This window comes from Hibiscus syriacus, unplaced genomic scaffold, assembly GCF_006381635.1.
Source record: "Hibiscus syriacus cultivar Baekdansim isolate YM2019G1 unplaced genomic scaffold, ASM638163v2 tig00117056_pilon, whole genome shotgun sequence".
Classification (NCBI taxonomy): Eukaryota; Viridiplantae; Streptophyta; class Magnoliopsida; order Malvales; family Malvaceae; genus Hibiscus; species Hibiscus syriacus.
Genome location: NW_024063539.1, coordinates 2986445 through 3058533, shown reverse-complemented (window position 1 = coordinate 3058533; position 72089 = coordinate 2986445). Strand labels below are relative to the sequence as shown.

The following is a 72089-nucleotide window of genomic DNA, read 5'->3' as shown; positions in this document are numbered from 1 at the left end:
ACCCATGAATCTTCAACTAAAACTGTCATTAAAGAAGTTAACTTATGAAACCCTAAGTTATGTGTTTCAAAGAAATTGAATTTAGAGCCCCTAAGTGGATTTAGGCTATCTTATCAGAGAAATGGTAAAGTTATTTGTTAACCGATAATGAGATTGAACGATTCATTGCTTACATTAATGTTTCAAGTGATGATTTACTGTATGTTTTGACCTAAAGTGTTGGGTCAGTAGGGTAGTAATCAACTAAGTGGGTCTCAAAACCCACAGCCTTTCTCTAATCCAAATCCAAATCAACTTTCAGCACCAAATTCCAGTTTTCGTATTGACCAATTAGACGATGATGAGCCAAGAGAAAAATTGTGAGTACTAGTCAGTATTCGAAATTTGATCTTGGTCAATACCCGGACTTTGATATTGGTCAATACACGATTTTGATGATGTTTCAGAAGAAGAAACAGACCCTGCGTGTAATGATTTTGATATGGTCATACCCGAATTTTGATGATGAAACACCCGTTGCGGAAGATGTTATTGATGATAATGAGGAGGAAGTTACGACTGTGAATGAACATGTTGAACATCCATTCTGTAATTCATATAATCCTGAAGAAGAAAAAGAAGAAGAAAAAGTCCCCGAAGAAAAGAAAATGCCTTGGGAGTATAACTGGAATATGCCAGAATTACTTCAGCTACCGGAAGAAGAGTTGGCAAAGAAAGCAGTTGATTGTTACACAAAAGTTATTCGTATCAAGAAAGATGATTGTTTTGATACAAAGGAAGACTTGAAGATAGCTTTGTATACGAAATGTGGAAGATGGCTATCAACTAAAAGTTAACAAATCAAGCAAAGATCGTTTCGAAACAAGGTGTACGATTGACAAAAACTGTACGTGGCGTATGATTGCAAAGAGGATAAAAGATTGCGCATGTTTCAAGTTAGGACTTTTATTGATACATACATGTTCAAGAACCCAAGTTTTCCTCACCATAGACAGGCAAACAAAAAGGTGTTGGGTGGTTTTCTGGCTGAGTAATGTTTTGAATGGCAGGGTATATCGGGGACATGAAATTATGACTGACATGAATGCTCGGTTCAAGATTAGTATATCATATTCTCAAGCTTGGAGAGCCAAATGTTATGCCTTGGAATTGTTGAGGGGTCGCTAGAAGCATCGTTTGCCCAACTGCCGGCTTATTGTCACTTAAAGCTGAAAAATCCTGGGTCGGTAACTCATATCGAAACAGATAGAGATGGACGCTTTGAGTTGCTGTTTATCGCCATTGGTGTTGCGGTTAGTAAATCAATATAATTCTGTTGACTCATTTCTGTTAGTTACATGCATTTCACATTTAAATGATTATATTCTTGTGTATATTATTTTGTAGATTCGTTTGTTTACTTGCATGCGCCCAGTTATTATAGTTGACGGAACACATTTGAAAGGTCGATACCTTAGAGTAACTTATTAGCAGTAGCCATGGATGCTAACAATGGGATATTGCCAATAGCTTACGGGGTTGGCAAATCTGAAACCTCTGATTCATGGACATGGTTTATGGGAATCTTAGGGATTGCATAGGTCCTATTAGCAATCTGACATCATCCGATAGGGCAAACTCAATTGACAACGCTGTTAGAAGGTGTTTCCCAGATGCTTTTCATGGACTTTGTGGTGTTCATTTGTATAGAAATCTAAAATCAAGGTCTGCTGGTATAAAGCACAAATGGACATACTGGAAGGCTGTAAAGGCTTATCGGGAAATGAATTTCAATAATATAAACTGTTTAAGACGTTTTGCCTCAGTGTGCTAGAAGATGTCGGGTTTGAAAGATGGTCAAGTACATCAACTTGGAGCAAGATATGGTTTCATGACGTCTAATAGTGCAGAATCAATTAACGCTCTAAGTCGTCATTCCCGGAAATTACCCATTACTATGTTAATGGAGTTTTTCGAGCCTCTATTCAACAGTGGTACTACAAGAAAAGAAACCATGCAGGTATTATTTCTTTGAATTCGTAACTTATCATATATTTTACTAAGTATTATTTATTTAAATTTACAGGAACATTGGAACATCGTGTTACACCATGGACTGAAAAAAGATAACGAAACGTGTTGTGAAGTCAACGTCATGGAGAGTTGAACCATGTTCAAACACTTTGTTTGAAGTACTGGATATAAATTAAATGGGCTTGTCGATCTAAATGCAAGGACGTGTAGTTGTATGAAATGGCAAACATCTGGTTATCCGTGTGACCATGTTATAAAAGTTGCTCTTCATCTAAACCAAGATGATTCAAGCACATACGCTATGGATTGCTACACTACAGAAGTATATCGACAGACTTATGTCGAGATTGTGTACCCTATTTCACATCCTTCTGAGTAGGACATACCAGATGACTTACAAACAGTTTTGCCACCAGCCATGGACAGAAGGCTACCTGGCCGACCAAAAAGTCACGATCGTATACCGTCTAAGGGTGAAGAGAAGAAGAGATCGACATGTAGTCGTGCAAGGAAAGTGGTCATACAGGTTGACATGTGGATCACCAGTGCCATCACAATCATCTTTTCCTCTACCAAAATATGGATCATCATCAAATCCAAAGCTCATATGGTGTCAAGAAAAAGGCAATCAAAATCGCAATCATCTTTAAAATCCCAATCACAACTGGCTTCACCTTTTGGGACTATTAACTTAGGTGATTTTTAAATGCAAACGTTGTATTATCTAGATTTTATGTGTGAACTTTTAACATTTTCAGTTAGGCATGTATTAGTAACTTGAGTTTGAAAATTGCTATGATATGTTCAGTTGTTATCACTTAATAGGCAATCATCTTAATGTCTATCGCAACGCGGAAATTACTATCGCAATGCGAAATGAAAATCGCAACGAGAGAATCGCAATGCGAAATGAAAATCGCAACGCTAATTTCGCAATGCGAAATGAAAATCGCAACGAGGGAATCGCAACGCGAAATGAAAATCGCAATGCGAATTTAATTTCGCGTTGCGATTTTTATTTCGCATTGCGATAGTTTTGCCTTCAACATAATGCAGATTGAAATCAACAAATCAACCATTACATTTCAATCAATTAAACAAGCACAAATAAGAATTATGTTAACATCAATTAAACAAATCAACTTTTACAAATCACCTTTTACAAATCAATTAAACAATCAAAAATAAGCAATAATTATTAGAGAAAATAACACTTCTACTATTGAATCAACTTTTGCAGCCATACATCATTTTCACGCAGCTCTTCTGAGATTAACCTGCATAAACCAAACATTTGCTCAACAACACTTTCTACACATCTAAAACCTACAAACAGCAAATTATTGAATTCTAGGAACTTAACCAAACATTTTCAAACCACAAGCCTATAAACATACCAATTGTTTATGGACATTTTTATAACGCGGATGCAGGTAGGCAGCGTCTCGTATATATCGATCTAGCCATATAATGTCGAAACCACAAGCCTACTGCAGCTCTATCTATATCGGTGGAGGTAGTACTTTATACTTCCTGTGATCAAACGGTCCAACGCCAAGCATACGAGAGGACCACAATCCCCTCTGGGTCCTTTCGTTTGTTGTGGTGCAGTCTCGTCTCTGCTAACTATAATATTGAGCTTCTTTGGCTTCTTGTTTCCAAACGAGTCCAATAATTTATCGCATCCAAGAATTTAGCCAAATAAGAGCTCCATCCCTTAATAATCTCTTAAATCAGCCAATGATATGTAATTTATCATGATGTCATATACTATTGCCTTAAGGGATAGGATCTGAAGCTCGACGAGAAGCCAATGGTTACGTTCCAAAACAGGGATAAACACCTGCAATCATAAGTAATAATTCATTCATTTGCGCACTTATTATGAATACCTTTAAACTCAATCTAAAATAACACTAACCTTATCGACCTTCCACCATGCAGGATAAAGTTTAGCTTGTCCATTGCCCAACGCAAATGATTCATCTCGTGATTCTTCAAGTGAACGGCGTTAAAAGACGTCGCATAATGTATATCGTGTATTTCTTTTATTTTCCTTAAGCTTCCTAATTATTAGAAGACGTGACACCCATGCATCGATATGCTGTTTTACAAAAAAAGACATATATTAGTAACTTACATAAATTTACAAAAAAATAATCAAATGAAAATATAAGAAAATATAAGACTTACCCCTCCATCAAAATAGCCATTGTCTTCGACCCCTAATAACGCCCCACCAAGACCGATCAAGCAACAAATAGATATCATCATTGAGCTTGCATATGTCAGTGAAACACCCCTGGCTTCGCTCATGTAGATAAAAATCAACTGCGGTCTTAGCCCAAAGGGTGTTATCCAGAATTGTCCGGTAGTTGTTTCCTCTCCTCTTCAGATACCGGTATGGTACTGGCCGGTAACTCATACGAGAGCCAACTTGAATCCATCATGTCCGGCACGTCAGAGGGTTTCTCAAGAATCCTACATATGACGCCATGTGAATCGGGCTCTTGAATGGTGGGAGGGATCTTCAACGATGACAGTGGCCTCTTGAACGGTGGGAGGGGACTCTCGAGGAATGATAGGGGCCTCTTCAACGATAGGAGTGGACTCTTGAGGGATGACAGGCGAGTCGGGCTTCTTCTTGCGGTGTCTTCGTACTATTGGGGTATACGGAGACTTAATAACACGTGCACGCCGTCTGATGCGTGAACTCTGTCGTGCAAGAAAAACTCGACGTAAAGCATCCACCTTATCGGTCCGCTAAATAATTAAATACAAATATCAGTAAATAAACAGACATGATATTTAAACAGTGAAAACAAAGATAAATATATTTCAAACTTTCAACCAAAAGACAAAACAAAGACAAATACTAACTTCACAGTGTTAAAGTAAAAAGTTTAGCAGTTTTGGCAGCAACCGAATAAATTTACTAAGCAATCTAAGTGAAATGGTTAATTTAAGTGAAATTACGAGTAAATTTATCATCAAGTTAAATATGGAAAATCTTAAACTTACCTCGTTGCGTAGAGTATGAACCTCATTCTGCAACGATACTACCATCTGACGTAGAGCGGCAACCTCACCACGTAAAGTAGACACCTCCACACGCCATGTACCATCGTTATCAAGTATAGTACCGATCTCCTCACGCAAGGCATTGTCCTCATCACGTAACTCCCTTGACTCATCTCGTGGAGGTGGAGAATAGGGAGATAGAAGTCGTGGTATCTTTGCTGGTCGCCTATCATGAGGTGATGGTGGAGAAGAGGCTCAATGATGTGACGGGATAGGTGATGGCTCTCGTTGTAGAGTGTATAGTCGGGTCGATCAGGTGATGGTCTAGGTGAGGTGATGGCTCTCGAAGTGGAGAAAGTGAGGCTGCTCATTCGTGCCATCAGAAAACGCTGACTAGCTTGCCACCAATCAGTGGCAAGCTCAGCCTCCGTGGGTGTCAGTCTCATTAATGGAATGTTGGCCTCCTAAAATATAAAAACTCAAACAAAGTTAAACGTCTACTATTAATAACTTGTTTATATATGATAGTATTTGTGTTAACTACATTATTATTGTCGTATATGGTATTAAGTCTTCCCAATCCAACAGACGTTTCCTCTTCCAGGAAATAGCCCTGGGAATATCATTTGAAGTTTTATTGCATATGTCTTCATGGCGGGAAAGGCCTCGAATCCAAATCTACAACAATATAATAACAAACATTAGTAATTGTTAATAATTAATTATAATTTTGAAAATTATATAGAAATTCTTACCTTAAAGGCCCAAACAAAGCCTGACAAAGTGTATTTCGACCCATCGCCCCGCAAACTTTTGCGGTCATCAAGGTAGACGAAACTTAGTCCAGGTAGCTTTCCATATACGAACCCCACGGAAACAGATTCCATGCTTTAGGTCCTCTACCAATAATATTAGCTCCTGAGGAATAGGTTGTCTGGCCTCTCTGCCTAAAAGTCGGCATACAAAAGTAGTAGAAGGCATACTCGACAACATCGACGTCATTCATCCGAGTAAAACCATCTTTCTTATTAACAATTTCTTCATGTCGTCGAGTGTAAGTTCGGCTTCTCTTTGACTCATCAGGAAAAACCCTGGATAACCATGATGGGCGGGTGATATGACGAGTGTACCGGCCAACATCATCGTGTCCGAACGTAGACAATGATTAAGCAGAACTCCTTCCGCCAAAACAAGTATACGCCGGTGAAAAATGAAACCATATCTTCCTCACCAGGTTTCTTCAAACAATTTTCTTTGTGCAGGTGAAAGCTTCGAAGCAATTGTATGGCTAAGCTAACTTTATTCCTTAATGTCAATGAAGCCGAAAAAATTTCTACAAAAAAAACAATAAACATACCAGTTAGATATACCAAAAACTACACTGTCAAGATATACCAAAAACAAAACAATAAACATAAATAGTAGTTTATTCTTGAAACTAAAATTTGCAACACTGTTTTTGTCTTTTGGTTGAAATGAAAATCGCAACGAGATAATGAGAATCGCAACGCGGAATGACTATCGCAACAATAGAATCGCAACGAGAGAATCGCAACGCGAAATGACTATCGCGACCAGCAATCGCAACGCGAAATGAAAATCGCAACCGCGAAATAAAATCGCAACGCGAAATGAAATCGCATGCGATTTTTTGTTTCGCGTTGCGTTTTTTATTTCACGTTGCGATTCTCTCGTTGCGATAGTTATTTCCGCGTTGCGATTTTCATTCTCGAAACTATTCTTCTTCTGCATTACTTCAACCAAAAGACAAACAAAGACAAATACTACTTCACAGGCTAAACAGTTTTAGCAGTATTGGCACAATCGAATGAATTTAATAAGAAATCTAAGTGAAATGGTTAATCTATTATTGAATTACCAGTAAACTTATCATCAATCTCAATATGAAAAACCTAAATATGCAAAATTTCAAAATAAAAATAAAAAAACTAACCCTCGGAGGTTGATTTTCCATTTCTAAATGATTGTGAGGGATTTTTGACTGTGAATGGTTGTGAGGGATTTCGCCGGCGATGGGGACAGAAATCTTCGGAGATGGGGACGGATTTCGCCGTAGAGAGTGAGAGATGGAGATGGGACTGAGTGTTGTGATTTTGGGTTGAGGTTATGAGTTTGTGATTACTGTGGACGGTTCAGTTCCGATTTATTAAGAAAAAATTTGTGTTTGGAATTTAAAAAAATACGCGTTATACGAATGGCGCTGTAAATCGCGTTGCGAAAGTCATATCTCGTTGCGATTTTGTATTATCGCATTGCGATAGTAAGTATCGCATTGCGATATTCAGTATCGCATTGCGATTTTCCCAATTCGCGTTGCGATTTACTTATTCGCATTGCGAATTGGGAAAATCGCAACGACACTGTACCATCGCAACGCGATTTCCACTATCGCAACGCGAAATGCAACGCGAATTTGCGATAATGGAGATCGCGTTGCGAATTAGCGATCGCATTGCGATTTTGTTGGTCATTTTGGCAAATCCGGAAAAAATTGGTTAAAATCGTATATTATATGGGATTTTTGGTCACTGAGGTTATTTTCTCTTATTTTTATATTCGAGTCTGAAACCTATTTAATTATTGGATATTGTTAAATTCTACTTTTAATATATATATATATATATATGAATGCTTTTCTATTGTTTTATGATTTTACGTGTTTTAACAAAAAATTTAATTTTTTCAGGATTTTTACTGTGGATCGTTCTGGTGGTCCTAATGTGATTCAAATCAAATCGGATCACATGCATCAGTCTGCGAGTGTTACATATCATATTATTTCCTAAATTAGGATCATTGTTATGTATCAAGAGGAAGACACCGGAAACACCACACAACTTCAGCTTCATAGAAGAAAAAAGAAATGATCAGGAAACGTGCAACAATCTTGGAGTCTTCTCTAAATCACATAGAAGACTATATGTCACTCTAAATTTATTGTAATAATTACTCTAGTTTAAAAATTAATTGATAGGATGAAATTTTAAGGATTTTTTTTCAAACACAATATTAGAACCATCTTCCCGTGTTGTACGTTTAGATGAAGTTGGGGTGAGGGGTGAATGGTTTGGAGAAGGCGTGCACATGCAAAGTTGTTTAAAGAGGCATGCGTATGATGGTTGGAAGATGTATGTGTCATAGACGAGACCCAACTCTAAATTCGTAATAATGAATGGACCATGACACATGCTTATTTATCAAATCATTACCATTATTTTTTCAACACCCTGCCCAAAATACTGTTATGAGTATGGACTTTACCCACTCGTTTTAATATTTAGTGAATAAATTAGGTCATATCCATCTTCATCTTTATTTACATCATTTTATCTTTTCTCTAAGATAAACAATTCATCTCCAGTACTATCTTTACATTACCATCACTCTACATTCATAATATTATTATAATATTGATTTTACAATATAAAATAAAATATACATTCTCTAAATATCAAGATAAAAAACATAAATAAAACATTCATAAATAATATTGCGAAAATACAAATGAATAAGAAAATTACAATTCATAATTATAATGTGAAAAAAATATAAGTTACATAATTATATATTTTTATCTTGTAATTTAATCTACTTGAATTTAAAAAAATCAGAAAAATTACAAAAAAATAGTATGTTTACGTATCTAATTTTAATGTATTTTTATCTATCTTGCAAATTAATATACTTGAATTTAAAAAATCAAAAAACATACAAAAAAACAGAAAAATTACAAAAAAAAAATTAATATGTTTATTTATCTAATTTCAATATATTTTTATCTATATTATAATTTAATATATTTGAATTAAAAAAATTAAATTATAGCGCGACCACGCCAATGTGGGGCGCACTGTATTAATTCTCCAAAGTGGAGATGATTTTTGGCGCAGGGCTGCAGAAAAAACTATCTCCAAAGTGAAGCATCATTGGAGATGCCCTAATATTTTATCATTTCTGCCATCATATTTCCCCACCCCCTCCATTTTTAATCACAGCACAATTTTATATAGAATATTGTAATTCATTGACATTTTTCAGCCGATTTCAACCTTCAATTCAATGTTTAATTAACGCCTTTCCACTTTATGCTTTCCCATTTTATATTCTTATTATTTCCATATTTTTAAGATAATTATTTTGTATATTGAATATAGAGTTTTTGAATTCTTATAAGCGAGATTAATAAATTATCATAGGTTATATATTAAACACAAATCAAACGATCTTAGTAATAAATAATTGTTATTATTTTTAAAAATTTCGGATTAATATGAGCGTTTAATATTGTTTGAAAATTATATTTAAACAGATACTCTTATGTACTTACCTCAAATTAATAAAAAAATAATTATTAAAATATAGTTGTATCTCCCATTTAGGATGCTTTGTACTTATCGAAAATTAAGAAGAAGAAATAAAAGGCGAGACATAAACCAAATCTCTTCTACGCAAGCAAAGTCAAACAAACTGCGAATCCAAAGAAGAATCAGATTCAATTTTGACAAAACCCGAACCGCGAAAGTGGATAATTTTATTAAGGGAGAATGTATTTACATAATAAATCAATAAAAATCATAACTAATATTTCCAAGAACTACTATAATTTGAGTTAATAGGTTTATTTCATACATTTAATCTTATATTATTGAGAAGCACCACTAACAATAAAATTAAGAATAATAATTATAATAACATGAATCGAAAAGGGAATAATACCTCATATAAATCATTAGTTACAAAATCATTTTTTTTAAATCATTCAATGGGGACAATAAAACATGAATGACTTTCAAACAATCAATTTAATCATGAATTATCAATAAATTTATAAGGGTCGACGATTGAGCAGTTAATAGGGATGGGTTGTAAATTCATTGATAATCTCATGCATAGTTGATGAATTGTATCATTTTTAGGGATGGCAAAAAAACCCGAACTCGATGGGGAAAACCGAAAACCGAATTAAACGGGTCGGGTTCGGGGATGTTAAACGGGGACGGGGACGGGGAAAAACCGTTTATGCTAAACGGAGACGGGGACGGGGACGGGGACGGGGACGGGTTTGGTAATCCCCGACCCGATTACCCGCCCCGATACCCGACCTGATACCCGGCCCGATAAATATTAAAAATAATTATTATATATATATAATATTAATAAATTTAATTTATATTAAAAAATATATAAAGGAGATTAATACAGTATTATAATGTTTATATCGTACTTGGTGTTAATTAGTTTTGACTTTGTTAATCCATGTTTTAGGGTTTTCCAGCAAATTAAAATCCAATATACCTTTGTGTTGCCGCCTCCCCCTCTCTTTCTCTCAAATCAATTCGTCGAGGTCTATTGGATTTCCGAGGTATGTAATTATAATTTTGTTTGATTTTTCTGCATTCAGTTTTGTTTTCCTGCTTATGTATCTTTGATTTATATATGGTAATAAGAAAGCTTGAACCATCATAGGTATAGAAGCTCGGGGTTTTATCTTTCTCTCAAATCAATTCGTCGAGGTCTATTGGATTCCGAGGTATGTATTATAATTTTGTTTGATTTTTCTGCATTCAGTTTGTTTTCCTGCTTATGTATCTTTGATTTATATATGGTAATAAGAAAGCTTGAACCATCATAGGTATAGAAGCTCGGGGTTTTATCTTCGGTCCTCCCATTGCAGTAAATTGGAGCAAAGTTTGTTCCCTTGAGAAAAACCGAAGAAGTTGCCCTGTAAATGATTTGTATGTATAGCCACTTCAGTCGTGCTCGTCGTTTCTCGAAAGTATCTTTTTCTAATACTGCAAATTTTAATTATCATTCATATATGTAGATTTATTTCTCTTTAATTTTCAAGGTTATGAAACAATCTCGTAAGTTTCAGGCTCTAGAGTTGCAATTTTACAGCAAGTGCAGTTCATTCTTAAGTCCATTTTTGTATATAGTTGAGCACATTATTATCTAATGAATGTAGAATGTGACTGTTTGATCAAATCCTATGTTATGCTTTGATGTTATCCATGTTTATTCTTTTAGATTGCACATGTCAATCAAAGGGAGAAATGTACCTCTGAATCATATTGGTTTCCATTGACCTTTAGAAATTAAGTAGTGTAGATGGTATATCTGCTGCATGTACTTTTTGATTAAAGTTCAGTGTTTAGTAAATCCTTTTGTATAGAATTAGTGCTTTAATTTCCAATTAGATCTGATTATTATAAAAAAAATTAATTATCTAATTATTACTACTTCAAACCATAGAAATCACCTGCTAAATGTTATACCATTTGATTATTAATAGCTACTTTTCTTAATGAAGGTTGTTTCATAGCATAATGGAAGGTCAACGATCCATAGATGATAATTCTAATGCGGGCACAAGCACAATCACAAGCTGAAAGCAATAACATGACTCAATCATCTCCGATGCAAATAACCAGGCCCATCCATTTCACCCATAGAAGAAGAACAAACACAAATCGATGATAGTAATATTGGTACAAATAGTAGAAAGCGAAAACTTACTTCAGTTGTAGGAATCACTTGAGAAGGTGAATGTTAACGGTGAGGATAAGGCAGAGTGTCGTTATTGCAAGAAAAAATTAGGAGCAATAGTAAGAATGGGACACGACACTTGCATGATCATTTCAAGAGTTGTCCAAGGCGAACTTGTAGATACGTCAACAAGTGATTGGGATGGGGCAAAAAAACAACGATGGACAAACAAATCTATCATGCTTAAATTTTGACCCCGAAAAATCAAGAAAGATATTGCATAGATGGTAATAGTGCATGAATATCCACTTGTAATGGTGGAACATCATGGGTTTCGAAAGTTTGTGGTGGTCTTCAACCTTTATTAAGGTTCCATCTAGGAATACCTTAAAAATGACATTCTCAAGATTTATGACTTCGAAGAAAAAAACAATGCGTATGTTTATTTGTTTATCGGTTTCTAATTTGTATCTTGTATTATTGGTTTCTAATTTGTATGTTGTATTTATTTCAGTCTATTGGAGAAGAATCGAAGCAAGATTGCCATACGACAGATATGTGGACATCAAGTAACAAAAAAAAATGTTTCATGTCAATCACATCGCATTTGATCGATGATAACTGGGAGATGCAAAGCCGAATAATGAGGTACTTTAAACTTACCTTTTCTAGTTAGGTACTAAATATAAGAACTAAATTGATTATAATTACTTATTTACTAGGTTTATATACGTACCTTGTCCTCGTACTGCTGAAGTTCTGCTGATGTGTTGTATGAATCTCTATGTGATTGGAACATTGATAGAAAAATATCAACAGTTACAGTTGATAATTGTAGCACAAATGATCTGATGATTCATTTATTATTAGACAAGTTGTCATTGTCATTATATTTGTCTATTTGAATTGTTTTGTTTTTATATTTTGGATGCATTTGTGGTGTTTGGCGTTTCAAGTAAATTTAGATCCGACAATGACATTATTTTTTAAATAACTCGTCATCGTGTGAAATTTAAACGGTAACGGGGACCCTCGCGGTGAAAAATAACCATATAAGGTAAACGGTTATTTAAACGGGTATTTTTCACCGCGGTTATCCCCGCGGTGAAAATTACCCGTTTAAATAACCGTTTATGCTAAACGGGGATACCCGTTTTCCCGCGGTTTTCCCAGATTACCCGATGTGGATCTTCGTTTAAATCCCCGCGATTTTTTAAGCGGGGATGGGTACGGGTTTTTTAAACGGGGACGGGGACGGGGGGACCAATACCCGGACGCATACCTGACTTTGGTGAGTGAATCTCCCAACAAAGATTTTTTACATACATAAAATCTCGAACTCAAGATCTTAATTAAATGATATCAAACTGTTTACCCTTAAATAAACTCCTATTGATTCAAGAACGTGATTTTTTAATTCCTTTTGCTTAATGAGTTAGATTTTTTAGATCTAATTTTAAATTTATTTGATTCGAGATAGTGCCATGAAGTCAAAAAGTTTCTTTACAAAGCTTTCGCATTTGACAATTTTCAATTGATCTTGCTTTGTTAAAGTAAACTACTCCCAATGCGACTTTTGATTAACCGTATCAGTGAAATTTGAATTTCAGAAAGGGATTAGTGGGTTAATTATTATTTTGGTTTAACACAATTAATTAGTTCGGATAATTTTCAAAAGAAGATTTTTTTTCGTCGCACCAACTATATATTATATATTTATGACTGAATCCTTCTAGAGTTATGAAATTAATAATAATATTGGATCATCACCGTATATTAATTTAATTAATAAAGTCACATGTCACGTATATTTAGTTGAATTTATATGCATTTTAATTTAATGTTTGCACATTACCTCCTTTAACATTCAAAGTTATTTCACATGGCCGGTCTTAACAAAAAATAAATAAATAAAATTGCGAATTGCATTTTTTTATTAACTCGGTCATGGGTTTATTGTCAGACTTCTTTCCAATTAAATTAATAAATTAAAATGATTCAACCGAAAGGCGATGAATCATATCAATTTATTAGAATTTATTATTAATAAAAAAACATAAAACACGGGTGAAGGATGTCTATATGGTCTTATATGTTATTTAACATTAATTATGTAATACAAATTAATGATCTCAGTAACTAAAGAATTTGTATTATCTTTTTAAATCACGGGCTTGAATATCATATATGTAGGAGTACGAGCTTATTATAAAAGTATTAAGATTTTTTTAAATAAATATTATCTTATATTTACTCTAGATCTATAGAAAATGTTAGTTATGCATATCACAAAAGAAAACGAGTTTATTTGATTTAAAAATATCTAAGTTTACTAAATCACATATAATATGTATAAAAAATAAATAATTTTATTAGAATTAATTTAAATACAAATACATGTAAACGAATAATAATAGATATATCCAATTGTTTTTCACCTTGTACTGTAATATTTTTATAAAATGAAAAAGAATATATAACATTAGAAATTATTAAATATTTTTTAATTTACAATTTTGATAATAAGAGCAAAGTAATTGACGTGTCTTGTATTTTTATACACATTCGCTAACAAGCGAGCAGAAAACGTTAGTATGAGCAGTCGTTTCAATCAGCAGATTTCGATGGTTATTATTGGCCTTTAGAATCACCGCAGTCAAAAGGGACATTAAATCAACAGAAAAAGATTAAGTGCAGCCCTTAATATATATTAAAAAACGTTATCGGTTTTGTTATTATTTAAATAATAAAATTGATAAAATTTTATTCAAAATATTATTATTTTTATTAATTTTGTTATTATTAAATATTTATCGGGTTTGATAACAAAACCAGTAAAACGTTATCGATTTGTTATTGTTGGATATTTTACAAAATTTTAAAAAACAGTGATGTTTTAGATATAAATAATAATGTTTAGTAAATTTTTACCGATTTTATTTAAATAATAATAAAACTAGTAACACATTTTTGGGCCATATTAAGGATATTACACCGTAGAGCTTCCCTAAATCAACCCTTTCCCTATTATCCAAAGTTTAAAAACAAACAACCTTATTGTCAATGTTACTTTTTTAAGTACATAAATCATCTTTTGATCATATAATAATGTTTGTTGAAATTCGATTCTTTTGTTATTAAAAGTTATAAAATTATTCGTTAATTATAGAGTGTTATTTTGTTAAGTCATTCGATTATTAAAAGTTACAAAATAGTTACTCAATTATTCATATCTTTCAAACTTGCCATTTTTCGTTAAAAAATTGACGGTTGTTTGAATTGTACACTAACCTACTAATTAAGATATGATAAAATTATATTTTAATGATGTTTACTAGCATCCCCGTTGCTTTCAAGCATTTACTCGACGACATAATGTTTCAAGCACATGCTCGACGACATAACATAGACGGAGAATATATCTACAAAATATAACTCAAACGATTATGTGATCAGATTTGATCATATCTCATTCAACAAGTTAATGTTTAGCTTAGATGGCCACAAAATTTTTAATAGAGAATGACGAGTTCAAACATATAAATAGTCAGGTTACTATATTATAACTTTTAATAGTCAAAGACTCAATAAAATAACACCCTATAGTCGAGATACATTTGTAACTTTAATAGTAAAAAATATGACAAAACAACACCTTATAATCAGAGACGATTTGTATACTTTACCTTATTTTTTTCAACCTCATTGGAATATAAACATTGTTTATAATCATATTTATTTTATTAATTCAAATTAAATAATATATAAATTGAATATAAAATTATTTAAATTTAAATTTTAAACTATTAATTTTATTTAAAAAATAATTTTTTTATTTTTATAAATTAATTAATATTAAAATATTTAAATTTTAATAATAAAAAATTGACATCAAATTTTTATTTTAATCAATGTTAGATCATCATCACTTTTTTATTAATAAATTATTCATTTGAATGAACTCTTTACCCTAAAAAAAGCTCTTTAAACCTTTAAATCCTGTCTAGTAAGATGCGGATTATAATCCAAATTTATGATATTTACATGATTAAATCACCATAATAACCTTAAAACCAATAACAAACTCTTTGAACATAAAAACAAAATGAATTATTAAAAAGGAAAAGTAAAGTAAAAAATAATGTTTTTTAATCAAGTAGAAATAATACATACGGACCCTACTTTAAACCTTCCCCCGAGAAATTCCTCCCATAGTGTTCCACGCGCTGACTGTTGCATGGCAGAAACAATAACCAATTACATTAAAATATATATATATTTTCAAAATTTTCTAACTTTCACTGTTATTTTACATCTCCGAAGCTGTGTAAATCAGTCCACACATTAACACCCTTTAGCCTTCCCATCTACTCCCTTCTTCTCTATTAATGGCGTTTTCCATTTTCGTTCTGTTTTCTCAACGTACCTTGCCGCTTTCATATTCCCTCCCGACACCCACCTGAGGAAAGCCCAACCCTTTTTTGTTTCTCTTCAGTTTGGAGATGGGTCGCCTCTCTTGCAATGCAGAGTCGGCCATTGCCGTTTGTGACCCTTACAACTGGGATTATTATCGTAGGAAAAAACCTAACAAAACACCAAGAACAACGTTCAAATCAGACGGTTTCGTTACACCGATCTCCTTTCTGCCACCGACGATTTCTCTTCCGTTAACCTCCTCGGCAGAGGCAGTCACGGTTCCGTCTACAGAGCCGTCCTAGACAGCGGCAAGTTAATCGCCGCCGTTAAAAGAACGAAAGCTAACTGTAACAGTCCGGCGGACAACGAGATTGAGATTCTCTCACGGGTTTATCATCCTCATCTCGTCAATCTCATCGGTTACACTTCCGATGCCTTTTGCAAGAATAAACTAATCGTCGTCGAATATATGCCCAACGGTTCTTTATACGATCTTTTACACTCCTCTTCCTCTAGACCGCCGGGTTGGTCCAGGCGTGTTCGGTTCGCTTTGCAGGTTGCGAAAGCGGTTCAGGCTTTACACTCGGCTAATCCGCCGGTAATCCACAGGGATATAAAATCGTCCAATGTTTTGATTGATCGAAACTGGAACGCTCGATTGGGTGATTTCGGGCTTGCATAAGGGGAAACGTGGAGGATGTACGGGTCAAGTGCACGCCACCGGCGGGGACGTTAGGGTATCTCGACCCGGGTTATTTGGCACCAAGTGACGTCAGCACTAAGAGTGACGTGTTCAGTTATGGCATTTTGCTATTGGAGATAATTAGCGGGAGATATGCCATTGACTTGAATTATAGCCCACCGTCGATTGTTGACTGGGCCGTCCCTCTGATCAAGGGAGGAGATTTCGCCCCGATTTGCGACGGCCGTATCGGGCAGCCGGGGGATAAGGAGGTGATAAGAAGCTTGGCGGTAGTTGCAGCTAGGTGCGTCAGGTCCACGGCGGAGAAACGGCCCGGAATGAAGCAGGTGGTTGAATGTTTGAAGCAAGTGAGGAAGAGACATCATGTGGGTCTTGTTTGGAGTAACTTAAAGCAGCGCGTGAAACGCGTGGATAATCTGTCGGTGAGGAACCAAGTGTTTGAAGGTAGCGAGGAGGCGGCAAGGAGTTCGAGGTGCGGAAGTAAGAGAAATAGCCGAAAAGTATCCAGTGTGGCGAGTGTGGATCACAACAGCGAAGCGATTGACGATCGTGCGGCGAGATCGAGATCGATGGGTTCGTTCGCGGAGGTGGCGATGATGATGAAGATGAAGAAGAAGAAGGGACTCATAGATGTTGTTGATGGAGACGACGTCGTTTGGGTGAGAAAAACGACAGGAGTTACGGTGAAGCTGAGCAAGTCGAGGTCCATGGGAGTTCTACAAACTTCGAGACTAACGAATGAGAACAGCAGAAAGTACGTAGTCGAAATGGGGAAACGAAGGAACTCCAATGAATTCGACATCTCAAAGTTGGTAATGAGTTTCGATATTGAGGAGAAATCAGAAAGCGAGATGGCAGAAAAGCCCTTGGTTCTGGTTGATGTTTAAAGAAAACACAGAGATTGGATGTTGTTGGATGATAGATTTTGATTTCTGAATCTTGGGAAGGGTGTGTTTTATTTCTAAATTGTTGGTTGTTGAAGTGAAACCTGGAATATCCATCAACTTACAACATCGTATCTCCAAATTATTTCTTCTACATTTGCACTCTCTCGTCTCAAATTCTACTTTATAATTATTCGTTTCCGTTTAATCCTGTTTGTGACTCAAGTTATTTACTAATGCCTGATTGTTCCGTTTCTATTCACAAATTGTAATTCAGCAGTGAGCTTTATCACCAATAATGTATGCTAAAAGACTTGCTCCATACGCTCCAAATCAAAAGCCTGTTTTATATATATATGAAGTTTTTTTTTTTATCAAATTATGTGCCTAACTTTTTTATTAAAATTATAAGGTCAATTCTATTATAGATGTTTAAAAAAATTATCAGTCACTTCAAACATGACACGTCGCATGTTTATAAATATTTAAAATTTTTATTTAAAAAGTTTGAAATATTATTTATTTTAAAAATAAATTTGTCTAAATATCAACAACAAAAAGCCCTAAATCTTTAATCCCAAAACATCAATTGTCGTCAACGCCCTCCCATTACTTTTGTCCCTACCTCAATCCCTGAACACCTAAATTATCAATAAACATATCCATGATCCCTTCTTTCTCCAATTGTCCCTTCCCTTCTTTCAAAAATTCATCCGATTACGATACGGGGGGAAGGAGCGACGATAAAATATTAGGGATTTAGATATTGTGATTTAGGAAATTGGGACGGCAAACAGGAATAACTAATAGTAAGGGTTTGATGATAGGTGCATAGACGACCGATGATAATGACGACGGCTGGAAAGATCAACAATAGATTGATGCGTTGAGATAGTGATTTTAGTTTTTAGTGAAATTTAGATTTTTTAAATAAAATAATAATTTTAAGTTTTTTTAAAATAAAATTTTTAGAAATTTATAAATGCATTAGGTGTGATGTTTTGAGTGGTTTGATGAAATTTTTAGCGATAAGTGGCCTTAATTATAACGAAAAAAATATTAGACACCTAATTTGATAAAATAAATTTAAACACCTAAAATAAACAATATGTATAATTTAAGTACATATTTTTTAATTACACAAATTTATTATAATTTCAAGGGTTGGGGGCGCGCTTCTAAACCAAATCACTTGTCTGTCACGGTTCAAGATATCTAGGAAAAATAAGAAGTATTAATTGTAAATTTTTAACCCCTTATTCTAGAGATCATTGGTAATTTTATTAGAAATGGTGGCCGCCCATTGTGAACTTGGCAATTTTATTAGAAGTCGTTCACATCATAGATTCATAGGCAACATAATCTTATGAGAGTTTCTTGTCACTACTACATGGGATGATGGGTTTATGATTTTGCCACCGTTTCTAATAATGCAACGATGGTGATTGATGATCATGCATGCACGGTTGATTTCAATCTCAACGATCCATTCCTTAAAGACCGTTATTAATGTTTTCTTCTTTTTTGCCATTTTGATTTCATTCTCTTGTAATTGCATGTCATGTCATTACAAAATTATATTAATTTTAAGGATTAGCGTGTCTAAGATGCACGCTTATGTTCAGATGGATTTAAACATAAATGATTGAAAGCTTTCTGTTTATATTAATAGAGACCAGCATTTGATTAACGTGTAAGGTTCGTATTCACTCATTTTAAGGATTGGACAGGATTGACCCCCCTGGCAAATGTACGAATATTAAGCAGAGCCAACGATCTGAAGGTTCTGTAACGTGGCTCATAATTGATGTTCAATTGTTTCTTTATCCGATGTTGACGTTTGTTAATCAGACTCCATTAGCTTATGTAAATGCCTAGGCTAAGGCTCAGTGGTAGACATTCAAAGATTCTAATCCCTTCTTGTCTCCACGATATACTAGTGCATCTTAGATACACATTGTATCAATCCCTTTGTTGCAACTTTTTATATATAAATAAATCTTGCATTTCTAATTATAAATTAATTAAAACAATATCAAATTATTTATTTGACCTAAAAAAGTTAGCCATTAGATATAATATAAAACTAATATGATAAAAATAATAGATTGATTATGCATGTTATACCTTCGCCAAAGGTTCTCTAAATACCACTTTTGTGTTTCTCACACTTAAAGTCTTAGAAAAATTAAAGTCTCAAAAAAATATCTATGAAGAAAGAGCTTTCGGAGTCTTATACCTTGAGAAACAACGACCTTTTTATATGACTTCTGATAGACCCTTGTGACTTATTACAACCAAATTTATTTGTCAACTGATTATATCTATTTAACATTCTAACCTACATGTCTCCATAATAACCTTGCGTTTGATACTTGCATTAAGGTTTACCATAAAATCTCTTGAGCAAAGATAGAGAGGATGGATGGAACTACCTCACTCTCATTCCTCTCTTTTCTACCTCTTAATGGAAACATGATATTTTGACACCAGCTACGACTCTTTGCCCAAATCAGAAGGGATAAACCGCATATAACCATCACAACACTTTTGTCATAATCAATAATTAGTGTGATGAGTGTAGAATACCTCTTATCAAAGAATATGTTGAAATACACCCTTAAAGGCAAAATAACTAACATCATTTCCCAATACTCTCCTAAAATCTTCCTCCACATACATGATTATTTTGGCGACAATAGTAAATTCTAACTACAAAACTTGCATGCATGGGTGAAGAGCCCTCAGAGAACAACAAGGACGATGTGACACGCTATAATAACCAATTTTCAACTAAGCGAAATTAAAAGTCAAAAGAGCTTACCCCGCCATATCATGCACACCCGCTGCCACCATCCCATGTTTCCTGCCACTGCCAACTGCCAAAAGGAATAAGTGCATGTGAGATTAATCCAAAGCATCGTCACATTGCAAGTTGCTATTTTTTATGTAAAAGTTATGTAAAATAGGGGTTATAAAAACCCCAACCAACCATTATAAAAGGGGGGCCTATCCCGAAAATTGAGGAATAAAATAAGAAAGTTTTTTTCTCTCCATCTTGGCTCTATTTTTTGCTTTCTTTTTTCCTTTGTCATTGTTTTTTTTTGTTTTTCGGGGGTTCTTGGGTGGCTTTCGTTGGTCAGTTCAGACTTCGGTCGGAGTTCAATCTTCTACGTTGAGTCACCAAGGTGTTGTGGTCGTCGTTGATGCTCAGTTTTGAGCCCTTACTGCCGTCGAATGGGGAGGAGAAAAGGAGGAGAAAGAGTGAAATAGGAAGATAACGGGAAAGGTTCTTGCCCGTTTAAGCTGTTGTTCGAGTTCCCTTTGGTCGGGGTAAAGGTCACCGGTGGGTGTAAGTTAGTCACCGGCCCGATGGTCGGTGTGTGGGGGCCGGCGTGCTGCGGCCAAGAGAGTTTGTTGAATCTTGCAGTTTTCTCGGCTTGTTCACATGAAACAGAGGAATATATTATGTTTCTATTAAAAAGGGGTAAATCATGCATCATGTCCATGGTTTATAGGATATTTATGCTTTGTTCGCCTAATTTATGGTCAAATTGCATTCAAAGTCCTTCTAGTTTCAGCGTGTTTTACGTTTTGGTCATTATAAGGGTAAAATCATCTTTAAGATCCCCGTATTTTAGTGTCTTTTGCACTCTGGTCATACATTTTTTTATGTATTTCAAATATGCATATGGATTTTAATAGCTTTCGATTTGGTCATTATTTTTGCTATTTTATTTGTCATAATTTAGCTACTGTTATTTTAATTTTTGCATTTTGGTCACTATTTATTTCCTATTTAACTACTAACTTTTATTTCTTACATTTTAGTAATTGTTATTTTATTTTATGCAATTTAGATCCTTAAGTTTTAGGATTTTATATTTAGGTCTCATAGTCATAGTTTAATCCTTTGACTATTTAGTCCCCAAGCTTAATTACAACTTTAATATTTACATAATCAAATAGGATTAATATTAGAGCTTACGTTTAGGTTTGAGCCCCTAGGTTCCTTAATTTTCATAATTTGACACTTTAAGCTGGAAAAAGCTTTAATTTACTTTTACTTTAATTAGGATGAATAAAATTTTGTCTTATTGCATTTTATTTATAAATTTAAGACAGCGTTCACTTATTAGGGAATTAATGGTATATCTCCCGCAAGTATGCACAGGGAGTAACTACTGGTGATTCTCGAAATAAGTCAATATTCTTTTCAAAACCACATCATATTTTCTAAAAACGAGGCAATATTCAGTTATTAGGCACAATAGTTGATCTTCCGTATTTACGCTCGGGAGTGAATGCTATCGGCCTTAATAAACGAATACCCTTTTCAACTTTGCATCCTTAATGATTTTTAAATTAAACAAAGATCAAACTCAAAATTTTCAATTTTAAATATAAGGTGATCAACTAAGTAACAATTGTTGGGCACTTGTGGGGTGCTAATCCTTCCCCACGCGTAACCGATTCCCGAACCTAATTTTTGGATTTTTGCAGACCCCAAAACTCGACATTTTGATAAAAATAAAATGTTTTATTAAAATCACTCAGTTTTTATGGCGTCTAATCGCACCTTAAATGATTGGTGGCGACTCCTCAAATTCTCGAAACCTTTTCAAATAGAAAACCCCCAAGTCAGTATCGCTTTTCCCCGCCCAGGCAAAAACAGTGACGACAGCTTGGCGACTCCACTGTGGACTTTTATTTTTTAAAACAAATTGAGAGTCGAGCCACGAGTTGGTTATCCTATATTTATTATTTTGGAAATTACGAGTTCGATTTTGTTTAATTTACAGTTCATTATGTTATTTCAAAAAGGAAAAAAAATTTTCTCTTTGATTAATGCTTACACTTCTTTGAAATATTTAGAATTATTTCATATTATAGCTCTAAACAGAGCTCAAACCCGGTTTACCTAAGTAGAGAGAAACGTCACACCTCACGAGGAGTATTGGGCTTCCTTGTGTGGGTCTGACAAAGTTTCTCTGGAAAGCACCCTAAGTTATCTATCCGGATACAAGTTCCGAGGTACGCTTTTAGTGATGTGATCCCCTGAGCTGAACCCAATTCGTAAGTCTGTAATGGGACAGAATAGGGTCAACCTTAGCAGGTTAAAAAGATGACTTGAGAACCTTTGCTAGAACCCAACCTCATATAGAGAATTTAGTAAGCCTACCCCGCTAGAGCCATGTAGATAGCCCAGGGGAACTAGAACGCAAGCGGTTAGGATTATTAATTTTCTTTGTATGTTTCTTTTCAGTCTCAACTTTGAGTCATATTTATTTACTTTTGCTAAGATTACATTTTTGGACTAATCATTTCAACTAACTTGATTCTTTTTGTTTTGTTTCTACTAACATTGGTTTTCTTTTGTCTGCTCTTAGTGTATTTGCATGAACATGACATATCATTCAAAGGTATTGATCCCTAAATAACTGATCATTTAGAAGGTTCTTGAAAAAAAATGCCATAACAATGTCTTTCACTGGGAATGGTAGGACTTCGAAGATGCTCCACGTAGATCGAGTAACGTCAGGAGGAAGTCTACCTACCAATGAGACAAGCCATACATCTGCCTGCTGAGCTAACAAGTTGGACTCGAGACAATTCGACGCTGAAGCCAACAATTGAAGATCACGAATTAGCTCGAAAGATTTCTAGAAGTAGGAAATGAAGTAGAAACTAGAGGGAGTCTATCTACCAAGGAGACGATCCAGACATTTGCCTACTGAGGTAACAAGTTAGACTTGAGACGATTCAACTCCGAAGCCAACATTTGAAGATCACAAACCAACTCGAAAGATTTTTGGAAGTAAGAAAGGAAGTAGGAGATAGAGAGAGTCTATCTACCAAGGAGACGATCCATATATTTTCCTATTGAGGTAACAAGTTAGACTCGAGAAGATTCAACACCGAAGTCAACAATTGAAGATTGCGAACCAGCTCGAAAGATTTTTGAAAGTAGGAGATGAAGTAGAAATTTTGAAGACGATGCAGAACCATGATGGTCACAGGAGCTAGGCGACTTACATATGGACCAGATCTTCACTTCCCCATTGTACCGAGACATTGTCAGTTTTTTTAGAATTGTTCTAGGAATAGTTATTTTGGGATCAATTCCTTGTTGCATTCGTATCTTGTATTTTGTACTCTCACTTTTGTATCTTTGCATTTACATGTACATCTTTGCATCTTTTGCATTAGTATATACACATTGTGCATTCCATGGTATATATTGTATCTCAACATTTGCATTAAGTCACCCCATTCACACCAAAAAAGGTTTGAGAGCTATGTACGTGATGCTATCACCATCTGAATATCAAGGTACGTTACTAAGAATTGCGGGGCATTGAAACGCAAAGTTCAATATCTAATTGATTCAGGGACATTGACGTTCAACTTGTAATGGTGTATTCTGATCAGGAATTGATTAGGGCATCCATCAGGAGTTTTGTTGCATTCTCATGCATGTCATCTTTTTGAACTTGTTTTTTTTCTTTTTCATGCGTTTAAAATGTTTATAAGTCACTTGACGTTCGAACATTTTCAATAAAATGCTTCATTCTTAGGAAATAAACAATAAGCAAATTTTAATCTTGAAATTCCTTGAATATCATCTTAGTTAATAATTGAGGTTGTAAATCTTTGACAAATGATAAGATTAAACCCCAACAAAACAAGGGCCCCTTGATCCTACTCTAGAAATACACCATAATACATATCATTCTCTTGAAGGAGCCGATCTAGTTTTCTCCTCGCATGAAGAGGCAATAAAAAGGTTTGACATTCAGGTATATGTCAGGAGCGGACAAAATGGGGCACCCGACACATGAAATAGCAAAGCTGATTAGTTTCTACTTTTGTTAATGATGTTCAATGATAATCATGATCTTCTCATATGAAATGGTCGAGTAGGTGAATCTAGTTAGGTTAGTTGCTCGGAAATTGAACTCTAACGATGAGATTTTCTGACCTACAACAAAAACCGGGACTATAACATGTTCTCCTTGACAAGCTTAAGAAATGGAATATGTATACCCAATATATATATATATATATATATATATGTATGTATATAATAATGTTGAGTTATTCCGTTAAAGCAATTGGTTATAGAGGAAACTCGAAAGCTCTGGCTTTATGAATAAATTGCATTCAAACCATGACATTGATCGAGTACTTAACAGTTCATTGTTTGTTCCACTGTGATTGTCCGGTCAAAGACTTTGTGACGACATGAATCCTTTAGCTAGCCGAACAAAGGAAATCTAATTTACTAAATAATGAGTTTCGGTGAATATGAACTAAGGGAGTTAAGGAACACATGTTATAGTTAACTTCATACAAGCACCCATAAATCTCATTTTTAGACCGATATTTATGCACAACCTTGGCTAGAGGAGCCTACGAAGCTTGAACAAATGGAAGATTTTAGAGAACTGAAACAAAAATGTTCTAAAGAGTCTAGCAATTGAATATGCTAGTTGCAACATTTTTTCCGCCTCTTATCAAAATGCCAAGCCAAGAAAGAGGGGCAGACCATGATCTTAACGATGACCAAATTGATGAAGTAAACCTTAGAATTTAGGTAGCCAACATCAAAACCAACCTTTCTATCTTGATATTTGTCAAAGATTTGTAACTATCAAAGATTAAAAGAGCAGTTGATTCCTTTGATATCTAATGAACTCATGTTTTATGATTTGTTTCAATTGTGAAACTTAGAAGGAGGCAATATTTTTTTAAATTCTTTTTGATATTTTTCAAAATTTTGAAAATTTAAAGGAAGAAAATTATTTTCAAACAAGATAAGTTCTCTGGAAATATCTTGTAATTCAAAAAATATTTCTATGAAGCTCAAGATCGAAGGTGGGGCAAGGGAAGCCATTTTTTTGGACAAAATTTGATGGGGCAATGAAACAAATTGTCTCATGCTGAGGTTTGCAAGAGTACACCCTGGTAGAAATGAAGACAAATTGAAGTCAGGGAGAGAATGAAGACTGCTCACGCAGCCATTCCCCTCATAGATCAACACATACATACATGACACATGACATTTACATCTTTGCATTCATCATGTGCAATAAAGACTTTGATTTTCCCTCTTTTGAGGACAAATTCAATAATTCATCAAATAGACATCATCGTGACTCCCGTAAACATGCAAGATAGGCAATAAAAAATACATCATTTTAATCTTTCAGGAAAAAAAGCTCAGAAATGACCAAATGTCTTCAACCTAAAGAACAATGTCATCCACAGATTTGACTTCTTGAAGTCAACAATCATATTCTGAAGACATTTTCTCAGCATGCAGGAGTGGACAGTCTGTAATCCTTGGAAATCACCTCTCTCAAATCAAACTTCGTCTCGCTTGAGACAGTTTCCATTGAAATAAATTGTCTTTCTTGAGACAATTTCGCTTCAAACAAAGTTTTGTCTCCCTTGAGACTGTTTCCCTTGAAACAAAATCTTTGAATTTGTTTCCCTTGAAACAAGATTTGTCTCCCTTGAGATAGTTTCCCTAGAAACAAATTTTGTCTCTCTTGAGACAGTTTCCTTTGAAACAAATTTTGTCTCCCTTGAGACAGTTTCTCTTGAAACAAATTTTGTCTCTATTGAGACAGTTTCTCTTGAAACATAAAATCTTTGAATCTGTTTCCCTTGAAACAAAGTTGTCTCTCTTGAGATAGTTTCTCTTGAAACACAAAATCTTTGAGTTTGTTTCCCTTGAAACATGTTTTATCTCTCCTGAGACAGTTTCTCTTGAAACACCAACCTTTGAGATTGTTTCCCTCGAAACAAATTTGTCTCGCTTGAGACAAATTTCCCTTGAAACAAGAAATTTTATCTTACTCGATAGAGTTTTCTTAAAACATTTCTTATTCATTTTCATCCAGATGTTGAATATTTGACAGGAATTCCAAAGTTAGCAGAGGTTTCATTGCACAATTCAATGTTGAAGAAGAAGATTTCAGCAAAGAATCGATTCACGTCTTTATTTTTGGAAAAAATGGATCTCGACAAAGATTCGAGAACCTTAAGGTCAATATTTTCGGGTACTTCAAACACAATTATTACTGACACATGATAATCTTTTGCAGGTTTGAAAATCTTCAAAGAGAAGATAAACCGATCAATATTTCCAATGGAGAGTTCATAATGAAAAGAACTCATCCGACGAGGAAGAAGAAGTTCATAATGAGAAGAACTTATTCAACCTTGCATCAACATTTACAGCGGTGAGTTCATAATGAGAAGAACTCATCCGATGAGGGGCAAAAAGTTTATAATGAGAAGAACTTGTTCATTTTTGCTCGATTCCTTCACATACGGAGTTGGAACGACACCAATACTTGGCTCATCCATCGCATACAGAGTTGGTTCAACGTCATCAACATTGTCATTCTCGTTCGATTCCATCTCAGAAAGAGGTGGATCAATATTTTATTTCAAATCTATTGCATAAAGAGATGAATCAACATCAATTTTTTGCTCGATTCTATCACAGAATGAGGTAGATCAATATTTTTATTTCGCTCAAATCCATCGCATAAGGAGTTTGTTAGGATTTTCGGAAGCTCGAAATGACAACCGGAACGTTTTGCAAAGAGGGGTCGGAACGGTTTTGTGTTTAGGGAGTAAGGAGATTGAAAGATAGAGAATTGGACAGTGATTTATAGTGATTCGACTTTCTCAATCAAAGTCTACGTCCACTACCTTAGCTCCTCACAAGGATTTTCCAACAAATTCACTAATTTGTTCTTTCTTTTGAGGATAAAGAGTAACCTTACAAACTCCCTAGTTTTTCCGGGCTAAACTAGAACCTTTCCCTTGCTTTTACACGGGCTAAGCTAGAACCATTCCCATTTACAAAAAGATAAGAAATGTAAACAAGAAAACCTCTCTAAGGTAGGTGTTTACAAGATTGAGCTCACAAGAACAAAATATTTACAAGAGAAAGATGAAATAAGATTGAAAAACTATTCTCTTGTGTTTGATTATTTGGATAGTTGTTCTCTTTCTTCTTCAAGTGTCCTTAGCTTGTATTTATAGCTTGGAATGTGTTTGAAGTCATATCTAGCCGTTGGGGATGTTTTGGAGCTGTTTGGAATGATTTTTCTGCAAAAATAGGCTGCCCAGAATGGGGGAATCGGTACCCCTTCATAGGGAATCGATACCCCTTCATAATATTCAAATATTATGACCGTTGGGCTGATGAACAGTGAGGGAATCGGTACCCCCTTGGGGGGAATCGGTTCCCCTTTTACATACTGGATTTTTTGAGCCTCGTGTTACTGTTCAAACAGTGATTTACTAAAAATTAAAATTTATAAAATCAAAGTATTTTGAAATTTGATATCAATTGTTTAGAGAGATATCATTAGCATTTAAAACCAATTTTGACCAAAATTTATTATGATGAACTAAAAATTCTCAAAAATAAATGTTCATCATAATCATCTTTTCAACATACATGAGATTAAAACAATGATGCATGATCATTTAAAACCAAAACTCATGCATGCTTAAAATCAAATGAGCAACCAAATAACCAAAATTAAAAGCATTAAGCTTAGAGGTTACCCATTCCTTTTTCATGTGTGGCTAGAGCATCTTGAATATCATCATTTTCATCATAATTGCTTCCACACACCTACAAGAGACATTTAAGTAGATTTTGGTATCCAAATTGCTTTGGATCCTTGAACGTTAGTTACAATGCCCCTTGTTCCTTTTGGAACCCATACTTGCCTAATTTTAAAATGTTTTCCTTTCTTCAAAGGACAAGTATGTTTCATATGACCATGATAATGGCAATGTGAGCATTTTGCCATTTTTAAACATAATAGATTGTTTTTAGAAATTAATTCTTTTTCTTTTGTTAAGCTTTCAAGCTTAACTTCTAACTCAAAATTTTTCTTTTCTAAATCATTTATTTTGATTTTTGAAAGTTCTAAATCATTTTTCAAAATTTCATTTTGATTTTCAAAATCAACTCTAGCTTTCAAAATCGATTATTTTCAATTTTGATTTTTAAAATTAATTTCGTATAATTGGAATTCATGGTCTTAAATCCCAATACAACCTATTATAAGCATCTTGTAACTCATCAAAAGTAAATGAATTAAATTCATTTGAGTTAGAAGATACCTCAAATTCTTCTTGAGTGGTCATGAGGCATAGGTTGACTACTTCATCTTCATCATTGGAATCATCTTCATCACTCCAAGATGCAACAAATGCATTCTTCCCCTTTTTCTTTAGAAGAGGACATTCATACATGACATGCCCCTTTCTTTGACAATCAAAACATACCGGGGGACTCTTCTTCTTGGTTGATTCATGTTTCACTTCCTTGGAAATCATGAATCTCTTGAGTTCCTTCAAGAGCTTGACCATATCTTTTTTTTGTTCATCATCGTCTTCACCCACCTCATCACTTGAATCTTGATAGCTTTCATTGATGCCTACGTCCTCATTCTTCTTCTTCTTCTTCATGTTTTTCTTCTCTTCCCTTTCTTCATCTTCCTTCACCATCATCTCATGAGTAAGAAGGGAACCAATTAGCTCGTCGAGAGTGAGAGACTTTAGGTTTCTTGCTTCAATAATGGCCGTCTTCTTTGATTGCCACTCCTTTGAAAGAGAGTAAATCATCTTCCTCATAAGCTTCTCATTTGGGATTACTTCTCCATATCCATTGAGACCGTTGACAATCATAGAGAATCTATCCGTCATAGCTTTGATGTCTTCATCGGGTTTCATCTTGAAGTTCTCGTAGCTATGGTTGAGAAGACTTTTCTTTGATTCCCTCACTTCGTCGGTTCCTTCATGAGTGACTTGGAGCTTATCCCAAATCTCTTTAGCACTGGAACAAGATGAGACTCTTCCATATTCATTTGGGCTAAAGCACAAAATAGAATATGTATAGCCTTAGAATTAAGTTGAAAATTTTTCTGCTCTTCTCTACTCCAATCGTTGTACTTGCCGGGTGGAAAGGAGTAACCGTCCATGATTGAGTACCAAGCTCCTAGATTATATGATTGAATGAAGTACATCATCTTATTCTTCCAATGTGCATAATTTGCTCCATTGAAGAAGGGTGGCTTGTTGACCGGTTGTGAATCCATAATAGGATATTCTTCAAGATAATAAGCACCGGAGGAAAAAGTCATTTATTTGTCGGTTGTGTCGGGAATTGGTAGAGCTTCTTCTAGGATCGTCTCAATGTGGTTAAACCTTTTTTTTACGAGTTAGGCTCTGATACCAATTGTTAGGATTTTCGGAAGCTCGAAACGACAACCGGAACGTTTTTGCAAAGAGGGGTCGGAACGGTTTTGTGTTTAGGGAGTAAGGAGATTGAAAGATAGAGAGTTGGACAGCGATTTATAGTGGTTCGACTTTCTCAATCAAAGTCTACGTCCACTACCTTAGCTCCTCACCAAGGATTTTCCAACAAATTCACTAATTTGTTCTTTCTTTTGAGGATAAAGAGTAACCTTACAAACTCCCTAGTTTTTCCGGGCTAAACTAGAACCTTTCCCTAGCTTTTACATGGGCTAAGCTAGAACCTTTCCCCTTTACAAAAGGATAAGAAATGTAAACAAGAAAACCTCTCTAAGGTAGGTGTTTACAAGATTGAGCTCACAAGAACAAAATATTTACAAGAGAAAGATGAAATAAGATTGAAAAAACTCTTCTCTTGTGTTTGATAATTTGGATAGTTGTTCTCTTTCTTCTTCAAATGTCCTTAGCTTGTATTTATAGCTTGGAATGTGTTTAAAGTCATATCTAGCCGTTGGGGATGTTTTGGAGCCGTTTGGGAATGATTTTTTTGCAAAAATAGGCTGCCCAGAATGGGGGGAATCGGTACCCTTTCATAGAGAATCGATACCCTTCATACTGTTCAAATAGTAAATTACTATTAAAAACATTTTTGTGCTCAATTTTAAATTAAAAGAACTTTGAATTATTTTTGTAAATTTTGAATAAATTCAATTAAGTCCAAATACATTTTGTAAATTCAATTTAAGTCCAAAAACCATTTTGCCTTAAATTTTATATCGAAACATAGTTCAACAGAGTTGGATCAACATCAATTTTTTGCTTGATTCTATCACAGAAGGAGGTAGATCAGCACTGACATCTCGTTCAACTCCATCACAGAATGATGTGGATCGACGTTCTCATTTCACTCAAATCCAACACATAAGGAGTTGGATCAACTTTAACTTTTTGCTCGATTCTATCACGGAAAGAGGTAGATCATCACTGACATCTCGTTCGATTCCATCACAGAAGGAGTTGAATCAACATTTCAATGGAATGGTTCATAATGAGAAGAACTCATTTGAACAGAAGAGTGAAAAGTTCATAATGAGAATAACTTGGAACTCAAAATTTCACTGATGGACCAAACATATGAAAATTGGTGTTTTACGTCTTTTATCTATTCATGTTTCAAAACAACAAGCAAAAAGGGGCAGTTGTAATCACCAATTTTTAACTAAGCGAAATTAAAAGTCAAAAGAGCTTACCCCACCATATCCTGCAATCCCGCTGCCACCATCCCATGTTTCATACCACTGCCAACTGCCAAAAGGAATTAGTGCATGTGAGATTTAATCCAAAGCATCATCACACTACAAGTTGCTATTTTTATATAAAAATTATGTAAAATATGGGCTATAAAACCCCCAACCAACCATTGTAAAGGGGGCCTATCCCGAAAATTGAGGAATGAATAAGAAAGTTTTTTTCTCTCCATCTTGGCTCCATTTTTGCTTTCTTTTTCCTTTGTCATTTTTTTTTGTTTTTCGGGTTCTTGAGTGGCTTTCGTTGGTAAGTTTGGACGTCGGTGGAAGTTCGAGCTTTTACGTTGAGTAACCAAGGTGTTGTGGTCGTCGTTGAGGCTCAGTTTTAAGCCCTTTCTGCCCCCTTATGGGAGGAGAAAGAGTGAACTAGAAGATAACGGGAAAGGTTCTCAGTCGTTTAAACAGTCATTCGAGTTCCCTTTGGCCGGGGTAAAGGTTGCAAGTGGGTGTAGGTCGATCACCGGCCTGGTAGCCGGTGTGCGACGACCAAGAGAGTTTGTTGAATCTTGCAGGTTTCTCGGTTGTTTCATGCGAAACAGGTGGAGATATTATGTTTGTATTTGAAAAAGGGTAAATAATGCACCAGGTCCCTAGTTTCTAGGATATTTCTGTTTTATTCGCCTAATTTAGGGTCAAATTACATTCAAATTCCTCCCAGTTTCAGTGTGTTTTACGTTTTGGTCACTATGAGGGTAAAATCATCTTTAAGATCCTCGTGTTTTAGTTTTTTTTGCACTCTGGTCATATACTTTTTATGTATTTCGAATATACATATGGATTTTAATAGCTTTCGATTTGGTCATTATTTTTGCTATTTTATTCGTCATAATTTAGCTACTGTTATTTTAATTTTTGCATTTTGGTCACTATTTATTTCATATTTAAATACTAACTTTTATTTTCTTACATTTTAGTAATTGTTATTTTATTTTATGCAATTTAGATCCATAAGTTTTAGGATATTATATTTAGGTCTCATAGTCATACTTTAATCCTTTGACTATTCAGTCCCCAAGATTAATTATAGCTTTAATATTTACATAATCAAATAGGATTAATATTAGAGCTTACATTTAGGTGTGAGCCCCTAGGTTCCTTAATTTTCATAATTTGACAATTTAAGCTAGAAAAAGCCTTAATTTACTTTTACTTTAATTAAGATAAATAAAATTTTGTGTGATTGCATTTTATTTTTAAATTTAAGGCAATGTTCAGTTATTAGGGAATTAATGGTATATCTCCCGCAAGTATGCTCAGGGAGTGACTACTGGTGATTCTTAAAATAAGTCAATATCCTTTTTAAAACCGCATCATGTTTTCTAAAAGCGAGGCAATATTTGGTTATTAGGCACAATAGTTGATCTTTCGTATTTACACTCGGGAGTGAATGCTATCGGCCTTAATAAACTAATACTCTTTTCAACTTTGCATCCTTAATGATTTTTAAATTAAACAAAGATCAAACTCAAAATTTGTGATTTTAAATATAGGGTGATAAACTAGGTACCAATTTTTTGGCGCTTGTGGGGGGTGCTAATTTGTGTTTGAGAACGAACATAATATCGTTAATTTTGAAGCCTGTTAAGGTCATCTATCAAGTCTAAAATACGATTAAATTTGTGTATTGATATAAATAACTTATGATGTTTTTTAACTATTTTTTAAAAAAATAGTAAATCTTGATGAAATCAGTAAGAATAATTTGTATAAGTGTTGACGATATAATTGTATAATAATGTAATGAGATTTAGTATGCATATATATATGATTGTTGAACATATATTTTGATATAACAAATAAGAGCAAAATATTTTTGGATTTAATTGAATTTGTTCAAAGTTTTCAAGAATAATTTAAAGTCAATAAAACAAGAATTGAACACAAAATGCTTTTATGGGTAAGTATTGCCGATATTGTTCTTACAATATCGATACTGCATGAACAATATTAATATTGTTCTTGTGGCACCGATACCATAAGTAAGAGAAGTATAAATACTTTCTTGATAGTACCGATACTACAATTCGATATCAAAGTTGTTCAAATTCTATAGTGCAAGTTTGGTACCGATACTGTAGGAATATCGATATTACTTTATATAGTAATATCGATACTACAAATCCTAGTATCAAAACTGTCCAACCCCAACGACTAGATTTTAAAATATAGCAAAGAAAGTACAAACTCCTAATGGCAGTACCGATACTCCATTTTCTTGATAGTTTTATATTGCAAAAATTAAAGTCCCCAATGGCTAGAAATCAACGTCAATGGCTAGAAACAATTATAAACTCATTCCAATATATAAAAACAAGTTAAGAACACTTGAATAAGATTACTACACCTATCCAAGCTTAGAGGTCAAGAGAAAAGAGTTTTCATTATTAATTCATCCATTTTCTCTTGTACGTAAGTGTATAGAGTCTTATTGCAAATCTTTGTATCAATTCTTTTTGAGCTAAATTCTCATAAACATCTACCCATAGAGGTTTTCTTGTTTACAAAACATCCTTTGTTATGGGGAAAAATTCTAATTGAGCCTTAGAATAATTAGAGTTGTAAAGGTTACACCTTATCGTATAAAAGGTAAGAATAAATTATTGTTTTATTAAAAAAAATCCTTAGTGTAGAGCTAAGGTAGTAGATGTAGACTTAATTAAGAAGTTAAATCACTATAAATTGTTGTGCAAAGTTTCTATCTTTATTGTTTCCACACCAAATAATTTTTAAAACTAATTTTACCCCTTCCGGTGATCTCTGATTGATCGATAAAGCCAACAAAAATAAAATATATGACATTTCTGGTGATGGTTGATATGCATATAAAGTTAAAACCACATTGACTTTATTAATTCATCTATATGAATATGATTAGTTTGTATTTGTGTCTTTATGTTACACGTATAAATTATGTATATTATATATATTTAAATATTTATTTAAAGGAGATCCCCAACGTTGTGGTAACTACAGAGGTATTAAACTACTCAGTCATACCATGAAGCTATGGGAAAGGGTGATAGAGGCTAGGTTGAGACAAGTTACTAGGGTTTCGGAAAACCAATTTGGCTTTATGCCAGGCAGGTCTACCACGGAGGCGATTCATCTACTTCGAAGACTTATGGAGAAATATAGGGAAAAGTCTAGAGATCTTCACATGGCGTTCATTGACCTTGAGAAGGCTTATGATAGCGTTCCCCGAGATACGATCTGGAAGACTTTGGAAACGAGACGGATCCCAACTGCTTATATCCGGGAGATTCGTGATATGTATTGTAGATCTACTACACACGTCAGGACTACAGTTGGCGACACCGAGGCATTCCCAGTGGAAATCGGACTCCACCAGGGGTCGGCTCTTAGCCCTTACATCTTCGCCTTGATTATGGACGACATCTATTGTGCGACACCAGACGGTGTACCATGGTGTATGCTTTTCGCTGACGACATTGTCCTAGTTGCTGAAACAAAATCTGAGTTGAATAGTAGACTGGCTACCTGGAAGACTGCTTTGGAAGAAAAAGGTCTAATGATCAATATTGAAAAGACAGAGTATTTATGTTCAAACTTCAGTGGGGACCAAAACGATGAAGATGTAGAAGTATGCATAGAAGGACACGTTCTCCCCTCAAAGGATTATTTCAAGTACCTAGGGTCTATGATACATAAAGATGGGGGTGTAGATGATGACGTTACATACCGTATAAAGGCGGGATGGCTAAAGTGGAGGGCCGCTACTGGAGTTTTGTGTGACAAGAAGGTGCCTCTAAAACTTAAGGGAAAAATTTATAGAATGGCAATAAGACCAGCGTTGTTGTATGGATCAGAATGTTGGGCAACCAAGAAGGATCATGTAAGGAGGATAGAGGCCGCAAAATGAGAATTCTTCGATGGACATGCGGTAGGACTCTGTGGGATATGACAACAAACTCTGCTATTAGGATGTCCTTGGGGGTGGTGCCTATTTTCGAAAAAATTGAGGGAGGGAAGACTACGGTGGTTTGGGCATGTCCTTAGGCGACTACCGTCAGATGCGGTCAGGAGGGTAGAGTCGATTACAGTCGACGGTGCTAGAAGGAGAGGACGACCAAGGCGGAAGTGGGAAGACTGCTTGAGATCTGATTTGATGGATTTAGCCCTTACCGAGGACATGGCCTCTGATAGGAAAGTATGGAGACTTAAGACTAGGGTAGTCGAGTAGTGTGGGTCACATCTCTAGGGTGTATCATCTCTGTCTTCTTTTAATGTCTTTGTAGTAATTTCCATGACTTCTACTTTTTATATGTTTCTGTTATTGGTATTTGTGAAGGCTTAGAACTGGGCTTGCTATCGTTGACTTCTGTGTAACATTCTCTTCACTTTTAAATTTAGTCGGGTCTTACGTTTCTGTCTATATGCAGAGATTTTTTCGCAGGGATTTATTTGCAGGGATTACTGCCCATTACAAACGCGCATATGATATTAATGACTGCATATGAATACTGTTCAACTATGTATTTACGTATTTATTTATACATGCATTGCATTTTATCTATATTTTTAATTTTTTTTACTGTCGGAGGTCTTCCACGGAAGCTACTCTCAATCTGGCGTTGGGGGCAGCCTACTACCCTACCTCCCCCTTACCCCATTGCATATGAGAATTGGGTTTTGTTGTTGTTGTTGTTGATTTAAATATTTATTTTAATAATTTATCATTTTATAGTTTCTTTTTAAATTTTTAATAATTAATTTTTATTTTAAATATTTATTTTTTAAACATTAAACATTTTAAATTTAAAATAATTTAATTTTTAAAAAAGCAATTTCGACCTCAAATTAAAAAAAATCTAATTTATCTCCTCTATCACATCATTATTTATTGTGAACAATCATATCAATGTTGTGAACAATCACGTCAATGCTATCAATAGTTACATTAGCATTGTAATGGTCAACATTCAATTTCGTAGGTAAAATGGTCAAATTGTTTTTTATTTTATTTTAAGGGCTACATGGAGTCCAGAAAAAGTTTAAAGGTTACATTGATATTTATAGAAAAGTTGAGGGCCTTAGATACCAGTAAGCTTTTTTAATATATATATTTTTATTATTTACCTTGTTTAATAGACATGAAAATTATTGCCGCACGATTGCTATCCAACGGTAGATTCGTCTCCTCTCAACATCATTCGTCATCAACTATAAAGAAACATGGAAAATTGTAGCGTGTGGTAGTTTTAATATACGATTAAGAAAATGTATTATCGGTTTTGTTATTATTTTTTAACAGTTCTGATAAAAAATTACCTAAAACATTATTATTTCTACCTAAAACATTAATGTTTTTTAACATTTCCGGTAAAATATACAATAATAACAAAATCAATAAAAAATAATATTTTAAATAACGCTTTATCAGATATATTAACAAAACCAATAAAACGATAAATAATAATAATCGATATAAATAATAATATTTTTGATAAATTTTTATCAAAAATATTAAAAAATATAAAAACAAAATCAATAACATATTTATTTAAGAGCATGTGAACTGTCACACACGCGTGAGAGTTTCCCAAGAAACATACATCGGAAATAAAACTAGATTCCCTGAACTCTCCAAAACTTTCCTTCGTGCCAATTATTTTATTCTCTTCTTTTAAAAGATAGAAAAACTTCTTATTTATTTATTTTCAGTTTAGTTTGACTCGGACTTATCTTGTTGCTGCAAGTAGATCATTTTCTCTTTCGTTTTAATGGCGTCTACTTCGAGCCGAATAGGCGGCGGTTCCATGTACGGATATGCAGCCCCTTACAGATCAAGGTCTAAACACTTCAATTGCATTCTCTGTTTCTTTTTCTTGAAAATCTTTTGTTTCAATTATTTTGTAATCAGGGAACTGAATTTCTAGTTTCTTAATTTGTTTGTCCGATCTGATTTTCATTGTTGGTAATATTGAGACAGGGAGGGTTTGACCACGAGGCCGGTGGTTAGTTCCGACGAAATACAATTGCGGATCGATCCGATGCATGCAGACCTGGACGATGAGATCACCAGTCTCCGCAGCCATGTTAAACAATTGAGAAATGTGAGACTTTATACATTTATTGATTATTTTCTAAATTGATATTTCACCGTTGCTTTTGATATGTTTTTATCCTTTTTCTGTGGAAGAAATATATGCCGCTGGTAAATTTAAACAAGATCTTACTTAAAATTTCAGTGGAATTTTCATCTTCGTTTGTTTGCCTTTAAGGATTTGTGCTAAATAGGGTTTAATTTGTTAGACGCAATCTTGTCATGTATTTGGATAGATCTCGGTTCTTTGTTGATGTTATGATAACGTCAATGTTTCTGCGTTGGTCTATACTCATTTTTTTGTGGAAATTGTAAAGTAGACCAATGTAGATAAAATTCAAAGCTCATTCTGAAATAAGGAAAAATCAGGCTTATTAGCATTTATCTTCTAATGGAATTTAATATGTTTTCTCTTTTCTCTGTTGAAGTTGCATCTTTAATTTTTCCATGGATGTATATCTTGACCCTTGCCACAAATTGTAGCTTGTGAGTTGGTCAAACAGTGCATTTATCCTTTTTGTTTAGTTCTGTATCTTTAACTGGCTGAAACATGCCAATCTTAAAGTTTGTTTTCTGTCTTGGTCCTTACTGAAAAATAATGGCGCAGGTTGCTCAAGAGATTGGATCAGAAGCAAAATTTCAGGAGGACTTTTTAGATCAGCTGGTAATTGTTACTGCTAAATGCATCCCTTTCTTCAAAATTTAATCTCTTTATGGTTTCTTGCGTGCTTTTATTTTCTATGATACTTTGTTGCTTTCTATATGAGGAATCACCACTTTATTCTATGATAGACATTAGGTGGTTTACTATAAAATTGGAGGGTTGGGATTCTGTCCAATACTTTTTCACCCATTGCTTTCCAATAGCAGAATCAAAATTATTAAAATGTGTAGGGCCCATCCATGATTTGTTTTAATCATTGTTATAAATGGTGATTAAGCATGTATTCGATAATAATGGAGTAAAAAGTAATGGACTGGAACCAAAGTACCAAACCCAAAATTGAAACATGGTCTTGTATGGTGAAGTGAAATGGAGGGGGAATGAAATTTTGAACTATGGAAATGTTCGAAAATAAATGGACAAAGTGGATGATGTTAATTCTTTCTTATGAAGGTGTATTTTTCATGTGATTTGTGTCTTTTCTCGAAGATGGTGTCTTTCCCCCATATCCTAGTACCTTAACTAGTGCTTTTCCTAAGCGGTAAATATTTTTTTGTCTTTCACTGAGATATTCATTAGAACTGGTTTTCTTGAGAGTTTGTATGGGTAGGACACATCAGTTCTGCTCTTCAATTAATATGTTTGTCTTATGCTAGCACATTGTATTTACGGTAAAAATTTTATGTACCTTGTTCCATAATTCTCATTCCATCGGTGTTGTTAAGGCGTAGTGCCAGACAACAGTGCCTCAACATCTGTACATATACTAGTAAAAACGAGGACAGTATCAACTTTGAACTTTTCAATGTTTGAGTATTCATCAACAGATATGAGATCATAAGGAAATCATGTATATTTGGCAATCAACATAAAAAGGAAAAAGAAAACTTGCATTTTTTCAGATAAATCAGACTATTTTTTAGAGTTTATTATATCCAAACACAAAACTTGAGTTTTTTCAGATAAATCAGACTATTTTTTAGAGTTTATTACATCCAAACACACACACACATATTTTTGTTTCTTAGACAATATAAGGGTTCTAACATCCAGTGTTTTGCAACCTTGACGATGGTGCATTACATCACTTTCTATTTTCTGGTAGACAAAGAGGCAAAATCTGTTAGCCACCAGGTTGGCGGTGGCTAAATGCAAAATAAAACGGGGTGTTGTTCTTTATAGTAAAGCCTTTGATGTTCTACAGAAAATCTCTATCTGATTCTTGCTTTAAAGATCATGTACATACATGCATGCAAAATGAATTCTATTAATTTATTGATCCAATGCCTATTTTCTGCATGAGATACTGCTGGCGTTATTACATCTGATCTCAATAGTTTTTCTATCTATATTTGGAAAATGCCTTTTTTTTAACCTGCTTTCTGAATTTGGAATGTCATTTTATCACAGCAAATGACCATGATTAAAGCTCAAGCAGGGGTGAAGAACAACATCAGGAGACTGAACAGAAGCATAGTCAAGAATGGCTCCAATCATATTATTCATGTGGTTCTTTTTGCACTGTTTTGTTTTTTTGTTGTTTACATGTGGTCCAAGTTGTCCAGAAGATGAAGTTTGTTTATGAGAACGCAGAGTACATGATCGGTAATTGAAAATGATGCCTGACTGTAGTTACGTAACATTCTCGTTCTCTTCATGGCTTTGTCAGTTGTAATTGACTCGGACAAAATGGTTCCAAAATTTTGTTATGTTGTTTGCTGTTAATTTTATGGTTCATATTCGGGGTTCTCCCTCCTCTAAGCTTCAATCCTGGGTCCTCCGTTCAGAAGTGTAATTTGACTTGCCATTACCGGACATTTGTTGGTGAGAACAATAGTTTTTACTCGATGGTTTTATGAATCGATTACAATGCCTGTGAGCCAGCTAAATATTCCGCACCAATTTGCCACAAATTGGATCCAATCTTTCCTCAACACTCTGATCTAATGTTACCATCTTTAAATGGGATGGATAATATGGATGCCTTGAAATTACATCATTCCAATGTCTGCATGTGAGTCTAATGTTAAAGGTTTTACAAGCGCCGTGGTGGTTAGGCCCTAAACTAGCCCTAAAGATGATATTCTTATCAAATTTATCTGAACTCTTACAAGCATTCTTGCAAACACATCACGGGCATGTTTAGATACATATTCTCATATACGAGTTAAAAGAATGACCTTTAGGGTGCGTTTGGTTCACGGAATGTAAGATTACCAGTGAGAATAAAAAATTACCAGGGAATATGATTAATGGGAATGTTGTATTTTGTGTTTGGTTGGTTTAGCATGAATGTAAGATTACCGTGTTTGGTTAAAGAAATAAAATATTATTGGAATGTATATTTGACCAAATTGTCCTTATTATATATTTGTTTTTTAACAAGTTGAATTCTACTATAATATTACTATAAGATATTTATATGTTTTCTTTAAAAAATGTAAATTCATAAATTTTATATATTTTTTTACAAAATTGAAAATATAAAAAGGTTTAATGAAAGGGTAAAATTTTTAACCCCTGAACTTCATATAAAATTTTAATTATAGACTTTTTGTAAATCTAAAATAGTTTAAGGATAAATTTGTAATTTAACTTTCGTAGAATTTTTATTATTCAATGACAGAAGAATGATATTTTTGAAAAAAAAATTAAGGGCATTTTAGTCCAAAACGCCGGTAATCCAACAATACCTAAGGGAAGGGAGATAATTACATTCCCGGTAATATACCCAAAAAAATCAACTGTTGATAATCTTACATTACTGGGAATGAGATTATCGGACAACCAAACGAGAATGTAGATTCCATTCTAATGAAAATTCCACATTCCTCGAGCCAAACAATCCCTTACTACATTCTTGGCGGCCTCAAAAACTGCCTTGAGGAGGAAAAAGGAAAACTTCCTTTCTCCCCATAAATCACTATTTTCCTATCCAGAAAATTCATCCTTTTCACTTTTTTTGTTTACCAGAAATTTATTTTACTTAAATATTCAGAGATGATAATTCAGATTACAGATATTTAATTTAATTTTTTTACATATTTGGATATTCAATTAAGGTTCTGATTTTAAAATAATAATACTCAAAGAATTTAAGAATAAAAATAAATTCTAATTTTTAAAATATTTTAATATTTAAATCAAATAATTCAATATATACTTATATCGGAACTACAGTAATTCCTGTGAGTTTCTGTCTTGGCTCTCAAGTTCAGAGAGAAGGATACCTAAATATATTACGTGGAAGTATGGGCGTAAACGCTGTCGTTTGATGGCCCTCATAAGCCTAAAATGTAAAACAAGTTCCTAAACCCCACCCTTCCATAAAACCCTGATCTTCCCCAGTTGGAAAGTAGACGTTTGCCCTGCAAACCGGCGAATCGACCCGAAACACGACCCGTTTGATTTATTTTAATCCGCTTTGACGTCTAGAGTTTCATCAATCGTTTCTTCTCTTTTTTCGCTTTAATTTTCCTTAAAAATTTGGTTCAAGGATTAATATTGAGCTAACATTTCATCTCTAAAATGGGAAGATTCAACTTGCTAAGGCTAGTAAGTGCTGTCAACCCTAATTCTAATCAACCTTTTTTTAATTGGATTTCAATTTAATTCAGGGAATAATTATTCTTTTCTTTTTGCAATTTGTTGGCAATTTTTTTCTTTTTTTTGGGAATTTTGACTTGCAGTGTCGACGGCATTGTGTTTCAACCAGGTCTGGAGAATCAGCGATTGATGGAGTCGATGGGATTAGGAAACTTTCCACTACATTCCAATCGTTAAATCGTGGAAGAGGTAATGCTCGTTTCTTCTAAAGCCGACTATTAGCTTAATTTTTTAATTACGTTTAATAATTTATCCTTCTTTTTTTGGAATAAGCTTTGCACAGTTACAGTTTGGGTGTTGGGAAACCTATTGATTTTACTGCCACTGGAATGCCACTGAATGCGCGTTATATCCATGCAACAGGTTTTGTTTTTCAGCTGAAGTATTCAATGTTTTTCATATATATAGTTATGAATTCAAAATTCTTAAGTTAATGCATTTCATAGGGTCATGCTGCTCTGCTAAACAAGATTACTATGAAATTCTTGGAGTGCCAAAAAGTGCTACCCGAGATGAGATTAAAAGGGCCTATCATGCAGTGAGTCGATAACATTTTTCACTTTACCGTTCCAATATTATTCCTTGGCATGATTTTATTGTAACATATAGAAAGTAGAAATAGTTAGCAGAAAACTTTTTGTTGTGCAGCTTGCTAAGAAGTACCATCCTGATGCAAATAAGAATAATCCTTCTGCAAAGAGGAAGTTTCAAGAGATAACCGATGGCTATGAGGTTCGTAATTTTGTAGTTTTTGATTAGCCTCAAAATTTTATCCTTCCCCACAGGGTGAATGCTGAAATGTAATTCTAGACGTTTGTAGATTAGAATCTTGTTAAAAAATTTACATTCATCCTTTTATTCTGATTGTTGCAGACTTTGCAAGATTCAGAGAAGAGGAGAGAATATGATAGGGTAAAATTTACACCCCCCTTTTTTTCTGTTTGTTGTCATTGTTGCCCCTTTATGCTCCCCCCTAGAGAAGTGCTGCTCTGGTACAGTTTGTTATTATTGTTACTCAGGCAAATGTTGCCATCAAGTCTTACTCGGATGGGGCTTTTTGAATTCTCTGCAATTCAATGTTTGTGCTTTCTAAACTAATTGTAGTTCTCTGAACCTTTCTGAGGAAGAAGTATTCTAGAGGTTCAGAAGACATGGAATTTGGGGCAGATGGTGCTGAAGGGTTTAGATTCTATAATACAAGTGGTGGACAAGGGTTTAGATATATACTCGTCGGGAAAACTTCTCTGATTCATTCTCCAAGATATTTTCTGAGGTATTTTTCTATTTTTTTTATTCTGTATTTCTGTTCTTGTGCTCATGAAAGTTTTTGCCATGATTTCTAAAATGCTGCAAATTCATCTGCTGTAGATATTTGAAGATGAGATGGATCAGATTTCACCAGATATTCAGGTCAACACATTTGCTCTCCTGAATTTTCTATTAGTTTCATACTTTACTTCTTCAAGTTATAATATGTTATGTCTGGAATTTTTTAGACAGAGCTCTTGCTCTCTTTTTCTGAAGCTGCTAAAGGATGCACAAAGAATCTATGTTTTGATGCATCTGTTCCTTGTGATTCTTGCGGTAAGTAGAGTAAAAAGATTGTTTGAATTATGACGCATTCAAGAATCTTACCAGCACAAATGTAGTAAATTACATGCGTTAATGCCTTTCTACTTCTCAATTTATGTTCGTTCAAAATTTGTTCCGTATTCTTGCTGTAAATATTTTACAGCATTATGTTAAATGTATTCTCTAAACTTTCCATTTTTTGAAGGATTTCTTCCTCCCGTTTTTATAGATGTAGTTTTCTCATGCCTTGTTTATTTCTTAATGCAGATGGGTGTGGTATCCACCAAATGCCAAAGTTAAAGTTTGTCCAATTTGCAGAGGCAAAGGGACAGTGAGTTTATAAATCCTCTCAATCGGGTTCACTTTTGTAAGAGAATACATGTTACCTTTTATTTATTATACTGTATTGACTCTTTAACTCTTAACAAGGTTACAATTCCTCCTTTTACATCAACATGCAACACTTGTAAAGGATTGGGACGAATAATCAAGGTCTACTTTCATTTTCAGCAAAACCACAATTTTCTTTTACTTGTATATCATGTTAACAATTAACATGGTGTTACATATATGATCCAGGAATACTGTATGTCATGCCAAGGATCAGGGGTTGTTGAAGGTGTTAAGGAAGTTAAAGTTACAATTCCTGCAGGTAGATATTAGCTGCTTTCCTTTGACAAATAGCTTTTTCAAGTTCAGAAGATTTGAGAGGTAGCTTTGATTCTTAGCAGTTCATATAAAGAAATGGTTTCACAGGAATTCCGCATATGGCTTAGCATATAGCTTTGAGATCATATTCATAGCTCTTTTTTTCTCTCCCCTCCTATGGTTGGTTTTTCAGATCTTGCAGTGTTATTTCTTTCTCTTTTTTATTTTTACCTTCCCGTTTCCTTTTCTCATTTTTTAATGCAATGCTTCGTAAGTAATACAGTTTTAGGTAATTTACCCATCTTTATGAAAGTACTACTTTTAGTTTCTGCATTTTGCATGGATGCTTGAAATATCAAACTAGTTCTAGGATGGAACCTTTGTCTGCATAGGTGGCTACTTGACTGTCACAAAGAATATGCAGCTTAAGATTGTGGCATTAATTTTGCTGACTCCTTTGTATTTTTCTATAAAATGGATTAGGTGTGGATTCTGGAGATACAATACGTATACCAGAAGCTGGTAATATTAAGCGACAGGGAAGTCAACCTGGTAACTTGTTTATTAGGATAAAGGTGCAGTTCCTTCTATTGCCTTGTATCTTTAAGAAGCTCACTTAAAGGCACATTGCTGAAAGTTCGTTATGTGCAAGTGTAGATTCAAATTTATGCTAATCGGATTTATGGCTCAACTTTTTTCTGAGCTGGGATACATAATACCTTTTCATGAAACTAGAATATGATCAGTTTTGAAACTTGATTTGAGGTTGCCAAATTGGGTAGCAGAGAAGTAAATAACTAATTACTCTTTGATGGGTGAGATATATATCATCCTTGCTTCTGAACTTTGCTTTCATAATCTAGGTTGCAGATGATCCTGTCTTTGCTAGAGATGGTGCAGATGTTTATGTCAATTCTAATATTAGCCTTACTCTGGTAAGAATCTGGGTTATGCAAAATATTTACTGCACTTGACTATGTTCCATGTAGTTAGACCAGATCTTATATTTCACCCACATTCAACACATTTGATGCAGGACTCTTATTTTTTGCTCCACTTCTATTTTTTCTTTGTTTCCTGATACCATTTGTCTCACCCTGATCATTTCTTTGCCTTTTATTGTATATTATCCCTTTCAGTGGAGACATCTTAGTTGAATTCTAAGTGTGCAAGCTGCTTCCTTTTGAATATAACTTTTTGTTGTCAAATAATTTTGTAGATTTGCAAACAGAATCCAAATATTTCTATCTGTCATTAATGTTTGGATATCTTACAGGCAATTCTTGGTGGTGAAGTTGAGGTGCCTACACTGTCGGGCAAAGTTCAAGTGAAAGTAATTCTCTTGGTTTTATGCAACTCTTTTATTTGTTTGTGCATTGCACTTTGGTAGGAGTTATTGAAAGGCAAAACGAAAAATGTGTAAATTTTCCTTTATTATAGGAGGTCATCTTGTTATGCAAATGTAAGTACTAAATCTTTGAATATCAATGGACATGAGCCTCAGTCTTGTCATGAGTTGGGCCTGTTAATGTGGAAATTTGTCATTTGATATAGATAATATGACCTTTTTCTCTTTGGTCCACCATTGGAGCTTCATTTTTAATTTATTAACTTCTAACAATCTACATGTATCATTGTCTTCGGCATTAACCATTTTGTGCTTTGAAATCAGATCCCGAAAGGATGTCAACATGGACAACTTCTTGTTCTAAGAGGCAAAGGTATGTCTAATCATTCCCCTACTGTACCACCTCTCTCTCTATTTCTTTATGTTGCTTGAACATATTTTATTGTGCTATTCCTGCTACAAATCCGCTTTCTTTGTGAGTTCCTGCAGGATTGCCAAAGCATGGTTTTCTAGTATATCATGGAGATCAGTATGTCCGCTTCCGTGTTAATCTGCCAACGTAAGCTTCCTTTAGCTTTTTCCTGCATATTTTATTGGTTGGGTGTTTCTAAATTTATTACTGGTGATGTTAAGATATATAGGCATGTTCAGGAGAGCATTGTACCAAAGATGTTGAAAGTTTTAGAGACAGTAGACTGTAAAAGCTTTATTTTATTACTTTAGAAACCAAGGAGTTTTAATAAAAAATACATCATAAACCAGGAAACTAGGTCCCTTATTCTAGTAAACTACTAAAACATGAACGTCTTCATAAAACATCTAAATTCCTGATATTATCTAATTAACTTAAAAACTATCCCATAATCTATGGGATGTCAGTATATATTTCAACAGATGTTTCATTTGTTTGAAGTATACGTAGTTGTCTTTCCATTTGAACTGAGGCATAGTTGAGCTTATTATGCTTCTGGCCATTAGAAAAATTATCGGTGATACTTATTAAGAAGAGTTCTTCCTCAAATTTGGGCCGTGGTGATAGTAAATGAAAAATTCAGTTGTTTTTTTTACTCTCTTTCCTTAAATGTGAAGTTGGTTAATCTGCTAAGACATCTTTGTTCACAGTACTAGTTCATCGAAATAAAAACTGAAAGCGATGGAGGATATTGGAGTCAAATCGTGTTAAAGGAACTGTGTTGCCTCGAAAATGCTCAATTGTATTGATTTTCAACACTGCTGATATTGGGTATTTCGGCCTCACGGAATTGGAAATTTTCAACATGGAAGTAAAATTACTTAGCTTCAAGGTTACCTGTTATTTTAGTGACAGTAAGGTGTATTATTGCCAGATTACAAGTCATAACTAGCAACTTTTTCGATAAAATGCTAAGTGATCCTTAAATGGTTTTCATGATTGCTCGGTATAATACCCCAGAATCAAACTTTACTAGATGGAAGAATCAAAGTTCGAATTTAGCAGCCCTTTCTTATTGTGCTTGTAAAAATTTGGTCTCTGTTCTAATCCCCTATGTCAATCGTGGTTTGATAATGTGGTTATCTTTTATGCAGCTTTAGCTTCATTTAGAACTTTTTCATACCTGCAAATAGAACCTTATAAAAATATGCTAATCTGAAAACGTTGGAATGAATATAACATGATTATTACTTTTGAAGCCCGAATTCTTTGCAGTTTAGATTTTCTGTAAAACCATATTTCCTAATCTTTGTTCTGTCACATTCTTCTTCCGCTTTACCCCTTTTCAGTGCGATAAATGACCGGCAACGTGCTATTCTAGAAGAACTTGCAAAGGAGGAATTTGATAATGAAAATGATAGCACTGTTGAAGGCAATTGGTAAGTATACATCACAATAAACACTTGTTATCTGATAATTACAATTCTTACAAAACTCATTTATCATTAATTTGACGCATTCAGATGGTGACATACGTGTTTTATGTATAGTACAGTTATTTCCATGTTCTAAGCTGTTTTGGATCAACATGTACGTTAGGTGATAGCTGATCTTATCATTGAGTGTCATCATGTTCCTGATTTTGATCTTGTTTTCTATGTAGGTTTTAGATTAGCTTTAGTTTGGACTTCAAAGCAGTTGATTGGAATTAAATAGATTAGCAATTTCTGTAGCATGAATCAGTTGCCTGAATTTTTGCTGGGTAATATTGGGTCCTTGAGTAACTGTTCTTAATTGTAATGAAGACCCTGAAATGGAAAACAGGCTTTATCCGCCACTATCTCCTGGTTGAACTTACAGGTGGGAGACAATTGTTGAGCATGTGAGGGGTCCCAAGTTGATCGAGTTGACTCTAATCTTGCTAATCCTGCTCTTCCTGAAAAAGACTTTTGGCTAAACTGACTCGAGGAAGCGTCGACATATGCTTACCGATGGATGATATAGGAATGAAGTTTGCCTCAATTGTAGGGGGATTGTGTGTTTTGAGGGTTCAGTTCTCTTACCATTGTTTTGATTCATGTGGTTATACCATTTAACGGCAGGGACATCAAATCATTTTGCACGTGCTATTTGTTGTATAGATCTTGCTTTGCAACTACACAATAAGTGGAAAGGTATTTTGAGGGTGGAGATCCTGATCATTGAACTTGTATAAGCTGTACTTGTGAATAATAATTAAACTTATATTGGATGGATGGTAATGGATCAAAAGGTTTGACCGCTACCATTCATTTTCTTTCTTCTTTCTTCTTCCTTCTTCATTTCTTCTTCCTTCTTCATTTCTTCTACCCACCACGGAAAAAATTATGTATAGTAATGCAGAGCATGCATTTTCTAATTATAGGTTGGTCCAAGTCTATTTGCATATGATTGCATTTTTTTATAGTTTTTGTTATATTGGTATATATAGAAGCAACTAATTTTATTAAAATAAATAAATATTTAAAATACAACGAAGGTTTACATATAATCGTAAACTAAACATATAATTAGAATATTTTTTTAACTATTGACACAATAAATTAATCACTTGGGATCATTCAATGACCACATAAGGAAAATGTGAAAAAACTCATTTGAAAAAATTCAAACAAAAGATAGATACGAATAAATTTGATTGTACTGACAAATAAATTATAATAGAGGATCAAACTACTGAAAGATTACCGTCAAACGCAAATCAGAGTTAATCATCGTGAGAAATCTATCTATGAATGTAAATCGTGTATCTAAATCCAAGTCGAGAGTCCAAAGTAAGAAAGATCAATAGGATAACAAATAACTATTATCTTAATTAATTGTGACGATGACAAATGTAATCTTGAAAAAAAAATTAAAAGAAAGTTAAAAAAATCAATAAAAAAGGCTGAAAATATGTCAAAAGACAGGAAAATGTGCCAAAAGTTAAAAAAATACTATAAAAACTTGATTATTAAAAACAAAAATAAAGATACAAGATAAAAGATAAAAATAAAAAATAAAAAATAAAAAATAAAAAATAAAAAATAAAAAATAAAATAATAATACTAACAATTGAAGATTAATATTAAAATTTATGTAATTATTTAATGACCAAAGATAAAAAGAAAGGCGTAAGGCGTTAGAAATTTCTGAACTTTTATATTAGTATATATTATCTTGTGTGTAGTATTTTTCACGTCATAATTATACTTAATTTTTGACATGTTAACAAATTGTGCTGCGTTTTCATATTTTTCTTGTGTTTTAATCTCTATAAAAGTTTTTAAATTTTCTTTTCATTTTTTCCCTCTTCTACTTTATTCTATTTATTTAAATCAACTCAAATTCTGAATATCATTTATTGTGACTGATGTCCGCACACATAAAAAGAAAAAACATAATTAAAGAACCCATTTAATGTAAAGATTACTAAAAAAAAACCCTTTGTAGAGATAGACAAATTTATCTTGTGCCATTTCTCTGCCAAATACACGAGACTGTTATGATCGATAGAGGAAGGGTCCCTTTTGTTTTCTATCGTCTTTACGATCTCTATCCTTCTTCGCTATTTTAAGAGAACCACACTATGAACCCTAACTTACATGAAGGCATAGGCAAAGATATCCAAGAAAGCATATATTATCAATTTAGTTTTAATTTAATGAATTTAATTTTTTTTATAAGATAACGTGGTTTTATCTACCTAGATACGTTAGTGATCATTTTCCCTTCTTACATGAGAACACATTTGAGTCCATTCAACAATGCATCACTCAAAATCACGTAATCTCTTCCTTAATTGTTGTTGTGTTAAGATTAATGTTCCTGTCAGAATAGTTTTTAAGTTGCTTGAAATATTGCTGACATTTCTCGTTCCACCTGAATAAAATCCATTTCTATAACTTTGTTATGGGTGCTATAAACATCCAAAACTCAAACCAACCTCCTATAATACCCAAAAAGTTATTGATAAGATTAATCTCGTTCCTGAGATTGATGTTCCTGTCAGAATAGATCTTTTGACATAAAAATTTTATTGATGAGAGAATTAGGTAAATGTGCCTTGCTTAAAAAGAAAAACATGGCATAATAAAACCTAAAAGATCTAAACTAAAATAACACGACTTATTAAAATTGAAAAGAAATTTGAACCCCAAAACCTTTTCTTTGGACGTAGATAAATTAACCAAATAACATTCTTCTCAAGATGAGATTTCTTTATCGATCAAATGAAAATTTTAAATCGAATTTTCTTTATGAAAAATATGATGTGAGTGATTCTCAACGATAGAGATAATCAAATTTGCCTCGTAATTCATGACGGTTTAATATATCTTCAGCCAAAATTTATTAATTCTAGAATTCCATCAAATTTGTTATGTACTCCATCATATTGTTGGTATGTAAATGTTGATGTTCAAAATAATGATTTCTACTTAGCCTTGCTTACTATGTAAGTTTCTTACCTCAAATGTTGTATGGCCAATAAGCTTGGCTCGAACCTTTGATTTTCTTCTATCGGAAGGATATTTTCCTTCCTTTCTTTCTCTGCAGTTTGAAAAAAAAAAGTCATTTGTTTTTCAACTTTTTTATCATTTAAGCTTAAATTGTGTTCATAATGCATATGTTTATGAGTTGTGAATGAATCACAGGCTATCACATCATCAATTTATAAATTCTAACACGTTCATTTGTACCAAATGCTGTTCTTTCAATGACAAATGAGATGTTAGAATTTTCTACTATGGAAAATAATTCTTATTAGTGGGGCCGATTTAACATCGAGTATGAATATTTTGAAGTCAGAAAAATTATAAGATATGCTGGATGAAAACACTGAAAGGTTTCAATGGTGAAGGAATTTCAGAAAATTGTGGTGCAGAGAAGGGTGGAACCCAGAAGCTTAACCATAGAATCCGATTCAAAGATCGTTATGAAATGATATGTAAAGGGAATGCTAAAAACAAAACCATCAACTCTGTTTTTCAGATTTCATGGGGTAAATACTTGTCTTGGATTCTATATGTGTATACAATCATTATTTAAATATTCAAGTGTCGATTGATTTCACTACTAATGTCAATTAGGATATATTAATATGCATAATCGAAAAAATGTAACTATTTGTTGGTATCGTCAATAATCTCTAGACCAGGTGAGTAAAACCCTCGGTTAACACTTCTTTTTTTCCCTAAATTGTGGTTTCAATAATAACTAGGAGTACAATTCAAATAGGTTAAAGTATATGTAGATATAGTAACTGGTTTGATTTCATCAGGTCATATCGGATTTTTGGTCCATTTGAATATATTCCGAGCATTGAAGTCCTTCATTTGCATATGATCTTATACAAGTTTAGAAGAATCAAAACTTGTTATCATCTAAATATTTTAAGTTAAAATATGATTTTACCCAATCATATCGGATTGAATCAAAACTCAGGGTAAAACAATAATCTCTAAATATATTTATAATTATTGGAGAGTCGATAGATACGCTGTTATCATCTAGTTTAAGTACCCAAATGAATAACAATAGAGATTGCGTTGAGTTATACACAAAAAATATTTTTTTTAACAGTGCATAAGAAAGTTTTTTAAGGTCTTTTCATTTTTGGGTGGATAATCTTTAAATATTTACACCACTAGCTTATTTCTACGATATATATATTAGGAAAAAAGGCTGATGTTAAATTATAAAATGTAGCAGAAAATTTGGGAATGCATTGCATTAATAGTTGCCATTGTTATGGAACTGAAAGCATACCACTTATAGTCTTACATCAACATTGAAAGGTAACTTAGGATTTAATTATGATAAACTTCTTTCATAAATCTATCGAGCAAATTTCCATTAAACTTTTTAGCCTCCCGGAAATGGAACTCGTAAATGCTCGGTCGGACTTCGCCGGTGTTTCACACACTTTCCTGTCCATCGGAAACTGAAGTCGTCTCCGTTTGAAGGACCGGTATGTTTTTCTTGGAGTCCTTAATCTCACCGTAGAAGTAAGAAAGGAATCCCCAAAGCGAGAGTGCAAGTGCCGCTCCCTTCTCGGCATGGAAACTTTCGTGGTAGAAAATGACAGCCAGAATCTCAGTTACGGGTAATAACACAGCAATTATAATGCCCGATAACAAGGACGACGCACAAAAGATTACTCCTATTGCTCCCAAGAAGAAACACTGCCATATTATTGCACTACAAATCGCAATTACGTAATAATATGTTTCCCCAAGACCGTATTCCCTTGCTTCCCTTGGAATTACCTGCAAAAGCAAGTGTTCAACATTATGTGCCACTAATTAAGTAACCTTAAAATGGAATACACTTAAGCCGTTAAACAGGACGAATACAGAATTTTACGTTGGTAAACGTATTTATTTTTAATATTTTGAAAATATAAAGAAAAAAAAGTAACCTTGAAATCGTTGTTAACCAGCATGCCAATGGTGCAAACAGCAGTAGCAAAGAAGCACATCACCATCTGAATCTCCATGACAAGAGCGTAGCTGATTTCTTGCTTGGATTTCTTGTAAGTTAGCTCCACCAGAGGCAGAACAAAGCCATACAAAGCAGCAGCACTTAGGGTCATCAGGAATCCCAAAACGTATTCCCTGTTCGATTCGTTCGCGGGGCGGTCGCCGCTTGTGTGCATGGCTAAAACGCCGGCTCCGATCGTTAACAAAAACACGGCGTTTATGGAATAAGAAGTGAATTTTTGCTTCACCAAAACAAGAGCAAACCCCGCAGTGAAAGCCAGCTGTGAGGCAATGATTAAAGATGAAGTCGACACGGGAAGGCGTGCGACGCCGTAGGCGTACAGGTAGTCGTCAAGGCCTGTGAGGATTCCAATAAAGGCGGCGGCGAGGAACAAGTATGGTTTCATGAAGAAAAGCTTGTTTTGGGAACTGGGTTGGGTCCTGGAACGGTGAAAGTAAGCACAAATGATTGGTAAAAGGATGATAGGCCAAGCACCGGTCTCGAGAAAGCTCGAGAACCAGACTCGTTTGCCGCCATGGATAAAGTAGAGGCGCATCATAAGTGGACCAGCACAGTTGCCTATAGCGAGGATGATGCAGTTTATTATTAGCAGAGCTTTTCTCATGGTGGTAGTGTTTGGTTGAGCTTCTTTATCGACCTCCATGGATGATTTATTACAGAGAAAATGATGGAGGTTTCTCTTTCGTGCGTGTCCAGAGTCGAGACTATAGTTATAGTAGTATGAAAGCTGGCTGGTGCCCCAAGTGTGTGACAAAAGCACAGCTAAATTATTTGTAGGGACGTGAAAACAACCCGATTCTTACAACCTCGACCATCGGATTCAATTCAATTTAATTTTCCATTTAATTATAAAGAAAAATTAATTATTTGATACGGTGATATTTCTTTTTGGACAGTTCAATTTTATCTCTACAAACCAATAATTTATAAAATAAGTGATTAAAATCTCTCAATTGATACCTTCACTCACCTTTAGAAGCAAAATTTCTCTTCTCCAATCTCTAGATAGAAACTGTTAAAAAAAAACTACCTATATGAATAGTTATATATATATATATAGAAAGAGAGTTAATTTTATCACATGCCCTTAAAATATGACCCTTATTCTAAATTGATCCATAAATTTGTAAATGTTTCAAATTTATCCTTAATTTATGACTATTATTTTAAATTAGTCATCAAGCTTTTGAACATTTCAATTTCATTCCCAAACTATGACCTTCATTCTAAATTGGTCCTCAAACTTTGTGAACATTCTAATTTCATCCCAAACTATACATATATACTAATCATAACCCTTGTTAATAAAATTGCTAGGCCAAATATATTATTATATGTTTGAAAAAAAACAAAATTAGGTTAAATTATAGTTGAAACTAATTACATATTTGGATGAATTTCGGGATGAAATTGGAATATTCAAAAGTTTAGGGACCAATTTAGAAAGTTTGTCATAGTTTAGTGATAAATTAGAATGTTCAAAATTTTAAGGACTAATTTAGAATGAGAGTCATAGTTTAGGGATGAAATTAAAATATTTAAAAGTTTAAGAACCAATATAAAATGAAGGTTATAGTTTGAGAAATATGAAACAATTAACACTATTTTTTATATAGCAATTTGTTTAATTAAAGAAAATATCTAAAATTATAATAAAAATTTACGATCATAAAAGTAGATTAAACATATAAATAAGGTATTTTAATAATCATTAACAGAAGAAAACTAGTCACTTGAGATTATATAAGATTCATACTAAATTTATTCTCGAAGAGTATTGCATGATTTTCAGCATTATCATTAGGTATAAACATTTGATTCCTTTAGAGAACATGTATATTCATGAGAATCTTATTTATATTGTGGTCTATTATAATTTTGAAATTATTTTTATATTAAATTATTACAAATTTCCTCTTCTGAAATTGCTTTTTTGATAGATTCTATTAAATGGTTTACCACTCAACACTACTAACATCCAATTACTCTCATTGGTCTCATTACCAGGCAAAAGTAGGAGGACATGCTACCGCTTCGGCTTTATTTTTATTTTTCATTTTGTTTATTTTATTATTGGAATAAAGTATTTATTTATTTATTAAGTTTAATCCCTGATTTTATCTTAGTGCACGTTAATTTTTAAACTTAATGGATTTTTTTTGCAATTAATTTTTATATTTTATTTTTGGCTCACATTAATCCCTGCACTTGATTTTTTTTCTATTTTAATTTTATTTTTAATATAAAAAATTTCATCGTATATTTAATTTTTATGTTTATATAGAAGGAATATTTATGCATTGATTCAATTATTCAATTGTGACCGTTAAGGATCGTAACTAATTCATTTGAACTGATTTTAATAAATTTTAAATAGTATATGATTTAGTTTGTACATTTTCTTACGAATAGACTTGATATTTGTGTACTAGAAGTATAATTTTGATTTTAAATAATAGATTTAAAATAATGGCCCATATGATAACTTGGGGTCAATGTAAAATTATTTGTAGTTGATCCTAAGTAAATTCCATAATTTTTTTTTCGTAATTAACAAAATACAAGGTTCTATTAACAACAATGTTGATACAAAAAAAATATAAATAGTGTATATGTAATCATTATTAATATTTTTTATTAAAAATTAATTTAATATAATGCATTCTTATAATTAACAGAATTTGTATTAGCTAAATAATATAATATATTTAAACTAACTAAATATGAAAATGTTGAGAGTGGGATTTGAACCCACGCCCTTTCGGACCAGAACCTTAATCTGGCGCCTTAGACCAACTCGGCCATCTTAACAACTTAAGAAAGCTTCCATTTAGTATATATTAAATGTATAATATTTCAGGCCTGAATATATAACAGAGTCGGCCGTTGGATATTCTTTCATTAAGGATTAACTCAAAAATAGTGTCTAAATTATTATTATTATTTGTTCAGTAGACATTGACCCTAAATTTAGTAATCAATATGGTAGTCTGGCAAAGGGATAAATATAAATTTTGTGATCTAATTTTGAGATTTATGCGTAAGGTGATACTTAATTTCTTATAGCTTTTGCCTCGCAAAATGATGGAATCCTTAACCCTCGTCTCTTATACATTTCACATAAACCTCAAAGAAACCAAATCATTGTTTCAAACCCAACTCATTTCATGGCTCTGTTTACCCACCAATCTTCTCTCCAACATAAACCTCAAACCCACCATCTCTTCCTCTCACCACTGGTACTGCCATTCGCTTCAAAGCCACACCGTTTTCCAGTTTCATCATCCATTTCTCTGCCACCACTACCCAAGACCCAGCTTTGGAACTTGGAAGTAAAACAAGAGGTTTCAAAAACTAGATTGATTGCCCAGATCGCGCCTTGGAGTTGTACCATCGAAGACATTCGTTCTTTGTTCCAGAGATACGGCACTGTCGTAGATGTTGAGGTTTATCTCTTGGGTTTGACTAGAAATAGGGGATTGGCTTTTGTTTCCATGGCTTCGCCTCAGGAGGCTCTTGCTGCTCTCAGTAATCTTTAGTCATCTGTAAGCATTCTTATTGCCTTTTGATTATTTTCTGCGAATTTCTCTGCTTTTCAAATTCCGGCTTACCATTTTAGATATCATGCAACTCAGGATTCAGGAATTACAAAGTCCACTATAATCCAGCTTTAACTGATATAGTTCATTTTATTATAATATGATTTTTTTCAGTTAGTTATTTATTTTAGTGACAATGTTCATGTTAAAATTTTATTCGTTTCTAGCACATTTAAATTTTTTGTGTTTTTAACATATAAATGTTTATATTTAAAAAAAAAAAATCTGTCATCGAATATCTCAATAATCATCTTATATATACAATTATAATAATAAATATAAATGATAATAAGAAAAATAACATAATACTTACTTGAAAAACATTAACTGAAAAGGGAAAAAAGAAATTTTTAATGTCGGAAAATGCAGAATAATAGATAATTGTGATTATATCTTATTTGAGGGTTAATTAATTTTTTTGTCCTCCCGATTTCAAGGCTTCACCTTGATAAATCTAGATCGACCCGTATCGCACATATGACTTTGGTGGGCGAGTCTCTCAACAAGGATTTTATGCATATACAATGACTCAAACTAGATATCTTACCTAAGTGATATCAAGCTGGTTACTACTTGAACCAACCCCTATTGGTTAATTAATTTATATTTAATTCTTAATCCCTCTTATTTATTTATATGATAAGAATTTGAATAGAGAAAATTTAATAAAAAGAAATCTATTAATATTGTACGAAGCAAGTTATTTCGGTGGTTAAAATTATTGTTCAAGTCCTTAGAAATCTCGGGTTCGAGCATTAGTGTCTGCATAAGTATTTGAGCGTTTATTGTTAAATGATTTAGAATCTTTAAAACATATATTACCTTGTAATCACCAAAGAATAAGAAAGCCGCTCCACTGGAGAAACCCAAGCCGGTGCCGGATTCAACTTGTTTGTGGCAAATATTCCGTATGAATCGAGGGCTAAACATCTTAAAGAGTTGTTCAGTTCTCAGGGTGCTAATGATGCTTCTGCTGAAGTTATATTTCATGATAATCAAATAAAGTCATTTGGCTATGGCTTTGTCTCTTTCAAATTCAAGAAAGAAGCCGAAGCAGCATTGTCTGCTTTCCAAGGGAAGGAATAATGTTCCTTGTTTTGTAAATTTCTACATTATTTGTGTGATTTAGCCGAATTCGGTGCGACCATGTTGATGTTTTTTGTTCAAGAAACCGATGATTTGTGATTCTGCAGATGTTTATGGGAAGACCAATTCGTGAAAGTTCAATCAGACCGATGATAAATCGGTGGAGTTGAACCCTGATCAGAAACAAGCGGACATGAATGTTTCAGCCATTTGAGCTCTGTGTTGGTTTTTGGTGGCTCTTTGAGTAAATTGAGTGTCCTTGGGCAATATAAATGCTATAGTTCAATCAAAATAAGTATTAGTTGGGTTATTTCCTAAGCCTTGTCCACTTTATTACACAGAAAAACATGGTCGCCTCAAGCCTGAAAACATGCCATCTGCCGGAAAAGAGACAACTGCCACAATGGTGGATGGAGGTTGGGGAAGGGAAATGGAGCAACTTAATATTTTCATACTTCAATTGTTTATGTCAAATTTGGATGCTAAAAAAATCTAGAGATATATATTATATTTATATATCAACTTTTACCTAATAACTAAATTTTTATCCTACACGTTTTTAATGTAATCTCTAATATTTTGTTCATAAAATTTAATGTATTATAGTTAAAATTTTATTTAAAACACTTTTAATTTGTGATGCTTGATTTTTTATCCACAACATTTGTCGTGTCGTGTCTAAAATTTATTCACAAAACTTAACACGTCGAGTCCAAAGTTGATCCACGCTCTCAATGTGTTGTGTACAATATTTTATCCACAACACTTAACATTGTGTCCAAAGTTTATGCACACTTCTAAGTGTATTGTGTCAAATATTTTATCTGCAACATTTAACTCGTGTCCAAAGTTTATCCATGACACTTAACGTGTTGTGTCTAATATTTTATTCACGACACTTTTAATGTTGCGTGACTATAATTTATCAACAATACTCAACATATCGTGGCTAAAATTTATCAGTGACATTCCACATACGATATTCTTTGTTTTATTTATGACTCTCCTAATATGACATGTTCCAGTAGTATTGTAAAAAAATAAGTATTTATATAACAATTGATATCAGACTATGTTAGGTATGTTGAATAGTCAAAATTCACGGCTAATTCAATGGTCATATTTTGTTGCAGCCGCCGTGAATTTGGTGGTTCAAAGTTGGTAATAGATTTTGTTGAAATTGACAAGGAAAATTATCAAATTTAATTACTGTACTTTAGGGTATTTATAAGATTAGTCTTTAAGATTCAACTATAAATACCCTAACCCATTTAGCTTCAAAATCATCCCAAATTATTATAGCTTTCCCCCAATACTAGAGAATTTAGAGAGTTTTCTTGATAATTGTTTTCTCCTTTTTATCAAGAGAGAATTGTCATTGTTTTCTCTTTGTTAGATCGAGAGAAGTTGTAATTCTTATTTTTCTCATAGTGAAATTCTTCTATTTTTGCCTGTGGTTTTTACCCTATATTATTTAAGGGTTTTTCACGTAAAATTTATGTCTTCTTTACTTTCATCTTTATTTTCTCAAATTATCAGTTACGATTTTTCTATATCCGATAGTCGTATTTCGCAACAAGGTACTCTGATTTATTAAAAAATAATTAAAATTATACAAAAATAAATATAGAAATATCTTGTTTGTATAAATAAAGCAAATTTATATATCTGAGACTATCCAAACAATTTCAAATAACGGGTACAAGAAAGATTATACATTAAATATGCAATTTTGAGTCCCCAGTCCTATAGTATGTAGTCCACTTTATCCAACTAACTAGAAAAATATAACCTTTTGTATTATACACTCTTAAACCTTTGTTGTCCGAAAATAGGCTATGACCAAAATTATTAACAAAAACGACAGCTAGTTGCTGTAAAACAAATCACATGACCAAAAATATTAGTTGTCCAACAAAGCATAAACATATACATATATATTGTTACACATCAAATTCAATACCAAAATATATAATATTTTTCGGTTTTGAAGCCTTAATAGGAAAAAATAAATGTTACATTAAAAAGTTTCAAGTGTTACACTAAAAATGTTGAATCCAATTATTAAAATATATCGAATAAAATTTAAAATATACGAGTTTAGATATCAAATGGGGTACTAAACACTTTTAACATTTTATTATTTAGAGAGTCCACTTTTTGAGTTCAATCACTTTTCAATGGAATAATTTATATGAGTATATGAATTTTAATGTATTCATAAAAATTATAATTTTTATGAGACAAATATTATTTCTTTAAAGCAATTTCCCCCCGAAAAGAATATGTAATTGGGAGAGAACATGCTTCATGTGCTATAGGCTATATAGCATGTGAACTATGTATTAAAGATGCCAAGGCGCACATGGAATGTCTTATATTTTTACTTTATATTTCGTATAAACTTCAAAGAAAACTCGATAAATGAAATATATGGCAATATCATATGATAATATTTTCTTATATGTATTCTACTAATTTAGAAGGAAAATAGATTGCGTAATAGATATCAACTAGAAAATTTAGATCAAACACTCTAATTACGATTTAATTAACGAATTATAGATTTACATTTTGACATCCATTGTATATAATTTTCTCATATTTCATATTTGACTTATTTGAAAGAAAGAAAAAAAAACGTGTCAAACATGACTCTAATTTTAAGTTTTTTTCCCCAGAAAAGATGAGCATCTAAGAATTCATTTTGATTCTAATTTAACGTCAAACTATACATCCATTAAAAAATCTCAAATTATTACATCCGTTAAAAAAATATCTTAATCAACTCTATCGCAACATGTAACCTTTGTTAAATTCAAATCTATAAAATATTTTTATTTGATTAAATTTTGAATTTTATTAAATAATGATATAATATGTTCTTGCTGTGAAATAAGAAAGAACGAAGCAATAAGAATAACAAGAAGAATAGACATGAGAATAAGGATAAAGAAATTTATTATTATCTCAATATGAGTTGTGTACAATATTTTTTTCTTTCTAAACTCCATAATTATAAGCATGAGGGGAAGATATCAAATAGAACTCTAAATCTAATGGATATTAAAGTCCTAATAATAAATTATACCAAAACCTTATCTTATAGATAGAGATGGACATCCACATAAATAAATATTCATAACATTTCTCCTTAGATGTCTATGTAGAGAATGTTCATCGTTAAAATTTTACTAAGATAAAAACCTTGTGGGAAAAAAATCTTAGTGAAAGAAAAAGATTACAAATATCTTTAATATGCATAACATATTGTCTCATTAAAAACCTTACCAGTAAAATTCAGTGGGACAAAACCTTAATTAAGAGAAAAAAAGTATAATGCATATTTACTCCCCTCATGATAATATAACATAAGATCTTTGAGTATTAAAATTCAATATTGAATACAATCTTCAAATATTCAAATAAACAATACATCAATGAATAGATCTTTTCAAATTATCACTTGAACAAGTTCGTCAAATATTAAACAACTTTTCTTTTATAGTAAAATCATAAATAAAATAAAATTAAACTATAATAATTGTACCCGATAATCATAAGCAATGCCATCATCCTTATGATTGTTCTCGTATGACTATCACAAAACACTAAAATTGTCACACCCCAAATTAGGGCCTAAAATTTTCTTTAATTTTTTTTGAGGATTAAATTGAAATTTTAAATAAATTTGAGGACCAAAGTAGAATTTTGATTAAATTTGGATCCAAATTTGAAAAGTACTAAAAATGGAAGACTTATAGTGTAATTACATCATTTTTCATAAGTGTTGGTTTAAAACAAAAAAAATACAATTTCCATTTCTGGAAAGTTTTAACCCTCTTTTTCTCTCTTTTTAACCCTTCCTCATTTAGAATGAAACATTTGATCGACGTTTTGTCGTCGACCGTTGCTCTGTTTTTTATACTTCTTGCACCATCGTGTTCTTTACGTTGTTCCGAGTTCATCGGTGTCCATCTTGTCTCCGTTTTCGTTGGCATGTGAGGGGGTGAGAAAAGTCAAGTTTTCTACGTTTCGAAATCGAGCTTTTCGTCGTTTACCGTTGTGAACTGAGTGTGGTAAGTGTCTCAAAACCTCTTAAAACGTACGCATGGATTTTTACGAAAATTTTTTGACCCCTGGAGGCCCTGCACGCGCGGGAAGTTCCATTGCCTGGTGGGTTGCTTGAAATTGGACCGACCCGAACCGACTCGTATGTTCGACCCGACCTGAATCGAACCGGTCAACCGTTGATTTTTTTTTTTGAAAACTTCTATTTTGACGTTTTTGACGTTCTGAATCTTATTCGGTGATCTGTTTTGCCAAATTCTGACCTAAAAGCCTCGAATTGAGCTCGTTAATCAAAAAATGCTTAGTATTTTTAGCACTTTTGCTTATTTATTTGGGATTTGATTATGGAATTGATTCGAGAATATATTTTTATGAAGGTACTCGTGTTTCACCCGACCGAGGGTCGGTTAGATCTGCTGCTTCTCATCCGACAGATCCGCACTAATCGTGTTCCTTGAGAATTACTCATAGGTATCTATAAATTGTTTAAATAGGGGTTATTATTATTCATATTAGGATTCTGATGAATTTTCTGATTCGTAGGATCTAGCGTTACTGCTGATCATGATCAACAGACTCAATAGTAGGCTTTCTTATCAGACTACTCAGACCGATAAAAATGTGTTTCCTGATGGTGTTACATTATTGTTTTAAACTATTCATCTGAACTATTTTAGATTTCTAATAGTACTGAATATTTTTACGACATGATACCTGATTTCCTGAATATTGTTTATCTGATATATGATTTACTGTATATTTCTGATATGATATTTGATTTATGTATTTATGTCTCTGATTTTTGAGTCTAGAATATTTTCATGTTTTAATGGATTAAACTATCGTTTTCACTCGAATACATACATGTTTATTACTTTCATTGGGGTATCATTGGAGGGAGTATATCAGGCCTAGTCAATGACTTGTAGGAACTTACTGTAGGCTCATATGCTTTGTGCTCAGGGTAAGTCCTTACCACATGTTCTTATGTTATATGTATAAGGCCCTTACCGGGTGTACATGTTGGTGTATGGTTCTGGGGAACCTACACATTATGGTAATCACATGGGGGTAATATTTATATTTTTAAAATATGTTTGATAAACTGTTTTATTACTGAAGCATTTTATTTGTATGGTTTTATACACTGTAAGGAGCACACTGGACTTTTTAGCTCATTCTGTAAATTTTAACATTTTCAAATAGTAGCAGATCGTAGGCTAGCAGACTTGGCATCAGGAGGACAAACTACTCCTATTTTTGTACCATTGTATATCTCTATATGTCTTTTTGTTCTACTTTGGTGCCACATGTTTTTTTGCTATTGTCTCGATATATTTGTATTACTGGTATTTTGTTATGTATATGTTTTATACGGTTTTTTAAATATATGTATATATTGATATATAGATGTTTATCGTATGAATATTTCTTATGACTAATTTCATATTTTACTGTTATATGGATTTTAACGTTGTTTTAAATATGAAAAGAAATTTCTGAATAAGATATGTTGTTTTAAATATGAAAAGAAATTTCTGAATAAGATATGTAACCGTTTAGATTTGAACATATCGTCCAGACTGGGTCTAGAGGGCTACAAAAATAACATTGTTTTCATTGTAACATCATAATCACAAATAATGTTTAATTTACTATAATGTAAACAAAAGACAAAGGACGGGTTTTAGAGCCAAACATGATGGCATTATCCTTGTAAAATCAAAGTTTGAAGCCCCTTGTCTCCGTCAAGAGATTTGACAAAATTCAAAAATTCAATGCAGGATTTACAGAGAACAATTAATATTATAAAATCTAAATGTATTAACTGCTTAGTAAAATACCTCAAGCTTCTCGACAACTTCCTCTATTATTAACGCCTAACTCAACTCCTTTTTCTTTTTTGAATTTGCTTCCCATTGCAATTGATAGAAGCGCAATCTATAAACATATACCCTGCCTGAATTCAACAAAGGTAACAGTAACAAGAAGAAGAAGATGCCTTGACGGCAGTAGCGAGAGTGTTTCCAGTAACAGCGTTAGTGCGTAACCCAACGGAAGAGATCTTAACTCCTGTGTTCAGTTCAAAGAATCTGATTTCATCCGTCAAATTGTTTCAACATTTTCAGTAAGTATTGTATAAATAATCGCATAATTTTTTTTCTCAATCTCATTATTAAATATACAAATCAAAAATATAAAATGCTCTTACGAATATAAAATATACTTAGCTGAGGTTGTAGTGTATTGACAATGTTGGAAATTCAGTCTTTATCGTTTAAAATCTTGACAGAAGAGTTGTGGATGATGAATCAATTATTTAATATAAATAAATTATTGCTTCTGAAGAATTCATACTATTAACGTGTTGTGAAATAAGAAAAAAAACTTAAATGATAAAATATATCAAAACTTTATCTTTATCCACATAAATAAATATTCATTACAGTTCAAGTTATAATTTTTGTTTAAATTTATTTATAAACTTATGAATTTTTAACGTTATCCTCAAATTATGTATATCTTATTTTAAATTGATATAAAATTTAAAATTTTGAATGTTGTAACTCTTACTTTAAATTAATCTTTAAATTCTATCAATAAATATTAAAATGAGTGGTTAAAAACTTGCCGTTAACATCTTTCTTCTTCCCAATTATGTATTCTTGACACTATCCTTAAACTATCAATATATTATAATAATGTTCTTTTTAATATAATTGTTTAAGTTTATATAAAATTAATTTTCATTTATTATTAAATTGAAGCACTTGAAAGAATTTAGAATAAAAACCATAATTGGAAAGAACCAATTTAAAATAGTCACAACTTGGAATAAAATTAAAATGTTGAAAAGTTTCAGGACCAAATTAAAATGGTCATAATTTGTGATGCAATTAACTATATATTTTAACTAAACTTTCCATACGAATAAAATATATATGTGAAACATGTCCCATAAATAACAGCTGTTACCACGTGACACATGTAGCCTACTCCGCCTACCCAGACCCAGCAAAAAGAGTGTGAAACCCCTCCCCCCCCCCCCAATAAAAGATATATTGAAAACGTACAAAGATTAAACCAGCTGTCCCGCTGTAATGTTAACACAAAATGGGTCACATAAAAGACAAGACAACACCCTGCGCTCGACTTTCCACGTTTCTATACTCGCTTTCTTTCCCAATCTCACCGCTACTCGCTCGTTTGCGCGTATTTATTAGTTGCTTTCGACTTTTATTTATTCCTCAAATATTTCATTAATCACTTAATCAGTTTCAAAATCAAACTTAAATAAATAGAGAAAATACATAAAAATATAATTAATTGACAATAATAATAATAATAACAACTATAATAACAATCAAGAATAAACTATCATCAAATCTCAACCGCTAAATAGCAAGACTATCGTCATATAAAATCACAATCACCGTCAAAATATAAATATAAATATAAATAAATAAGAATACAAAATAAATACGCTGCTACTGCTACTAAAAATAAGAATCTAACAATGGGCCTAAAATAAAAATCGACCAAATTCAAATCCTGAAATCCCAGAAAGTGGGATCTAAACGAACAAAGCAGCGGCTGCGAAAACCGCTACAACGGTGGATCCAGCGACTGTAACTATGTTCAAATCGGCGGCATTAGGAGAAGTCGGAGACACTCCTGGTGTATCACTGATGGTAGATGGAGGTACAGGGCCAGTGGAAGGACCACCAGCGGTGGGAGAACCAGCAGGAGCCGTAGGAGGAGCCGGGGGAGAGGAAGTTGGAGAAGATTCAGGGGCGGAAGATGGAGAAGTGGCGGTTGATGGCGGCGAGGCGATAGGTGTAGCGGTGGGAGTGGTGGTCGGAGAAACCGTGGGAGCTGGAGTTGTAGAAGACGGTGGTGACCTGGTTGGGGCGGAGCTTGGAGCTTGACCGAGAGCACAGCTTGCGATAAGAGCTAAGAGAACAAAGCAAGCGAAGCATTTTGCCATTGTGGACTTTAAGAGAAAATCAAAAGAAAAAACAGAGAGCTTGAGAAATAGAGGAAGCGGCAGTAGGGTAGAGGAGAAAGAGAGAGGAAATAAGGTATATATAGAAGGTTTAGGCCTTGGGATGGGTTTTCACGGACTTATATATATATATATATATATATTATGCTTTCTAAAACTTTTGAGTTTTCTGATTTATTATCAAGCCTATTAATTTGTTTTTTGTTTCAGTTTACTCCAATTTTTGGATTCTTTTTTTTTCTTTTGAATTGAAAGTAATCAAAGATTAAGAGCTATTAGATCACTTTATTTTGCATATTTGAATAGTCTTCTTCCATTCCTTTTCCTTTTTGGACTTAGAAAGAAAGCAAAAGAGTTTTAACTACGCTTACTTTAAAATTGTGTCATAAAGTTTTTATTTTCATTTGTGTATGTATTTAATTGATTTTATAGATACCCATTGATAATATTTATTTATATTTTTTAAATATTTTTATTTTTAATATATTTTTTATTAAATAATAAAAATAGTTTATTCAATTCAATTTTATTTAATATATTATTACCTGTATTAATAGTAATGAAGTCATGACAAAGGAAAAGTATAAGGGGAGCATTTCATAATTTATAAAAAGTACATGGACACAAGTGAAATCAATCTTCACAAACGGTGACTTGATCGTACTTTCAAGGGAATAAAAGACATACACGTGTCCACTGAGACCCCATTGAGAGAATCTCAACCGTATAACCTACTTTTTGTAAAATCCAAAAACGCGTTGGTTTTAAGCATTGGATATTTAGCTCAGTAAACTGTTCGGTGGAATCGTGTCTAATAATTCAACATTTTTTAATTTTTTATATTATAATTTCATAAATTTAAGCACGTCAAAATTATAAAATACAGTGCAAATCAAATATATAAAAATATTTCATATTAATAACATTTTAGCGTATCATGTGATATTAAATAATTTAATTTAAAAATAAAAGAAAATTCCCATGGATCAAAGCAATTCCCAATATTATGAACAAAATTCTGCTTACCGTTACGATTGGCACGCTGTTGATCCAATTTATTATTTATCGGAACTATCGTTTTCAAATAATCATAGCTTAATGAAAAATAATACTAACCTTTTTCTAAATATTTTATTAAAGTTGTCTCCTCCTATATTGAAAATTGTAATATTGTTAATACTTTAAGAAAAAGGCTTTGGATTCTTCTTTTGTTCTAATAAAATAAAGCTTTTGTTGTGCTCTTTTTCTAGCTTATATATCACAAAGCTTAAACACTATTGGACCACGTGTAAAACAAAGCACGAATCAATTAAAAAATATATATATATATGACTAAACTCCTTAAATGAATTGGGTTGGTGAAATTTGAAGATTAGTTTTTAAATAGTTTTTGTGTCGATATTAAAGTAATTAGCGTGTTGGGTTTTTTCCTTTTTTTATTTCGATGTATCGGCCCTACATTTTAAATTTATCGGTATTTTTAATATTTATATTATATGTATTTCAATTACACGTATAAAAATAAATTATAAATAATTTTTTAATAATCGGAGAAAATTATAAGGTAATATTTGTTTAGAACTTTCTTAATTAATTGACAATTCAAACATCTTACACATATAACTACTCGAATCCAAGACCTCTAGAAGAACTACATTCCCTTTTATCACAATGGACTAAGGACACTTGATGAGTTCATAAACTACAAATAGTTTAGAGTATTGGATTCAAGTAATATCACATTTTTGGTATAACAAATGATTCACAAATAAATTTCTCATGTTTGAATTTTAAAAATTATTTTAAATTAATAACCATGTATTTCAAATGATATAATGACTTCGGAGTAGAGAGAGTATCTCAATATTATCTCTTATTTGTAGGAATGAATCGAGGGGTGAGTGGGAGCAGCCGTCTCTAAAAATTTAAAAGTACTAAACATTTTGGATTTTTTTCTATGTATTTTTTATTAAAAGTCTGTTTTCGTCCCTGAAATTTTATAAAGTTATCCCCTCTTAAAATTTTAGAAGTTCTTTCGTTAACATAAAATCATACATTAGTCATTGCTTCCTTGTATATTCTTAAATTGCAAGCAAATGTTTAATTTAGGACAATTTTATTCAGATTCATTTTATTAAGATTTTTAAAATATTAAAATTTAATTGTCTTATTTGAATAAAAATAATATCAATTTTTAAGATCTGTAAAAATATTAAAATATGATTTTGTAGCTTAAGAGCTCATTCGGTCTCATTGGAACCTTAAAGACTTTGACAAACGACCAGCATTAAGGAAAAGAAAAAAGTTGGTTGATAAAATGTGCGAAATACATAATATGAATGTTTTTATATTAATATGAAGTAAGTATAAAATAGTTAATATTCAAATATAACTCTTTATTATTTGAAATTGAATGTTCATATCTCTGATATTTTTTTATGTTTGAACTCGATATCTTAAGAAATAAAAATAATTATTTTACCACTAAAATCGATTGATATACGTTAAATATTAATTATTGTCGCTGAACTATTGGTATATGTTTCGTTCTTGACACTGAACTCTGTGATATCTATGAGGGTCTTAAAATGACTTGAGACAATAGTTTACAGAACCTTATTTTTCGTGACACTCCTCGTGAGTGTAATTGAGTGGCTGATAGTTGGAGGAAGTTAGAATGGAGCTTACCATTCCGATATTAGGAATTTCTATGTGAGGATGACTTGCTTCTGCATATTACGCAGAATACTATTAATCCTGCTTAATAGTTTGTAGTTTATCTTTATTCAATCAAAAATAATATTAATCATTGTATGAAAAAATTAAATTCGAGACTTACTTTAATAGTTGGACGTTGGATCTTTTATCTTAACAACCATGGTTCAAGTCTCCACTATTACATATTTTGCTTTGTTCAACTTAACTAATAAGATGATGGTATGATAATATCATCATAGGATGTCATGTAGGTTTATTATATTTCCATATATTTATCGTTTATCAAAGAGGGTTCCTTTTACGTCAAAAATAAATGTTTTATGGCCTAAAGTGCTATAAAAAAGAAGCATAAATGTAATATTAGTCCCTCAGTATTTATTTGAATGATCACTTTAGCTCTTATTATTTTTTAGTATTTTAACCTAATGTTTCAATTTTTAGTCAAAATAGTTTGTTTCGGATAAAAACCATTAGTTAACTAGAACAATGCATGTTTATGAAGTAATGCATGTGATAGGCACCCATTTTTTTTTTGTCAGAGTTAAAAAATATTATTAAATTATTATTATTATTATTATTATTATTATTATTATTATTATTATTATTAGTATTAGTATTATTAAGTGTATTTATATTTTTGTGCAGGCCAAATGTGGCCCAATTATAAGCAACCCAACAGACCCATATCAAAAACAGTACCAAGCCTCTCCACCGACGAGTCACTAAGGCTAGTCACCTCTGAGCAAGTTGAAACATCATCATCACCATGTCGGCCACTGAACAGCAAAAACAAACAAACAATATCAGCAAAGTCAAAAGCATATCACCTAAATCATACCTAACCTGTCAATATCCTACCAAAAACGAAGAAAATGCATATGCATCCATGAAGATTAGGTGGAGATATCAACCATAAAATAAGCAAAGGAGACAAGGAGAATGGGATTCACCCTTCGAAAAGCCTACAGGAAACCATTGTAGCAAGAATCTCACTTTTGTATTTAAAAAAAAAATCGAAAGCAATAGAAATACAATTTGGGTTCAAGGTATTTTTTTTAATTGTTTTCATTTTTCCCGTTTTCTCTGTGTATGCATGTGTGTTTCAAAATAAATAAAAAACAATTGAAAAGGGAGGAAAGAGATTTTACCTTAGTGTTGTGAGCTTTAACTGCCGGAGTGATTGTCCTCATCTTTAAGGGACTAGGCGGTCAGTTCCGAAACAATGAGTCTTGAGTAGATTTTAAAAGGATTCGGATGAGAGGATTAGATTAAAGTAAAATAAAAATATAAAATAAAGAGTGAAATATAGTTTTGATTTAGTTTACCTTATGGAGTTTGGGTCTTTACTGAAAAAGATGGGAGTCATCGTGGATGAGAGCATCGCCATTTAAGAAATAGGGAAGGGTTTAACAAGTCTTACCTGGTTAACGTGGTATGTAGTCGGAGCAAGGAACATCCTTCGGAGAAGCTGCCGGCGTTGTGAGTGTTAACCTTGAGCTTCTCGGGTATGGGAAGTAGAAGAGAGAGTTGAGATTTCTTTGAAGTTGAAAACAGGTGGGTAGTTTAGTTTAAGTATTAGGTTTAGGCTAAAGTTGTATTTTATATTAAAATATTTAAAATAATTAATTTTTAGCTCACTTGTACACTTACCTTGGAAATTGATTCTTTGTTCATATATATATATATATATATATTCGTTTAACGTGTCTTGGAAACTGATTTTTTGTTCATATATATATATTTGTTTAACGTGTCTCATGAAGAATAGCCATATTTTATTTGTTTAACGTATAGCTTAGTTGGATATATATATATATATTTTATTTGTTTAACGTATAGTTTAGTTGGATATATATATATATATATATATATATATATATATATATTAAATTAGTGGAGTATATATTATATTTAATTAGCCCATGCATGATCAATTTTAATATATTTTTATTATATTAGATGCATATTTGTATTTACTTTTATATTCTTTATATCATTTATTTAATAAGTATAGTGGTCCATTACTGGTTCATAATATGCGTACATGTTTGTATGATAGTATGTATATATGATTAATTAATATAAATTCATATAGTACCTTACATATATTTGTGTATCCTAGATCGAATTAAATCTTTATATTTTAATATTGAGTATTAGTTATGGTTCAAAAGTTTAAAACTTATTTATGGTAATCATATATAAGATATAGTTTATATCTAAATAAATGCATATAATTTTTGTATTAGAATGTCATGGTAATTTTCATGAGTTAAATAATCATTTATTTTATTTAATTATATAATTTTTGTATTAGAATGTCATGGTAATTTTCATGAGTTGAATAATCATTTGTTTTATTTAATTAATTTTTGTATGCTATCTTCATGTGCATAACTCGACATTATTACATGTTTTAGTCATTGTTTTAATTTGGTTTAATTGCAATTTAGACTTCAAGTTTTTGATTTGTTGCATTTTAGTTCTTATAAGTTTAACTACTTATTTTATTTTTTTAAGTTATTAATCTAAAGTAAATTAATTAAATTCCAATAAACAGATCATATTTTAACTTGATATTTGATTCAGGATTTTCACCATTTACGACAACGTGTAAGTGACACAGTACCAATTTTGGGCGTTGTGGGGGTGCTAATCCTTCCTCACGCGTAACCGACTCCCGAACCCGTTTTAATCGAATCTTTGGTAAACGCAGACCAACTTTTGTCTTAAAAATGATTTTTCTAAAAATTATTTTTAAAAGACGTTTTTAGGTATTCGACCTACATAACCCAAAGGTTGATGGCGACTCTATCCAAATTATTCCAAATCAATTCAAAACCGTCAATTTTCCCAAATTTAAAGTCGAAACTGTTTTCAAAACAATTAAATAATTGTCCCCGCCGAAAAACGGTTACGACAGCTTGGCGACTCTGCTGGGGACCAGAATTTTTTAGAGAGTCAGTCTGTAAGTCACTTACACATTGTCGTTTGGTAGAAATTATGAGTTCGAGTCTTTAGTTAACTTATGATTCTTTTATTGAAGTTTTTAATTGCTTCATTTTATTATTGTCTTACTAACATTTTTATCTTTGTTTTCAGATTTGTCCAAAGTTTTGTTGAATGGTGTCATTTTCCTTTTGAGTCAAAGGGTTGAATGTTCCTCCTCACACACGTCACGAGCATTTGCATAACATAAGCTCTATACCCGAGCTCCGAACCTTTCTAAGTGGGGGCGAAAGCGACGCCTTCGTGAGAATTTATTCTCCGTGCAGGCCTAGCAAGTAACCTTCGGGATTCATATACCTTATGTTTTCGTGAGAATTTATTCTCCGCATAGACATAAGGGAATGTATCCTCTCGAATTGAACTCGATCCGTTTAAGCCTATAATGGGTGAGGATTGAGGGTTTGGCAGCCCAAGGGGGCACTAACATCAAGGACAATTCGAGTACCTTTTTCTGTTAGAAACGGAACCACACATATAGTGAACCGTAGAACGATCACCTGAGGTATAGATATATCGAACCTATGTCTGTCAGTAGGTACCCAAAATAGGTATACACAAAGGAGGAGCATTTCTGAACCTTTTCTTTTTTGCTTTAAATATTGTTTAATAATAGCATACGAACTAGATACCATGTGATTAGGATTAATTTCTTGAAAAATCATTGTGGGTATATAACATGTTTGGGTAGATATCATGACGGGGTAGGTGTTATATTCATCTTTAAATGACATTTTTATTTGTATCAATTTTCTTACTTGTACTAATTCATTTTCATTTTTTTATGTTTTTTTGTTATATGCATTGCATCATTCAAGATTAAGGGTGTTGATCTTCAGTTAATCGCCAATTCGGAAAGCTTTCAATAATGAACGAAAAGTATTTAAATCAAGTAGTTCAAAACTCTAAGGTACGACAGTGGGCTGAAGCATTGCAAAGATTGAAAGGGGACAGTTTGCCAGCTGATCATGTGTCACATTTAGCGGGTTATGCTTCCGTTTCTCTTAAAATAAATGACATCCAGGACTTACGAGACATTTGGGAAAAATGGGAGTCGAGTAAGAAGCGGCAGTTTTACCAGTGTTATGGGGATATTTCGTATATGCTATATGTTGATATTGATGATGAGCTGATCTGAGCCTTGATTCAATTTTGGAATCCAGGGTACAACTGTTTCACTTTCAATAAAGAAGACATGGTTCCTACCATCGAAGAATATATTGCCTTGTTGCGTATAGAGGATGCTCAAGAGAATCGGATTTATTCCAAGTCCATCAAAACTCAACCCTTCAGAATCAAATTAGCCAAAATCGCAGGAGTGCGTGAGGAATGGGTGGTTGCTCGTACCAAACAAAAAGGTGAAAGTGAAGGCATTTCTTGGATTGCTAAATCATTCAAAGTCATCCTGACGAGAAGGTACGATTTGACCTCTTTACACTGGGTATTTATGGCTTAGTCATTTTCCCGAAGGCCTTGGGATTTATTGAGGCTGCAGTTGTGGATTTATTCGAGCAATTACAAAAAAGGGTCAACCTTGCTCCTGTGATTTTAGCAGAGACTTTTCGATCCTTGAATGCTTGTCGAAGGCTTGGAGGTAGTCGATTTTCAGGATGCGCGCA

At 33.0% G+C, this 72089-nt stretch overlaps 4 protein-coding genes, 1 non-coding gene and 2 pseudogenes across 5 annotated transcripts; 4 read left to right on the top strand and 3 right to left on the bottom strand.

Annotated features, from left to right (window-relative positions):
* The first annotated feature begins 15887 nt into the window (after positions 1-15887).
* On the top strand, positions 15888-17686 carry LOC120197997 (serine/threonine-protein kinase-like protein At1g28390). Its single transcript, XM_039199396.1, is given in 3 exon segments — positions 15888-16131; positions 16134-16634; positions 16637-17686. Coding segments are annotated over 3 exon segments (1500 nt in total). The 5' UTR covers positions 15888-16043; the 3' UTR covers positions 17548-17686.
* A 19158-nt stretch (positions 17687-36844) lies between these two features.
* Positions 36845-39527, top strand: LOC120198249 (bet1-like protein At4g14600). The gene is made up of 4 exons (XM_039199600.1): positions 36845-36957; positions 37099-37222; positions 37820-37876; positions 39287-39527. Exons 1-4 carry the CDS (start codon positions 36890-36892, stop codon positions 39446-39448), a joined length of 411 nt encoding a protein of 136 aa, XP_039055531.1. The 5' UTR covers positions 36845-36889; the 3' UTR covers positions 39449-39527.
* Positions 39528-41207: 1680 nt separating this feature from the next.
* Positions 41208-47684, top strand: LOC120197995 (annotated as a pseudogene).
* Positions 47685-51295: 3611 nt separating this feature from the next.
* Positions 51296-52687, bottom strand: LOC120197976 (purine permease 3-like). The gene is made up of 2 exons (XM_039199377.1): positions 51902-52687; positions 51296-51749 (listed from the first exon to the last, which is right to left on the bottom strand). Exons 1-2 carry the CDS (start codon positions 52625-52627, stop codon positions 51399-51401), a joined length of 1077 nt encoding a protein of 358 aa, XP_039055308.1. The 5' UTR covers positions 52628-52687; the 3' UTR covers positions 51296-51398.
* Positions 52688-54714: 2027 nt separating this feature from the next.
* Positions 54715-54795, bottom strand: TRNAL-AAG. Its single transcript has one exon. It is a non-coding gene; the product is annotated as a tRNA-Leu (tRNA).
* Positions 54796-55195: 400 nt separating this feature from the next.
* LOC120198196 lies at positions 55196-56669 on the top strand (annotated as a pseudogene).
* A 7645-nt stretch (positions 56670-64314) lies between these two features.
* On the bottom strand, positions 64315-64728 carry LOC120198195 (classical arabinogalactan protein 10-like). Its single transcript, XM_039199564.1, has one exon. The coding sequence runs from the start codon at positions 64726-64728 to the stop codon at positions 64315-64317; it is 414 nt and encodes a 137-aa protein (XP_039055495.1).
* Between the last annotated feature and the right edge of the window lie 7361 nt (positions 64729-72089).

Excerpts from the sequence above, each read along its gene's own strand:
- LOC120197976 (XM_039199377.1), bottom strand. The coding sequence starts at position 52,627 with ATGGAGGTCGATAAAGAAGCTCAACCAAACACTACCACCATGAGAAAA. Across the intron at positions 51,750-51,901 it reads TGGTTAACAACGATTTCAAG|GTAATTCCAAGGGAAGCAAG; the intron begins GTTACTTTTTTT and ends TTGCTTTTGCAG.
- LOC120198249 (XM_039199600.1), top strand. The coding sequence starts at position 36,890 with ATGGCGTCTACTTCGAGCCGAATAGGCGGCGGTTCCATGTACGGATAT. Across the intron at positions 36,958-37,098 it reads GCAGCCCCTTACAGATCAAG|GGAGGGTTTGACCACGAGGC; the intron begins GTCTAAACACTT and ends ATATTGAGACAG. Across the intron at positions 37,877-39,286 it reads AGGACTTTTTAGATCAGCTG|CAAATGACCATGATTAAAGC; the intron begins GTAATTGTTACT and ends ATTTTATCACAG.
- LOC120198195 (XM_039199564.1), bottom strand. The coding sequence starts at position 64,728 with ATGGCAAAATGCTTCGCTTGCTTTGTTCTCTTAGCTCTTATCGCAAGC.